The following is a 72,089-nucleotide window of genomic DNA, read 5'->3' on the forward strand; positions in this document are numbered from 1 at the left end:
CTTCGAATTTTGGCTTCAAACTTCCCAAGGTTTATCTCGATACTATTGCACACAAGCTGTGAAAATTTGAGCGAATTCTGACCGTGAAATCTTCTCGAATCAGAAAAAGAAGGTGTAGAAGTAAGAAGGAATGATAAAAACAGCTACAATCTGCAGAAAACCTCCTCCCAAGCTCTGATACCACTTGTAGGATCGTATGCTGACCCAAACGAGTCGTTCAGAGGTTATCTCTTGCGTTTCAGATGCAGAATAATAAGAAATACAAGTAGAAGTAGCTTGTTCTCCTTTCTAACTGCTTGTTTTATTGATATCAAACGTTTTACAGCTCGATCGTCACACCGGCAGAGCTTCGGCGTGGAATTTCACATACATGTTATGAGGACCGCTCAGACATCCACTATATATAGGCTGCTGGGTCCGCTCATTTGACACATGTCCATAAGAGCGGACCAGACATGTTCACAAAAGCGGTCCATGACTGACAAATAAGCGGTCCTAACACCCTATGTCCATATGAGCGGTCCTAGCCTATAAAACCTATACAGACTCCTGTTTTCTCGTATTTCGTGCCCTATGCTATACAATACAATGTAAGACCTGATTCTAGACACCTAGACGGAATCAACAGATGTAGTGCACCAACAGGAATGAATCGTCGTGGCAAGTTCTAGAGTCGTAAGAACCAAGCGGCTATTCACACAAGAAACGAAAAATGAGCATTTAGTCTAAAGATGTAAATTTGTTTGCTCAATAAAGGCTCAAAACTCACTTTTTGTGGGAATTGGTTTTTTCTATGTGATCAAGTATATATAATCAAATTTTAACTAAGCTTGTCATGCCTTTTCATAATTTTCTTATGTTGGTTCTTGTTATCACGACGCTCTCGGTTGTAAATTTATAAAAATATAACCTTATTAATCTTAGGATTCCTAACTTAAACTTTAGACAAGTAAAAAAAATGAAAATTTTTGAAAAAAAATTGGGGTGTTTTGCGGTTCCAATTGAGTTCTGTGTAAGGCTTGTTATTAGGACTTGCAAAATTTCAAGGTTTTAGCTTCCCCCCACACTTAAATTATACATTGTCCTCAATGTGTCCCAAAAATAAATTTTTAGGTTGATTAGATGTGTAATATGGTGTTAAAAGCAAAAATTTATGTTACTGGCAGTCTGGACACGGCCCCGTGTCCGCTGGACACGACCCCGTGGTGAACTGCCAGTAACGAAAACTTACAGAAGGCGAACACAGGGGCGTGTTGGTTAGGCACGGCCCCGTGTCTAACAAAAATCTGCAGGACAGTAACCAAACAGCAGGTCTGGGAGGTGAGCACGGGGGCGTGTTGGCTGGACACGTCCCCGTGTGGACAGTCTGTAAGCCTGAAAAACAGGTTTCTTCCCCCGGTTTTTCCATACTGGCCTTATAAGTGCTAAGGCTTAGCACTCCATGCCTCGGTTTGTACCTGTTTCATAACTTAATACCACACCAAGCAACACAAACATCCTACATTACCATAGTTAATTGTCTCAAGCATAAAGTAAAAGAAAAATAAAACGGAAAATAAAAGTAGTCAAAGAAAGTAAATTGTTCAACACTTGGCACGCAGGCCACAAACTGTTCGATAGATAAAGGGACTTAAACCTGTGGGCTCGCCATCATCCCGCTCCTGCTCCTTAAAACCCCCTACTCCATGTCTTCATCGCTATCATCACCCCCATCCCCATGCCCTGCCATATACTCCCGGATGCTGCTGATATCATCTTGTATATCGTTGATGTTGCGTTCAACAGCTCCAACCCGGTGGTATGTGTTGTTGGCGAGGTTGTAGGTGTTCCTGGTACACATGAGGTTTTCCTGCAAAAGATCATGTAAGCTTTGAAAGTTAGGAAAGCCGCCTCCTTGTGAGGAGGATTGACCCGGATCACCATGGGGTTGATACTGGTAGTAGGGAGGTGGTGCATGAAGAACTAGGGCCTCCTGCGGGTTCCATGCATAGCCTTGCGTCCTTTGGAAGCTCACCGACCCGTCTTCCGCCTTATAAAGTAAGTTCATGGCTCGGCAAATGTGGTAGTCAACTCGTCCCGACCATGGGCTTCTTTCAAAGGACCTCGGAATTCGCGTGAAATGCTTGAAAAGACGGTACACCCACCCTCCGAAGAAGATAGGTGTTGGGGCGCGAGCAAGGCGGTTGAGATGCATGTTTCGTAACAGGAGATATGGAATATCGAGAGGCTTCTGGTTGTGGATACAGTGAAGGACAACCAAATCTTTCAACCCTACAACGTCACTACTGTCGTGACGTTGGTTAAGAGAGTATGTGAGGAGCCTGTGAATGTAGCGATAGAGCGGATCCCTCAGCTTAGTACTCTTGATGCTGCTAGGGTTGTAGATTCCTTCACCGATTTGAGCCCATGCGGCTTGACGTTCATTTTCATCCAAGTCTCGTAATCCCCCGGTATTTTCCTCATTTCCCGATTCCTCTTCCCCGTACAGTCCTATTATAGCTCCAAACTGTGCCATTGAGATCGAGTACGTTGTCCCGCCACACCGAAATGCAACCCCTTCATTGTCGAACGGGTCACACCTTGAAGTGAAGGTGAAAGTACTGTAGAACTCCATGGTGCATTGATGCACCGACCGAAGCCGAGTGTTTAATGCAACTGCTAGTGGTCCCGTAACGATGTTGTTGAATCGGTCCAGCTGGTTTACCAAGGTTAACAGGTCCGTGCATGCTCGCCTGGGGTACTCCTCGGGTCTTGTTTGAAGTATCTCGTATCTTGCCCTAGCATCGAGTTCACTTGCATTGAACCTTGTGAACTTTGCCATATGAAAGAATACACCAAGAATTAGCACGAAAGAATGAGATTTTTAAAGAAACTGCAAACAGCGGGCTGGACACGACCCCGTGTTCAGCGGGCACGACCCCGTGTCCAGACGTCTGTAATCTAAAAACTTCATTTTTCGTTCCAGTCCCGAAAATCTGAAAATTTTTGGCCAAGTATGTGCGGTTTCCCCCGAAAATGAAACCCTAAGTGTCGTTTTTCCCAAAACAACCCGTTTACCCTTCCAATTTCATCTTTTTCGGTTCAAAAACAAGGGTTTGAGGTTTTGGTGAGAAATCGGACAAATCTATCAACAATACAAGTGTATTTACTTTCCATAATACTAATCTAAACTAATACTAACAGATTTCATCAAAAATTTGAAGTTCGATCCGGATGAACTTGAAGAACCCTAGATTTTCCCCAAATTTTTGATGTTTAAATACATGCAAGTAACTAATCTAACTACTAATGATGATAGAATCATACCTTGATGTTGTTAAACGTGGAGCTAACGTCGAAAATCTGCGGAAAATCGCCTTGAACCAGAGCGTTTTCGGCAAAACGGGGCGTGTGGAATGAGGTAACTGTTATGAAAAGAGGGTTTTATCCCGACAGTTGCCTCGACACGGCCCCGTGTCCAGCGGACACGGCCTCGTGCCGAGCAAAAGTTTTTTAAATTTTTTTTTTGTGCTCGTGTGCATGCCCCTATTTTTATGAAAAATGGTTAGAAGACTTACCGGTTTTTGATGTATACTCGCTTGTTCGTAACATGTCGGGTATGATGTGGATGCTTTTCATTCGTCAACCGTTTGAAGTGAGATCTCCTCCTCTTCATCCTCAATGGATCCTCGATAGAGTTTTAGCCGTTGGCCATTGACTTTAAATGGTGTACCATTTCGAGTTTTAATTTCTACTGCACCGTGAGGAAAAACATGGGTGACGGAAAAAGGTCCTGACCACCTAGATTTTAGTTTACCCGGAAATAATCGAAGTCATGAATTAAACAACAGAACCTGATCTCCTACCCGAAATTCATTAGACTTAATATATTTATCATGTAAATTTTTCATTCTTTCCTTATAAATTTTGGAGTTAGAGTATGCGTAGTTCCTTAATTCGTCTAATTCATTCATTTGACAGAATCGATTTTTACCTGCAGTTTCTAAGTCTAGGTTTACGTTTTTTATTGCCCAGTAGGCTCTGTGAGCTATTTCTACCGGCAAGTGACAACTTTTTCCATAGACGAGCTTATATGGGGTTGTGCCTATAGTGGTTTTATAAGCAGTTCGAAAAGCCCATAAAGCATCGTCTAATTTATCAGCCCACTCCTTTTTATTTAAACCTACGGTTTTTTCAAGTATTCGTTTTAAACCTCGGTTAGTCACTTCGGCTTGCCCATTTGTTTGAGGGTGATATGCTGTTGAGACCCGGTGATAGACCCCATACCTTGTTAATATTTTTTCGAGTTGATGATTGCAAAAATGGGTACCTCTATCACTTATCAAAGCTTTTGGTGTTCCAAAACGAGAGAATAATTTTTTCAGAAATTTTACCACTACTCTTCCATCGTTTGTTGGAAGAGCTTCGGCCTCTGCCCATTTAGACAAGTAATCGACTGCCACAAGTATATATTTGTTTCCTTTTGACGGTGGGAAGGGCCCCATAAAATCGAGTCCCCACACATCAAAAATTTCACAAACGAGAATGCCGTTTTGAGGCATTTCGTTTTTGGAAGAAATATTACCTGATCTTTGGCAAGTGTCACATGTCTTTACAAGATTTTGTGCATCCTTGTAAATGGTTGGCCAATAAAATCCTGAATCAAATACCTTTCGTGCGGTACTAGTGGCACCATGATGTCCTCCGTATGGACCTTCATGACAATGACGGAGAATTCTTCGTGCTTCATTACCATGGACGCATCTTCGGATGAGTTGATCGGCACACATTTTGAAAAGATAAGGGTCTTCCCAAAAGTAATGCTTTACATCAGCAAAGAATTTCTTTCTTTGGTGATGCGGCCATCCTTTGGTGACTATACCGCTAGCTAGATAATTAGCGTAGTCGGCATACCATGGTTCTTGTCTACTCTCCATCATCTCCAAGGACTCCATGGGAAATTTTTCGTTGATCTGCTCGTCCCTGGTCGCCTCCAAAGCTGGGTCTTCTAGGCGTGAAAGATGATCTGCAGCAGTGTTTTCTGCTCCTCTTTTGTCTTTGATTTCAATGTCGAACTCTTGGAGGAGTAGAATCCATCTGATCAAACGGGGTTTTGCGTCTTGTTTCTTGAAGAGGTATCTGATAGCTGCATGATCTGTATAGACTACAGTTTTAGAAAGAATAAGGTAAGAACAGAATTTATCAAAAGCAAATACCACAGCTAGTAATTCTTTTTCTGTAGTTGTGTAATTTTCTTGTGCATCGTTAAGCGTTTTACTAGCGTAATAAATTAGGTGGAAATGCTTTTCTTTTCTTTGTCCCAAGACTGCTCCAACGGCAAAGTCACTTGCATCACACATGATTTCGAAAGGAAATTTCCAATCTGGCGCTATCATGATAGGTGCATTGACTAGCATTTCCTTGAGGGTTAGAAATGCTTGATTGCATTCCTTGTCAAAGATGAAAGGTGCATCTTTTTCAAGTAATTTTGTTAGAGGTCTTGAAATTTTTGAAAAGTCCTTGATAAACCTTCTATAAAATCCGGCATGCCCTAAGAAACTTCTGATTGCTCTAACCGAGGATGGTGGAGGTAATCGAGAAATAGTTTCTATTTTCGCTCGATCAACTGCCATACCTTCGCTTGAGATTTTATGACCGAGTACTATTCCCTCTGTTACCATGAAATGGCATTTTTCCCAGTTAAGGGCGAGGTTAGTTTCCTCACATCGGGATAGCATTCGTTCGAGGTTATCGAGGCATTGGTCATATGAGTCTCCAAAGATAGAAAAGTCGTCCATGAAGACTTCCATTGTCTTTTCTATCATGTCATGGAAAACGGCTACCATACAACGTTGGAATGTTGCAGGAGGATTACATAGACCGAATGGCATGCGTCGATAGGCGAAAGTTCTGTAGGGGCATGTGAAAGTTGTTTTCTAATGGTTTCAGGTGCTATCGGTATTTGAAAGTAACCTGGAAAACCATCCAAGAAACAATAAAATTTATGACCGGATAGTCGTTCTAACATTTGATCAATGAAGGGCAAAGGAAAGTGTTCTTTCCTTGTTGCTTCATTTAATCGTCTATAGTCTATACAAACTCTCCATCCTGTGACGATTCTTGTTGGTATTAATTCATTTTTCTCATTAGTTATTATCGTCATACCTCCTTTCTTTGGGACTACTTGGACGGGACTTACCCATGGACTATCGGAGATAGGATAGATTAGTCCGGCGTCAAGTAGCTTGATGACTTCATTTTTAACCACTTCTTGTACATTGGGATTTACTCTCCGTTGTGGTTGAATTACTGTTTTGTAATCATCATTCATTAAAATTTTGTGCGTGCACATGGAAGGACTTATTCCGTTAATATCTACAAGCTTCCAATCGATCGCATTTTTATGTTTTTTAAGAAGATTAACTAATTTCTCTTTTTCTATGCTACTTAATTTAGATGAAATAATTACAGGTAAATTACCATCTTTGTCTAGAAAAGCATATTCCAAACCTTTAGGAAGTTCTTTGAGCTCAATGGGTGGGTCTTTAGAAGACACCTTATTTTGTGGCTCATTTAGATCAAGAACCTTAAAGGTTTGTTCTATGGCGATTTCTTCTTCAACAAAGTGGTCATCTTCTTCAATTGTATCGGGTGGTTCATCTTCATCTTCAATTAGGGGGTCATTGTTGCCAAAAGGATACTTCATTGAACGCTCAAGATCTATGCTCCTTTTGAATGCCCCTAATTGAAGAGGTAGATTGTTAAATTTCCGGTTTTTCAAAGCTTTATGAGTTTGTACAAAAGGTTTTGCCAAGACTAGAGGAGCGTCATCGAGGATAACAAAGTTGGTTGGGATTACCATTTGATTTGCTTGAACCAAGACATCCTCAACTACACCGATTGATTTTATCACTTTCCGATTGGATAGAAAAATGGGTATTTGAAGTGGAGTAAAATCACTAATACATAATTTTTCAAAAATGTAGTTAGGCATTATGTTAACACAAAGATCTTTATCAATGGTGATATTACTAATAAATGAATTTTGAAAGAAACATGGAACCGGTGTAATGTTAATTTCAAAAGGATCTTCTTTTATTAGCGAGGTTTGATCATTAGTTAACTTAACACTTACCATTTCTTCAACTTTAGTATTAGTGTTTAGCTCTTTTAAAAACTTAGCATGAGGGGTTACTAAACAATGATTTTCGAAAGTAGGTGACAAGAGATTAATTTCTTCTAAATTAGACTCTTCTTGTAATTTAATGTTATCGACCTCGCCCCTTTCGTTGTTTAGCTCATGTGTCAGTTTTTCACTTTCTTGTTCTTCCATTTTTACATTTTCAACTATCTCTACGTTGTTATTACAATTTAACTGTTCTCTTGCGCGGGACTCCTCTTCCCTTGCGCGAGATTCTTTTATGCAGCGTTCGATAGTTTTAATGTGTTCTAATATCTTATTGGTCACTTCGGTGAGAGAAAAAGAATTGGGATCCTCAAAGCTTGAATCCGGTTGTTCGATCCTTGGCTCCTCATAGTACCCATATGAAGTAGATGGTTCACACCATTGTTCTTCATTGTAAGCATATGATGGATAAGGGTCGAAACTTTGTTCTTCATAATACTCATATGAGGTGGGTGGTTCACGCCATGGTTCTTCATAATAAGAATATGAAGGTGGTGGCTCATATCTCGAATCCTCAAAGTATGAGTATGAAGGCTCATACCTTGGTTCATCAAAATATGAGTATGAGGGAGAAGGTTCATACCTTTGGTCTTCATAGGATGTATATGAAGTTGATGGCTCGTACCTAGGCTCCTCATAATGGTTGTATGAAGCGGATGGTTGGAACAAGTTACAATATTGTACCGAGTGCGGGTTTCCACAATTAGTGCAATAGTCTCTCATATAATCATCCTCCTCATAGGTGTAGTTGTAACCTCCTGAGTATTGATCCATAAGAATCACTCAGCAGACCACAACTGAGTCTCGGGACCAGAAAACAAAAACAAAGACGGAAACAGAAGCTCGACACGGCCCCGTGTTCAGTGGACACGGCCCCATGTTCAGGGTCTGTATCTGGGCGTTTTAATTAAAGCAACTGGTCACGTTGAGCACGGGGGCGTGTTCAGTGAGCACGGCCCCGTGTTCAGACTCTGTATCTGGGTATCTAATCTAAAAATATGCAGCACGGGGGCGTGTTCAGTGAGCACGGCCCCGTGTTCAGGCTACTGTAAATGCAAACTAAACTAAAATGCAGAAAAATGTGCGCGTGTTTTAAAAAGGTTTTGAAAAACGGATTAGGCCGTCGATTTTAAGCTTTCTTAAAATCCTTGTGTCCCCGGCAACGGCGCCAAAAACTTGATGTGTGTTAGGTGTAATATAATTTAGATGTATATTTAAGCCCTTTTTACACTTTTAGCCAAGTTTTAAATTTATAAAAAACAATATTTACTAACACTAAACACACATATGGGCAAGTGCACCCATCGTGGACGTAGTATAGTGTTGGTAAGATACCGAGGTCGTCCAAGAACACAAGAGCTTTTAGTACCGGTTTATCCTCAACGTCTAATCAAATCAAAAAGTTAGAAAAGGTTTTTTAAACTAAGAAAATAAAAAATAACTAAATGCTAAAAAATAAAAATAAAAATAAAAACAGATAGACAAGATGAATCACTTGGATCCGACTCGTGTATTAGTATAACCTTTGATTATTTTCGCACTTTTGCACTTGTTTAGGAGATTATCTTAGTTATTGTAGTAGGCCCCTCTTTTGAAGGCGACGTTACCCTCAACCCAGTAGTTTGAGTCAGCAAGGATACAATCCTAAAGGGTTGGATTATTGGAAGATAATGAATTAAGTTATTAATGCAAATTATGGTAGGCCCCGCTTTTGGAGGTGACGTTACCCTCGACTAAGTAGTCTGAGTCAGCAGGGATACAGTCCTAAATAGCCGGGTTATAGTATTAATAGTAGTTAACTTATGAGGGGGTCAAAGAGTTTGGATCCCCGCCATCCAATACCTATGGGCATTGAAGGAGATCCTACTAAATTTGACCCAGCTCCCTTGCAGGACCTCTAAACGCTGAACAAGGGCAAGACCCTTACCAAACCGTTCCCTTAACCCCCGACCAGGTAGCCAACATACCTCCATATAGACCGTGGAGATATGAATGGTGAAAATATTTTATTTTATATAGACAGTAAAATAATGTCAAGACACCACGGACAAACGATAAGGAAAGATCACCTTCAACATAAGCAACTAGTTATTAAAGTCATTAATACAAAACCAAATAAAAAGTGCAAAAGATTAAAAATAAAAAGTATTATACTAAACACTTGTCTTCACCAAGTGATGTAAGAGACTTAGGCAAACATGGCCTTGATTGTCAAGAACTCTTACGATCAATCTTGGATCCCGAGATGACTCACACACTCTATGATGGACAATGGATGATGGTGGTGGATGATGGTGTTGTGATGGTGGTGGGTGGTGGATGAAGTCTGAGAGAGGTAGTGTGCCAAGGGATGAGTTGAAATGAAACCAAGAACTCCTATTTATAGGCTGAACAGAAGGCTGGGCACGGCCCTGTGTCCGCTGGACACGCCCCCGTGCCTGTCTGACACACTCTCTCTCTCTCTTCATTAATTGTAATTCGCAATTACAATTAATGCGCCTGCTGTACTTTCGCCACGCCCCCGTGTTCACTGGACACGGCCCCGTGGTGGGCAATAGAAGCTTCTATAGGTTTGTCTTTTCTGCTGCTTCTTGGGCACGGCCCCGTGCTGGCTGAGCACGGGGCGTGTTCAGTCTTCTGCCTTCTCTATTTTGCTTGGGAGGATGCCGTTGAGGGGTCGGGCAGTCCACTTATGTTCCTTTTCTTGTATTTATGTTAGATTTAGCTGTCTTTTTGCTTCTTTTTTGAATTTGAGCTCATTTAATCCTGAAATTACAAAAGGAAGACAAAAACACTCTTTTTCCAACATTAGTACTTAAAAAGGGTTAGTTTTATGCCTCATTTGATGTAATTTATATGTTGCATTTTACACACATCAATGCTGACATGTATGACAGAGTCGAAGTTGAAGGTTGGACGGATGATGAAAGTGTTAGTGAAGATACTTCACAGTTACCTACGCTGATGGAGTTCTTTACAGGAGAAAATAGAGATGAGTTGAGAAGAAAGGTTTCTGAGATCCTGAAAGATAAGAACTTTGATGGCACTCCCAAAGATATGATAAAGGAAGAAAGGAAAAAGTGGTTCAAAGACAGTCACGAGAGGAAGTTCAAAAGACCGTTGAAGTACTATCAACGTGATCGAAGTGCGTCTCTCGGTGACATCATAAACTGGGGTTTCTTACCTCAAGTTAATGCTTACGCAATCAGGAGAGAATGTGGGGTACAGTACTTTGAATACTTATATGACGTGATGTCATCACCTTGGTGGGATGTGGAGGAGTTGTCTAAAGTAAGAACTCTAGGGTATTTGGTGCGAAAGAATGATATTCCAATGTGGGGGGTATATCAAGTTCGAATCGTTGATAGAGTTTTGTCATTGGAAACCGCATTACCCTAAGAGAGTGCAGAGGGTTGATCCTGAAATAGGGGTTGTAGAAACTATCCTTAACGTCAAAAAGCCAAAGACAATGAAGACTATCCCAGTGCCACCAATGGAGCAGGATTTCTACAATGGCTTTTGGGGCTCGGTGTATAGTTACATTTCGACTGAGGCTGTCATTACTCACAGAGCAGGAGGAGAATTACGAGAGATACATGTGTATGACCCTATGTGGCTTGTGAACTGCTCTGTGAAGGATATCGAATGTTTATTCATCAACAAGATTCATTATCAGGCAGAAGATAAAGAGCAGGCGCTACAGTTTCAAAGAGTTGCTACCCTTTGCTTTCAGAAAGGTATCAATTCTGAGAGTAAATGGAAGTCATCTTGGTGGTCGCTCGATGAGAAGATGAAAAGAAAAGCTGAACGTGAACGTCGAAAGCTTGAAGAAAAGAGAGGAACGTAGATGAACATTCAAACTAAAGAAGAGAAGGCAAGAAAGAAAGAGAATGACAGGATAAGGAACGCGCTTAGGAAGAAGCCTAAGCAGCATGAAGAAAAGTTCAAGTCTCTTTGAAGACCCGAAGACAAGACTGAAGACTGCGGCTGTATCCAAGGGGGAGTTTGTTGGTGCACGAATGTCTAAAGCCTGCGTCTTAGTCTTAATTGTTCATGTATAGGGTCTAGGAATGTTAATTATGTAATGTATAGGTGGTTGAAATGTAAAATTGGGTTTGTAATGTACTGATTTCGCTCATAATGACAATGTGTCATTTGGAGCGAAATCACTAGCTTCTGATTTCTCTCCAAGTGACACATGGTCATATGAGCGAAATCTCAACCCCTATATATTGTGTAGCCGAACTGCTGCTCGACTATTTCTTGAAGATTTAATGAGAAAACCAGTTTAAAGTGATCTGCTTCTGTTTCTACTCAATTTCTACTTTGATTCATGCTGATTTTGTATTTCCGCTGCATTATCAGTAGTATCTATCTCTGATTGACTCACACGACTGTCAATAACGGTCCTACATGATTTGTCATTGGTAACCACATTAGGATTTGGTTGATTAATATGGAACAAGTAACATTACATACCGAGCAATCAAAGGTGAGTTCACTACTCTCAATACAAGCATGCATCCAGTGGGGACAATCAAACAGGCAAACAAACAAACAGTTTTTCATAAACCCATATCCTTGTAAGGGATATGAGGCAGTTTTCATAAACTCACATCCTTGTAGGGGATGTGAGGCAGTTTTCATACCAACTTGGAGTACATGCACGATGTACACGTACCTTCAACATTTAATTCCTTCAATTTGACTTTTATACACTGACACATTCAAGTAGTCCACGTACACACATATATTTTAAATGGGATTTGATTATTTTATTATTTTATATATTATAACTAATTCAGCTGCTTCACTTATTTGGCGCTTATAACTTCTAAAATATAACGTTTTATAAAACAATGAATATATCTTTAGAACGAGAATATTTGTGTCTACATCTTGACTCCAGTTTCATTAAAAACGGAGTAAGTTCAAATATAATGTATTTTTGTAATTAAATTATTAAATGGTTCCTAGGCCCGTCTAGGTACTTCATATTTCTAACATTCAACTTACCTGTAATCTACCCGTTTAATAATATAAGTTTTATATACTTTATTTTAATTAAAAAATAGAAATGTCACACACACACACACACATATATATACATATATATATATATATACATATATATATATATACATATATATATATATATATATATACATATATATACATATATATATATATATATATATATATATATATATATATATATATATATATATATAGGGCAAGGATAAATCGAAAACCCAATTGATTTGAGAAAACCTAGAAAACTCAACATCTACCATTGATTAGTTGTCACGGATGGTGCTGATCAAATGGTTGTAAAAGTAATAATACTTTTATTAAAATAATAACAAAAGTACAACCAATGGTATTATGAGAATAATAATTTGTTATTTTCAATTTTCAGTAATCATTATTAACATCCATAAAGAGAAATTGATGTACTTTCTTTGACTTTATATGTTCTCTCTCTCATACTTTTACTTTTCATGTATTTCTTTTTTTTTTCATTTTCTTTTTGATATACATCAGATCTTGTTTCTTTTTTATATTTACCTTGACATTTATATTAATAAAAAATGTAACATACATATTTACATGATAAATTTACGTCACATTTGTAATAACACATTTCATTTTTGTAACATAAAAATGTTAACATACATTTTTATATTTATCAGTTTTACGTCACATATGTAACAACCACTTTGTTTTTGTAATACAAGAAATCTAACAACGCACTTTGTTTCCGTAACAGCCACTTTAATTTTAGTCACATTTGTAATAACACATTTCATTTTTGTAACATAAAAATGTTAACATACATTTTTATATTGATCAGTTTTACGTCACATATGTAACAACCACTTTGTTTTTTAACACAATAAATGTAACAACGCACTTTGTTTCCGTAACAGGCACTTTAATTTTAGTCACATTTGTAATAACACATTTCATTTTTGTAACATAAAAATGTTAACATACATTTTTATATTGATCAGTTTTACGTCACATATGTAACAACCACTTTGTTTTTGTAACACAAGAAATGTAACAACGCACTTTGTTTCCGTAAAAGACACTTTAATTTTACAATCATCTAAAGAAAAATAATGTAACAATGCACTTTATTTTTACAATAATCTGAAGAAAAATAATATAACAATACACTTTATTTTACAATCATCTGAAGAAAAATAATGTAACAATGCACTTTATTTTTACAATAATCTGAAAAAGTGTAATAATGCACTTTATTTTTTGTAACACAAAAAAAATGTAACATACATTTTTTGCTTTGATTGTTACATTTCTAACACCATGTTACATAGTGTTACAATAAAGAAATGATTAGATCTTGGAGATTTATAACTTCAAATAATCAGAATCAAGTATGTCTCTATCTATTAACACCCAACTAATTTAAAAATGTTAGGATCTGAGTTTGGTTTTGATTGTGTTTTACGTTTGAATTAAGATGAAGATGGATGAGTTGTGCAGCGGAATTAAGATGGAAGCAAACTTTTCACAATCAAACAGGAGAATTGCTTTTAACATACAAGTTTAACATTGAATCGAATGATTGAATTTATTTCAACAACGATTACAATTTTGCAAGTATGCAACAAACTCCCCCTCAGCCTGAGCTCACAGTATTTGTTCGTGCAGGAAGAAGATGGTGAAAGAGCTAATAGAACAGTACAGAGTACTGTTCTATTTATAGGCACGAGCAAACCACTGAAGCATCTAAGCTGACGTCACCATGAAAGTGACATCTAACCTTTTAACAAACTCTAACCCCTGATCTATACAACCTCTGCTATGCTAACTACTGTTATTACAATTCATTACATAAAGTAAACAAAACTATTGCTGCATCCTTCCACTGCTGTGAACCCAGCAGTACTTGTCATGATCAGCAGTGCTTGACTCAAGGCAGTAGATTGGGCAGTAGAGCTTTAGTTCTTCATCAGTCTTTGACTTGATCAGCAGATGTAGGTCAGCAGTTTGTATGATCAGTGGATAGGAGGTCAGCAGATGTTGAAACCACTTTCAAGGGGAGAGACTTGTATATATAACATCTGCTTATTCTGGATCCACTGCTCTGATCCAGTTTTTACTTTAATTATATGTTCCTTTGGAAGGGTTCAATCCCAACAATCTCCCCCTGGAACAGATAATGCCAAAACTCTTCATTGTTTTGTAGATCTTTATTGCCTCATCAGCAGTTCCCTTATTTGCCCTTTGAGTTGAAGATCAAAGGCTAAGGCATCTGTGTCATCATCATCCCTTCTAAGTGGAAGATCAAGGAGATCCTGCAAATCTTCAAGACTCAGGCCAAGAGCTTGTTCCCTTGATATATTCTTCACTTCTCCACTAGACTTGAGCAATGTCAGTACGTGGGTCTGTTTGTCAGTTTTCCACTTTAGTACCTTTGAGTCTGATGGGTTTCTTGGGAGATTTTTATTGGATGAGGTGTTTGGTGATGCAGGCCTATTCATGACTGTCTGAGCAGTACTTGCAGATTGTTCCAATCCAAGATCTTCGTTAATCATTATCTTAATGCCCTCTTTTACAAGGTCATCACCAGCCATTAGATCTTGGATTGTTTCAGCACCCAACTGTTTTTGTGGCCTTCTTTTAAAGATGGCTGCACCAGCTGGAGCAGTGGATCTCCTGATTTGCAGCTTTGATGGTCTTTTTGAAACCTCTGCTTCTGGATAGTTAGGCTTTTGTGGAGCAGTAGGATCTGTCTTTCTTAATTTCTCCAAACTTTTGTAGGTAGCCCTGACTTTATCTTCTTCCATCTCATCACTTGATTCAAAGACCCATAATCAGTAGCAACTATTTCCTCTTTCATTCTCTTCAGCTCTACCTTTTTATCAGGTACATTCCTTTTGAACTTTGCCCAATCTGGAGGAGTGTGCTTGACCTTATTCTTGATCATTTCTTGAATCCTGGCAGCTTCACTTTCAAGCTCAGGAATGGTCCACTCTTTGTATATGTGTTTTTCTCCTTTTTACTTTTTGGTTGCCATGATGCTTTCAATGTAGTCTTTTCTTAGAGTTTCATCTGCTCTCTCTGAGATTTATTGACACACATTTTTTGCAAATTGCTCTAAGGATCTGACTTGTGTGCGCAAGAATTGGTAATTCTGCTGAATTTCTCTATCAGATTTTCCTTGTGCATTTCTTTTTGAGATATCCTCTGCTTGTTTTGCTTTGACTTTCAAATATTCTTCAATATTGTTTGGCCTTGGATATCCTTCAACTGATGGCAAACTCCTTTTAGCAGGGTCGTCCTCATAATAAAAAGACTTGATTTCTTCTCTGACTGTTATAAGTTCAAGAGGAAATTGAACACCTGCAGGAGGTAAGGGCTTTAGAATTTGAGTTGATGAGAGAGGAACAGGCTTGGGTATTGTAACAAGTGACAGAGATTTTGAAGATGTTGGTGGTGGTGATGGAGAATCATCATCTGGAATGATAATCCTTCTCTTTTTTATTATAGGAGAAGCAGATGATGTTTTGGGTGGAACAGAGGTGGTGGTTTGAGTGGCAGTGATTTGTGATTGACTAACAGCTGTTGAAACAACTGGTGTTTCAACCACTGTTGTCATTACAGCAGACGTTATCTACTGTCTTCTGCTTTTTGGCAGAAGGTGATGGTGCAGATGTTGTTTTTGGTGGTGATGGTGGTGGTGGTAAGGCAGTGGTTGTGGTGTGTGTTGAAGTTATAGCAGATGTTGAAACAACTGAAGTACCAGCAGATGTTGATACAACAGGAGTTACAACAACTGTTTGGGTGGAGGTTTGATGTTGGGGGCTTTTGGACGGTGGTTTTGGAGTATGCTTTGTGAGTCTGGATGGTGTGGACTTGGGTTTCTTCACTTTTCTAGTGAGATTTATTTTTGGCACAGGATTTTGAGCATCCTTTAGCCCAGAACAACCCTGCGTACTCAGCTTCATGTAAGCTCTTTTCTCCTCATTCCATCTTGACATATCCTTTGCCGCTCTGTCCCTTTTTACACTTGCTACTCCTTCATCAAGTGCATTTTAGGTAACATCAACCTTTTTGCTACCATCTGGCAAGGGAATGTTTCTGGTCATAGTATCCTTTTCTGGTTCAATATACAAACCATCATCTATACCCTTCTTTTTCTACTCCTGAATTTTCTCCCCTTTTTTGGCATAATCTGGGGGCAGTTGATCAATAAAGAGAATAGTTGGAGGAGCAGTGCCAGTGGTTTTCAATAGATGGGCCTTTATAGCCTTGATGTAAGCTTGTGTGTTCTTGAACCTAGACTCCATTGTATTTCTCAGCTCTTAGACATGTTTTTCATGTTGCTGATCAGCCGTTTGTTGTTATTGGTGGAGAAAAGGTTGGAAGAAGTTCCATATCTCATCTGCAGCAGATGCTTGTGGAGGAGCAGGTGCTTGAGGTGGAACATCAATGGATTACACCTTTTGTACTGTTAACAACTGTTGCAGCATTTCTTTGATCTCTGCAACCGAAGTATCCAGTTTTTCAACACGTTTCGTCAATTCCAGGTACTTTAAAACATCACCCAATTTAATGGGATCATCTGATTTGCCACTAGCAGTGGTTTTATCAGTGGGTGAGGTAGGGAGTGTACTCCAAACATTAACCACTGATGCCCCTTTTTCTTGGTACTGGGGTCTTCTTCCTTCAACACTTAACTACCTTTTGATGTTGCCAGTGGTCAAAACAAATCCACTGGTGGATGTCAGAGGTGCTATGGAAGGAATTGCCTCCAAGGAAGTCTTATTGATGTAACCACTGTCCAAATGCAAACCAGTGGGTTCAACACTTGTATTAGCTGCTTCACTTGGATTACCACCAAGAGTTACTTGTAACTCAAGGGGTGTAACCTCCTCAGGCATTGTTGGTGAGTTAACTATGATTGATATGTGACACCCCAGGAAAACCATGCAACTTAACTAGCTTCCTCAGTGAGTACGTACCAAATTTCGGGACGAAATTTCTTTCAACTTGGGGATAATGTGACAACTCGTATTTCAGAACCCATATTTGTGTTTAATGTAACGTATGTGGACCCTATGTGATTATGTGAAATATGATGATTAATGAGATATGTGTTATTATGTTATGTGAATATGTGTTGTGCATGTATGTAATAGGACCACATAAAATGAACCGATCGCACAACAACAAACCCGATCGCACAAGTCCATTCGGTTTACATCTATTGTACTCGAAACCCAAAAGGGCAGCCCATGTATCGGTTCGGCCCACTCCTTTTATGCGTATACTATTACCTAAGATAGGGTTTTGTTTCTCATTAGTTGCAAACCTCCCAACACACACAAACCCTACACTCTCTTTCCCCTCTCTCGAAGCCGACGACAATTCTCACAGCCGAAGCCACCTCGTGAAGCTTTCTTAATCGGATCACCTTTGTGTTACCATCTAATCGGTTAGTGTTTTTATTGTTGATTTCATCATTGAATAATGTTATGATTCATATGTATTACATGGTGATCTAGGGAGATTATGTGTTTGAGTATGATTTGGGTTCTTAAACTCGGTTCACATGTGTAAATTGATAATGTTCATATAGTTCGGATTGCATGATTATTGACGTTAGGAACCGAATGTATATCACTCGACTGTGATGTGTTTATGTTTAAAGGATTTGTGGCGAGGTCATGATAGAATGCACTGGTGACTTAGATCTTGAACCATGATAGATATGCTAAGTGTTATGATAATTGTTGATGTTATGTCTCGGGTTCATAAGAAATTGATATTAAAAACCTTGTTTGATCGATTACTGCTTGGAATGGAAGTGTTAGCATTGATTGATAAATTGTAAATTTGGAAACTAATTGATTGGTTGTAACTGATTGCATGAATTACGGGAATTAGTTAATCAATCGCACAAGCCTCTCGGTCGCACAAGATCAGGTCACACAAGACCAGACCTGATCGCACAAGACCAATCGCACAACACAATCGCACAAGCTAAGTACAACCGTCTAGGCTCAGGGTACTGTTTAATTATGCATGATCGCACAAGACCTTGTGGATCGCACAAGACAGTGCCGATCGCACAAGGCTTGGGCCATATACACACAATGGTTGAACTTCACTTGTACTGTTGGGACTCAAAGCCCAAGTCCAGTCGCACAAGATCGATTGGACCGCACAAGATAGATTCTCTGTTTATTAATTTTGGGCCGTGTAGATGTATAAGGATGTGTTGGGCTTTCTAGTTAAATGGGCCGGGTACTATTGGGCTTCAATGGGTGACTCGCACAAGGTTGTTGAACTTGTGCGAGCCTAATCTTCTGATCGTACAAGTTGGGTACGTTATGACTGTTAAACATGATGATGTGTTTTTGCCATGATCTATATGTGTTCGTAATCTGCTGACTTATGTGAGACTTAAGTGCACTTCTTGAACCTAGGCCTGACTTGTATGGTAACCATGTTAGGACGTGGTTGACCCCCTTAGCTCAAGTAACCTTTCTATGTATCTGCCGAGCAAACCAAGGTGAGTTCCCACTCTTTCCAAGGCATGGGATTCCCAGGGGATGGGAATGGGATTGAATAATTACTCGAACTATCATTACTATGAACTACTTACTACTGTCCTCGGATTGAAGGGCACGTACGTAAAACCTACGTACACGACTATAAGGCCATTAACTCTATCAATTGAAGTCCCTCAATTATCGACTTAATCGTCGAGGCCTATGGCGAGCGGGTCATTAGTAGATAGCGCTATTAGGTTTAACAAACCTCACACCGTGTCATCCGAACGGGCGTGTACTAATGGACTATGGGCAAAGGGTCAATGCTGATAGACATTGACTTAGGGCACCTCTTACATTTTCGTAGCAGTCGATACGCGTGGTCTAGTAATACATGGGAAGCCCCCACTAATCTTCGCAACATGTCTCTGGGAGACCGCGATACTAATTAACACGATACATGGGTTAAAAACGAACATACGATTTTCGAAACGACTGCTATAACTAAACAACCCACTGTGAACTCGCTCAACTTTGTTGTTGACTCGTTGTTACATTCCTTGCAGGTCAATAGGTACTCATGGAGCTTGCACTGGGAGGCGCGGTCGTTGTGGTCATGGATCATGGATACCATGATAAACATTTATGACACTTCAAACTTATAACTTATGTTGGGTTTTACATTATTGCTTCCGCTACACACGTGATTATGTTTTGGGTTTTTAAACACCTTTGGTATTGATGAATGATTTTTACTTATTACCTATAACGTTCAATATGATTGGTGGCTTGATCCTGGTCATGTCACGCCTCCAAGCGGTGATACTCCGCGTGTGGATTTTGGGGGTGTGACAGATTGGTATCAGAGCCATTGGTTATAGAGAACTTGGTTTTAATAAGGGGAAAATGTTCTATTAAAACCAGACTATAACTTGTACAGTGCTCAACGATCCACAACGACGCTTCGCTCCACGTGCAAGACTCAACATTCTAGGTGATATGATATATGTTTTATTGCCTACTTGCTAGATTGCATAGAACTTTGCTCATGATATGCTTAGATACACATAACCACTATTGCTTGAGAACACTTGTGTGCTTACTCTCTTCTGTCATTGCACTTTTCGCGAACCTCTCTCACCTATGTTCCCTTTGATATGAAGATCATGAGTGGACGCGTTAACATGACTCAAGCCCAGTTGACGGCTCTGATTAACGAACAAGTTGCTGTGGCACTTGCATCCGCACAAGCAGGAGGTATACCCTGAAGTCGCAAACTCACTCTAGGATCTTTAGATCCTACACTCCTAAACCAACTCTTGTGCTTAACCTTGTCCTGTTCTTACACACAACAGGTCAACACGCACAACTACCTATATGCACCTTCAAGACTTTCATGGACTGTCGTCCTAGCACATTCAGTGGCACGGAAGGAGCAGTTGGACTCCTCCATTGGTTTGAAAAGCTCGAGTTCGTATTTGAGATGTGTGAATGCCCTGAGGCTCGCAGGGTAAAGTATGCCACTGGTACTCTCGAAGGCATTGCGCTGACTTGGTGGAATGCGCAAGTTCAGATGTTAGGGCTGGCAGCTGCTAACGCCACCCCTTGGAATGATTTCAAGGAACTAATCAAGCGAGAATACTACACATAAGATGACATCCACAAGTTAGAAGTGGAGTTCTTTAATCGGAAAATGACGGGCTCAGAGATTGAGGCGTATACTAAAAGGTCAAAGGAGCTGGCCATCTTGTGTCCAACTATGGTGGACCCGCCTATCAAGCGTATTGAGTCGTATCTCAAAGGGATTGCACCAGAAATTCAAAATCACGTGACATCGGCTAACCTTGCTAATATCCAGGATATTACACGTCTTGCTCATCGTCTTACAGACCAGGCAGTGGAACAGAACATGCTGCCCAAACGTATCAGTGCTACTAATGCTACTACTTCCGCTACTCCCAGTGACAACAAGCGGAAATGGGATGGGGATTCCAGCAAGGGTTCAGCTACAGCTCAGTCCCAGGTACAGCAGCGAAAGACTGAAAACTACCAGAGCCCTGGTCAGCAATCTTCTGGTAGTCAAAGGCATGGTGGATATCGAGGAAACCTTCCGAGGTGCAACACTTGCAACAAGCACCACAATGGCCAGTGCAACAAGGGTCGTTGCCAGAGGTGTCTCAAGATGGGTCATGAAGCGAAAGATTGCAGGAGCTCACAACCTGCGAATCAGAACCAGCAACAACAACCACCAGCTCCACGAAACCAGCAGCAACAACAGCAGCGAGGCAACAGGGGATGCTATCACTGTGGTGCTGAGGGCCACTTCAAGCGAGACTGCCCCCGGTTAAACCAGAACCAGAACAATAACAACAACAACAATAATCAGGGTAATGGGAACAACAACGGGGGAAACAATGATAACAACGGCGCTAGGGGTCCAGCGTTCGTGCTGGGTTAGGGCGATGCAAGGAATGATCCTAACGTAGTGATGGGTAAGTTCCTTCTCAATGACTTTTATGTTACAGTATTATTTGATTCGGGTGCAGATACCAGTTATGTGTCTTTAAAAGTTAGTCGAATGCTTAAACGTACAGCAACACCTATAAACACCAAGCATGTTGTAGAGTTAGCTAATGGTAAGAGTTTAGAAGTAACGCACATCGTCAAGGGTTGTAACATCGTTTTAGCTGGTCAGACCTTCTCTGTCGATCTTATCCCTATAGTTCTGGGTAGTTTCGACATCGTCATTGGGATGGATTGGTTATCCCAACAGCAAGCAGAGATCTTATGCAAAGAGAAGATGATTCGTATTCCTCGTTCGGGTAAAGAACCTCTTGAGGTTCAAGGTGACAAGAGTGGTGCTGTGGTAGGCATCATCTCCTTTCTTAAGGCTCATAAGTGTTTGCGAAAGGGCCACACCGCTATTCTAGCGCTTGTTACTGACGCATCAACGAAGGAGAAGAGATTGGAGGACATTCTAGTAGTACGCGATTTTCCTCAGGTGTTTCCTGAAGACTTACCTGGGCTACCGCCTCATCGCCAGGTCGAATTCCAGATCGAGCTAGCTCCAGGAGTAGCACCAATAGCTCGTGCACCGTATCGTTTAGCCCCATCAGAACTGGAAGAACTGTCCAAGCAACTACAAGAACTCTTGGATAAGGGTTTCATTCGTCCTAGCTCTTCGCCTTGGGGAGCTCCAGTACTATTTGTGAAGAAGAAAGACGGTACCTTCAGGATGTGCATTGACTACCGTGAACTCAACAAGGTGACCGTGAAGAATCGCTATCCTCTTCCACGCATCGACGACCTCTTCAACCAATTTCAAGGGTCGAGTTATTATTCAAAGATAGATCTGAGGTCAGGCTACCATCAACTGAGAGTCCGGGATAAGGACGTCTCCAAAACAGCATTTAGAACTCGCTACGGCCACTACGAGTTTCTAGTTATGCTATTCGGGTTAACAAACGCGCCTGCAGTTTTCATGAACCTTATGAACAGAGTATGCAAGCCCTATCTAGACAAATTCGTTATTGTCTTCATCGACGACATCCTGATCTATTCCAAGAGTCAGGAGGAACATGAGCAGCATTTACGACTCATTTTGAAACTCCTTCGTACAGAGCAGTTATACGCCAAGTTTTCAAAATGCGACTTCTAGCTTCGTGAAGTCCACTTTCTAGGCCACATGGTAAACAAGGACGGGATTCATGTGGATCCATCCAAGGTAGACTCGATTAAGAACTGGCCTGCACCGCGCACACCAACGGAAATTCGCCAATTCTCGGGTTTGGCAGGTTACTACAGAAGGTTCATCAAGGACTTCTCGAAGATTGCGCAGCCGCTTACACTACTGACACAGAAGGGTGTCACCTACCATTGGGGTAGTACACAGGAAACTGCTTTTCAGTACTTAAAAGACAGGCTCTGCAGCGCACCTATTCTTTCATTGCCAGAGGGCACGGACGATTTTGTGGTTTATCGCGATGCATCCATTCAGGGTCTTGGATGTGTGTTAATGCAGCGTGACAAGGTCATTGCTTATGTTTCGCGCCATCTCAAAGTTCACGAACGGAACTATACTACGCACGATTTAGAGCTGGGAGCTGTTGTTTTCGCGCTTAAGATATGGCGACACTACCTGTACGGTACCAAGTGCACTATCTACACCGATCACAGGAGTCTCGAGCATATCTTCAAGCAGAAGGAATTGAACATGCGTCAACGTCGATGGGTTGAACTACTGAATGATTACGAATGTGCCATCAAGTACCATCCACGCAAAGCCAATGTGGTGGCTGTCGCCCTAAGTCAAAAAGACACTACGCCTAGACGCGTACGAGCATTACAACTTACTATCCAGTCTAGTCTTCCTTCCCAGATACGAGATGCTCAGGTAGAACATTGAAACCAGAAAACGTCAGGGCTGAAGCCCTACGCGACTCAAGGCACGGTTAGAACAAAGGGAAGACGGTGCCTACTATGTAACATGACGCATTTGGGTCCCACATTATGGAAACTTACGCGAGCTGGTAATGGATGAAGCACATAAGTCTCGCTACCCAGTACATCCTGGTTCAGATAAGATGTACTACGATCTCAGAACTACGTATTGGTGGCCTAGCATGAAGGCCCACATAGCAACTTACGTCGGCAAGTGTTTGACTTGTGCGAGAGTCAAGACGGAATATCAGAAACCATCAGGCCTACTTCAGCAACCAAGGATACCGCAATGGAAATGGGAAGAAATTTCCATGGATTTTGTTACTGGCCTGCCTAGATCCCAGCGTGGAAACGATACTATTTGGGTGATCGTGGATCGACTCACCAAGTCTGCACACTTCTTGGCTATCAAAGAAACAGACAAGTTCTCTACACTAGCAGATATTTACTTGAAAGAAGTGGTCTCGAGGCACCGGGTGCCAACCTCCATTATTTCCGATGGTGATGCACGATTCACTTCAGAACTGTGGCAAGCAATGCACAAATCTTTTGGCTCACGATTAGACATGAGCACAGCTAATCACCCTCAGACAGATGGGCAGTCTGAGCGCACTATTCAAACCCTAGAAGACATGCTTCGGGCATGTGTTATCGATTTCGGCAACGGCTGGGAAAACATCTCCCTTTGGTGGAGTTTTCATATAACAACAGTTACCACACCAGCATTCAAGCCACTCCATTTGAGGCATTGTACGGGCGTAAATGCCGATCACCTCTTTGTTGGGCAGAGGTGGGTGATAGTCAGATCACGGGTCCAGAAATGGTAGTAGACGCAATGGAAAGAATTGCTCAGATACGGCAACGCATGGCGGCAGCTCGTGACCGTCAGAAAAGCTACGCTGATTAGCGCAAAAAACCACTCGAGTTCCAGGTTGGGGATCGAGTGCTACTCAAAGTCTCACCTTGGAAAGGTGTAGTTCGTTTTGGCAAACGAGGCAAGCTCAATCCGCGGTATGTTGGACCGTTTGAAATCATAGAAAGAATAGGCAAAGTGGCCTACAAACTAAACCTACCAGCAGAACTCGGTGCCTTTCACAACATTTTCCACGTGTCGAATCTGAAGAAGTGTCTGTCAGATTAGACCCTCATAGTTCCTTTGAAGGAGCTCACTATCGACGATCAGTTGCGATTCGTCGAGGAACCTGTTGAAATCATGGACCGGGATGTTAAGGTCCTCAAGCACACCAGAATACCTCTTGTTCGAGTTCGTTGGAACTCCCGTTGTGGCCCAGAGTTCACCTGGAAACGCGAAGATAAAATGAAACAAAAGTATCCCCAATTGTTCGCAAACAGTATAACCACTACTAAGGCTAAAGCTACTACGGAATTTCGGGACGAAATTCCAAACCAACGGGGGGAGGATGTGACACCCCAAGAAGACCGTGCAACTTAACTAGCTTCCTCAGTGAGTACGTACCAAATTTCGAGACGAAATTTCTTTCAACATGGGGATAATGTGACAACTCGTATTTCAGAACCCATCTTTGTGTTTAATGTAACGTATGTGGACCCTATGTGATTATGTGAACTATGATGATTAATGAGATATGTGTTATTATGTTATGTGAATATGTGTTGTGCATGTATGTATGTAATAGGACCACATAAAACGAACCGATCGCACAACAACAAACCCGATCGCACAAGTCCATTCGGTTTACATCTATTGTACTTGAAACCCAAAAGGGCAGCCCATGTATGGGTTCGGCCCACTCCTTTTATGCGTATACTATTACCTAAGATAGGGTTTTGTTTCTCATTAGTTGCAAACCTCCCAACACTCACAAACCCTACACTCTCTTTCCCCTCTCTTGAAGCCGACGGCAATTCTCACAGCCGAAGCCACCTCGTGAAGCTTTCTTAATCGGATCACCTTTGTGTTACCTTCTAATCGGTTAGTGTTTTTATTGTTGATTTCATGATTGAATGATGTTATGATTCATATGTATTACATGGTGATCTAGGGAGATTATGTGTTTGATTATGATTTGTGTTCATAAACTCGGTTCACATGTGTAAATTGATAATGTTCATACAGTTCGGATTGCATGATTATTGACGTTAGGAACTGAATGTATATCACTCGACTGTGATGTGTTTATGTTTAAACGATTTGTGGCGAGGCCATGATAGAATGCACTGGTGACTTAGATCTTGATCCATGATAGATATGCTAGGTGTTATGATAATTGTTGATGTTATGTCTAGGGTTCATAAGAAATTGATACTAAAAACCTTGTTTGATCGATTACTGCTTGGTTTGGAAGTGTTAGCATTGATTGATAAATTGTAAATTTGGAAACTAATTGATTGGATGTAACTGATTGCATGAATTACGGGAATTAGTTAATCAATCGCACAAGCCTCTCGGTCGCACAAGATCAGGTCACACAAGACCAGACCTGATCGCACAAGACCAATCGCACAACACAATCGCACAAGCTAAGTACAACCGTCTAGGCTCACGGTACTGTTTAGTTATGCATGATCGCACAAGACCTTGTGGATCGCACAAGACAGTGCCGATCGCACAAGGCTTGGGCCACATAGACACAATGGTTGAACTTCACTTGTACTGTTGGGCCTCAAAGCCCAAGTCCAGTCGCACAAGATCGATTGGACCGCACAAGATAGATTCTCTGTTTATTAATTTTGGGCCGTGTAGATGTATAGGGATGTGTTGGGCTTTCTAGTTAAATGGGCCGGGTACTATTGGGCTTCAATGGGTGACTCGCACAAGGTTGTTGAACTTGTGCGAGCCCAATCTTCTGATCGCACAAGTTGGGTACGTTATGACTGTTAAACATGATGATGTGTTTTTGCCATGATCTATATGTGTTCGTAATCTGCTGACTTATGTGAGACTTAAGTGCACTTCTTGAACCTAGGCCTGACTTGTATGGTAACCATGTTAGGACGTGGTTGACCCCCTTAGCTCAAGTAACCTTTCTGTGTATCTGCCGAGCAAACCAAGGTGAGTTCACACTCTTTCCAAGGCATGGGATTCCCAGGGGTTGGGAATGGGATTGAATAATTACTCGAAGTATCATTACTATGAACTACTTACTACTGTCCTCGGATTGAAGGGCACGTACGTAAAACCTACGTACACGACTATAAGACCATCAACTCTATCAATTGAAGCCCCTCAATTATCGACTTAATCGCCGAGGCCTATGGCGAGCAGGTCATTAGTAGATAGCGCTATTAGGTTTAACAAACCTCACACCGTGTCGTCCGAACGGGCATGTACTAATGGACTATGGGCAAAGGGTCAATGCTGATAGACATTGACTTAGGGCACCTCTTACATTTTCATAGCAGTCGATATGCGTGGTCTAGTAATACATGGGAAGCCCCCACTAATCTTTGCAGCATGTCTCTGGGAGACCGCGATACTAATTAACACGATACATGGGTTACAAGCGAACATACGATTTTCGAAACGACTGCTATAACTAAACAACCCACTGTGAACTCGCTCAACTTTGTTGTTGACTCGTTGTTACATGCCTTGCAGGTCAATAGGTACTCATGGAGCTTGCACTGGGAGGCGCGGTTGTTGTGGTCATGGATCGTGGATACCATGATAAACATTTATGACACTTCAAAGTTATAACTTATGTTGGGTTTTACATTATTGCTTCCGCTACACACGTGATTATGTTTTGGGTTTTTAAACACCTTTGGTATTGATGAATGATTTTTACTTATTACCTATAACGTTCAATATGATTGGTGGCTTGATCCTGGTCATGGCACGCCTCCAAGCAGTGATACTCCGCGTGTGGATTTTGGGGGTGTGACATGATACATCAGACCCAGTCATTGGTTGAAGTATATTCTCATTGACAGGTGATTGAGAAGGACTGGTTTGTGCCTGGTTCAAATCAATAGCATCCAACAAAAGTTTAGTTGGTAGAGAAATTGTGGATGTGAGGCTGGGTGTAGAAAGAGAATTTGCGCCGGGCATTGGGCTGTGGATGATGGAAACAAGTGATTCCAGAGCATCATAGAGCGGTGTCCCTTGTTGTACAACCTGTTCTTTTTGAGAAGAACAAGAGGAGTTTCAGCCATGGTGTGAGATATTTCTACCAACTGCTGTGAGGAAGTAGCAGCAGTGGTTTGTTGTGACTTTAGTGTTGTCACAGGCAGTTGCTCTGGTATCTCATCCTCCAGAGTTGCCTTTTTTATAGGTTTGGGGGGTTTTTGAGTTTTCTTTTTCTGTGGCCTTTTGGTGATTGTAGGTGTGGGTTTCAAAGCAGTTGTTTTGCTGCTTTGATCACCTTGAGCAGTGGGCTCAGCAGCAGATACCTGAGGAGCAGTGTTTGCTGCTAAATTCTGCTCAGGCACCTCTGCTTGTGTTTTTCAAGGTGTTGACATTCTTGTAAAAGTTTCAGCAGTTAAGCTGTGCATTTGAAAAGATTCACCTTGGTTTATTTCAGAAATGTCATCCTTACTGAATTTCTTTTCAAAATAGTAACTTAGAAATCTTGGAAACAGTAAGAATGACTTATTTTCAACATTTTTAACTAAATCATTAAAAATTTCATGAGAATAATTGAAATCTTCATCTCTAAGAATAGCTGACGTGTGCGCGACTACACAAATTTTTACAATGAAATTACACACGATTTGGTTTTAAATTTATAAAAGTGATTATTACTTTTACATCAAAACACACACGAAAGAGGCAAGTGTACCCCGTCATATATGTAGTAAAGTATCGGTAAGAACCAAGTATCGATCCAAGGAAATGGGCAGAGAAATAATACTGGACCTTTGTCACTAAACTACCGGTAAAAACATAAGTTGTTTGATTTTTAATAAACTAAAGTAAGCATAAACAAATACCTATAAAACATAGTAGATTTCAAATACTAAAATAGATAAATAGGCTTGCTTAATACACAACCAAAGCATGTCAACTAAGTCGGTTTTGGCACTAGAAGCATTCGGTCAATTGTCCATTTTTAAGACAATTAGTATCCCTTTCGAGAATCCTAACATGACAATCATTCGGAAAGCTAAAACGATAAATACACTTTAACCACCTAAAATTGTTCTTTAACGTGCAATTGATAAATGTCTATGAAAATCTCTTAAAAATAAGTTAGTCATCCGTTAGGAGTTTTCTAACCTCACTTAAACAAGGAAAGCGACACCGATAAACACAATGCAACCACCGAGACAAGCATAAACTAGATTAAATCGCAACCGAGTTCATTTTACAAATCTTGCACATAAATTCACCAAGATAGCAATTTTGGCCTAAACTACTAACTAAGCTAACAAATCATGGCAAGAATTCATAACAACACCATTTAACTCGTTAAGGTCCTTACGTGACGGCAAGCTTTCTTGATTAACAATAATTACATTTTATTAAACCACTAACCATTTCTAGTATCATGGTGTCCACATTTTAACCAAGCTAAACTAGTTAACCAAGTTTAAAGTTTACTAGTACATGATTAATTAAGCTTCATTTTTCAACTATCTCAACTAACCAAGTACCAATCATCCAACACAATTACTTATAATCAAGAAATCAATATCAATAACAAGGTTGCAAACTAATCATCAAAGATTAACATAGAAAATACTTCCAAATGTCATTACAAACAAAGATTAACATACTAATGGCTATAATCAAGCAAGGGATTGTTGTGTTTGTGCCCAAAGGTTACAATAATACATAAATATTAATCTAAATGCTTGAAAGAATAACAAAATTCTGGAAAGATTAGAAAACCAAACCATAAACAAGCATAAGATTAAGAATCTGGAAGATAACGAAGCTTATCGGCACAATGTGGCTTGAATCCGGGTGAAAGCAGAAGCCTCCGAAGCCTGAAAATCGCCAGAATCGCTCCCAAAATGTCCAGAGTTACGAGCAGAATGTTTCTGCAAGTTTTTATATAATTTCGATGTCGCACGGTCGTGCATCCGATCGCACGACCGTTCACTTTTTGAATTATTGGAGTTACTGTTCATGACATCAGCAGAGTTGACTGGTCTTCGGTCTCGCACGACCGTTCTTCCTGAGGAACGATCGTGCGTTTTCGGGATCATGTTGCACGGACTGCTACACTTGTAGTGCATTGCCGGGCTTTGGCTGAACATCGGATCCGCACGGGGTGCAATCGAACGCACGCCCGTGCATTACCGGAATATGCTTACACGCCGAGTCGCACCCTCGTTCACTACCGGACTGTGCTGCATTCGTCGGAGATGCACGGTCGTGCATTAGGTCGCACGACCGTTCCACTTGCCCAGGTCAGAATTCTAACAGAATGTCTGCAGCTTTGTCGTTTCGTCCGGAAAGTCCTCGTTTTCACTATCATCTTGTCTGGTATGCTGTTTTTAGGCCTGTAAACAAAAGTATACATGATTAAGTATCCGAATGACGGTTTTACGGTCGAAAACGCATAAAATGGGGGATAAAATGGGGGACTAAAATATGTGTAAATTAGCGAATATCAAATCTCCCCACACTTGAACCTTGCTTGTCCTCAAGCAAGCTAAACTAAAATGCAATAAAAGATAGAATCAAACAAGAACGATAATTTACACACTATTTATTGAAACAACTACCAACGCTTAGCCGGTTTTTCGAAAGACAACATCAAAAGAATCAAACCCAAACAAGCATATGCTAATATATGGTGATAACCAAAAAGCCGTGACTCACTTTCAATTAACTTAACATGCTAATCTTCACACAACTCACAATGTTCACATACACTCAGTTTTATTTATGAAACATACATAAAATGTGTATGTGCAAACACTCAATGCCTCGTCAATGAAATGTGTAATATCATAAGCTTGTCATAAGATCTCGTCTCCACCAACTAACATGCATAAAAGTGTAAATCAAGAGGTCTTTACAGGTTTTAACGTTAGGCTTGGGCAAAGGGTATGGAAATGGATATTTAAAGTGGCGAAATGGTTAAAACTCAGTAGTAGCATTTAACTAGCAACAAACAATACAACTATACATACAAATGCCTTAAAAAGGCGACTTTTGCGAAATCGAGCTCATCAACGACATTTTAACATTTTATCATTCAAAACTGCTCAATTTTTGTCTACTTCACCCTATTTTAGGGTGTTTTATTTTCTGTTTTTTTTTAGAAACTAATGGATTTATACAATGAATAATAAACTATAACAAGCGCTAGTTAAATGATTATTTTGACCGAGTTTCAACACTAAAAGGTTTAAAACATAAAAAGGCTAAATATGGCTAAGTGAGCGATAATATTGGGTAAACAAAGGTAAACGGGAAGGCTCGACATGGTTAATCCTAAAGGTAATCTAAGGTTTATGGGAAACAAAACACAAAGAACAAGGTTAACAACAAAGGGGTAATCTAAGTGCCTCTATCACTTCTACACAATTCCGCACGTTCATGGTCTTAACAAGCATACTAGTGACAAGTTCTAAATTACACAAGACATCCGGCTCACTCCTATATCCGAAATGAACAAATATACAACAATATCAAGGCTCAAATATGCTCACGTAACGGAAGGAATGGGGAAAAGTGTGAAAACTATCATGCAAGTTTTTCTTTGTTTGTCACGCTTTCCGGTTTTCTTTTCAAAATTTATTTTGCTTGTCGAGTTTTTATCAAGTCCGAAGCTTTCTAAAACACAACTAACCAGTTTATTTACTAAAATATATACAGAATACAGATATTTTTGAATGATTTTTCTGTTTTTTTTTTAGAGGACAAACAAAGTTAACAAAGTTAACCCCCTCCCCACACTTGAACTTCGCATTGTCCCCAATGCGAAACCCTAAATATAGAGAAAAAGGATAATAGTACTCCCCTCAAGATGATTTCTAATGAAACGAGACTTCCAAACTGTATCTGTCACGTGCTCCGGTCAAAGACTTGATAGCCAAAATCTGCATGTACGTCACAAGGTACAACAAAACAGAACAGAAATAAAATAAACACAAATAAACCATAATGTACATAAATAGAAGTACTAAAAATCCATACAAAGACATGACAAACAAAGTAAAGTGTCTGAAAATAAAGAGTATATAACCGAGGGTGTTTGACATAACAACCAAAATGAACACCCAAAATAAACAAAGTACGAAAATAATAAAACCACAAACGATCAACTCCACCGATTCCTACTCGTCGCCACCAGCATCATCTCTCGTGTTGGACGGGCCCGCATCTCCATAACCAGGTGGGTTCCAGAGTGGGAACTGTGGAGGATGCTGAAAGTAGTCGGGATAGGCATGATGCATCTCCCCGAACAGGTATGAGAACCCAGCTTGCACTCCCTGGTACAAGCTATCCTGGTTTGGCCTGATCTGATCCTGAGTAGCCCTGATCTGTTCCTGACTAGTCCTGATCTGGTCCTGACTAGTCCTAATCTGGTCAATATAAATCCCATGTTGCTCCTGGTTAACCTGCATTTGTTGGAACTGCTGGTAAAACTCAGGGTAAGAAGGGATGCCCTCGGGCCATTTCTGGTGGTGGTAACCATGGTGCTGCGGTGAATGTGGTGGTGTCTGTGGTATGTGCTACTCCTGATGCTCCTGATCATGCATCTCCTCATCCTCGTATTCCTCCTCAGCCGGAGGCAACTGGTCCCAGACCTCGTTGTTTAATCCCTTCAATCTATCCCCGCGATCCGTCTCAGCAATCAACCTCATCGCCTTCAATGACCGAATATCAACATATACACCCTCGGTCACCATAGTGAGACTCTCAAGTACCTCATCAGTCATCAAGCCTAAATTGTAAGCAATTTCGGTCACATACTGACTGCCGTGAATTTGACTGTTGGGTGTCCTCCCTGAGCTCTTCACAAAATATTCAGCCATCCTTGCAGCTAGGTTGATATGTACTCCCTCAACCAGCACATAGAGAAATAGCAGATCTGGCGTTGGACAGTTCCCCAAACTGTCCATTCGGCCGCAGATGGTGTGCCTGAATATATGATGCATCACTCGATGCAACGGGTCTTTCAATCGCGAAGCATTAGACACTCTCGGGTCGTAAGGATCGCCAATTGCATTTTCAGCCCAAAACGTGGCCCGTGCTTCATCACTCGGGAAGGTAAACTGCTCCGTGAAGAATTCGAAATCCATGTCTGCAGTCGTGTAGGTACCAAGCCTCCTACCCAATCGACCCACTGACCAAGTGTGCCAGCGTCCATCTAAGCTAAAAGTTATCCGCTCCTTGTAGCGGAATTTTGGCCTTCTATAAGCAAGTGGTTTTTCGTAGGTTTATGTGGAGAAGAACTCTATCGTTAGCTCAAGATAGATGGGTCGGTTGATATCAACTAGACGCGAAAGTGGGATAGTGAGCATGTGTTCAAGTCGCTCACACTGATTTAGATCTCTCATAACATCCCAATCCAGCCTTCGGGGGACACCGAATTGTCCTCGCCTTCTCCATGAGGCGTCACGTCATGGGATACAAAGAGCTTCTCTCTCATCATCGGGGTTAAACTGCAAGAAGGGATGATCCATCTGCATGAGGAATATCATTAGAATAGAGGGAACAAGAAAAATTTCACTAAAAAACAGCAGAACACATAATTATGAAGATTCCGTGTAGCTGATCTGGGCAAATGGCACGGGCGTGCGACCAGGCGCACGGCCGTGCGTCACCGAGAACGAGCAATGGTCGGTCGGCAACTGTCGGATCTGCACGGCGTGCGACCAACGGCACCACCGTGCATCACCGAGCCAACGGCAAAATCAGTGAACAACCCACAACCGCACGGACCGTGCCACAGGGGGAACGACCGTGCGACGCGTAACTTCTGCAGATGCTTACCCCGGCTCTGAACAGCCAGATTTTTCAAAAATCAACAGTTTTTATGCAATCAGGGGGCAGAGAATCAACCGGTTGTTCACGAGATACAAGATTCTTGCAAGGGCTAGGGTTTCAATTTGTTTATGAAGAGAACCCTAGAGAATCCTTGAAGAATCGGATGAATCTAACCTAGAAAGCGAAGAAACAGAAAATCTACGAGAAGGAACGTACCGTGCGAAGAAGTGTGTGAAACCGTGTGAAGAAACCGTGCGATTTGAGGCGAAATCGCTCTGGAACAGCTGCAGCAGTTTAGGGTTCGCGAATGAGGAGAAAGGCAGCAGATGGGGGTTTTTATAGTATGCAAAAGACAAAACTGCCCCTGCCTCGCGCACGGTCGTGCGATAGATCGCACGGTCGTGCAATAGCGACGATTTTCAAACCCTGCACGCTGTTCTCGGAGATGCACCGGGGGTGTGACTCGTCGTGCCAGCCAGCCCGCAAACGCACGGTCGTGCGACACATGGCATGGCCGTGCAACAGCTGCAGATCAGTTTTCTTCTGCAGAAGCCATTTCCAGCAACTGTTTTGGCCGTTTTCGCCATTTTTTCAACACGCACACTGTTTTAACAGTATCCCAACATAGAACATTCGCTCGGCATATTTATAAACTGTACAAATCTACGGAAACTACCAAACACGCCTAAATTATGCTAAAACTAGAAAAACACATAAAAAGACGATACTACCCCTAAAGCGCTTTTGACGCTCTTGCTACATTTTTAGTCCGCGAGTCAGTAGCGTAGACTCTCTCCTCCCCACACTTATGATGTGTGCGGGGCTTGGAGGTCGATGACCTCCACCGCCGATGTGGCAACCCTCACAATTACAGGTACTGTACAATTAATTAATTCTAATTATGTGCTTAATAACTGTGCTTGATAACAACTGACACTTTAAACTGCTTACTGATTTATGTTACAAACATACATGTGCAACACTTTACATACAGTCACTCCATTTATTTCATATAGACTCTTAGTGACAGACCGGATGCACAAAACACAGTTAGCACAGTGAGCGGATAACTCAAACACATGCTGACAATGCTAGCACATAGACAGACACTATATTGAGGCCATTATGAGCCAGGGATAGAGTACTACACCAGTATGGAGTGTAGGGAAGTAAGGACCATAAGACTGTGTCACTAGGTGATAATTTGAGTGCCGGAAAGTGCCTAAAACTCATTTTAAGTACAGAATTCTGCATTTTCATCAACAAGTCAGCTTTTAACATACTCGTATTACACAGAGAACTGACTAAATAGTCCTGAATGCTTTCCTAAGTGTTGGAATTAAAATTCGTTACAAAAAGATGCATAAAAGACACTATGCAGTACAATTAAACGCTTTAACGGAACGATACGTAACCGAATCACCAGACATTACCCGGGACACCAAAATTTTGTCAGAAACATTATTTTATTATTCTTAGGTAATCATGGTCACAAAAAATCCCCACACACTATAGAAACATGACATACACCCACTATTCTAGAAAATACCCGTAACCTCCTAATTATTTACGTATTAGTTATCAAAATTTTACAATTTACCCCCCCCCCCCCCCAACCGAATTTTCAGCCAAATCATTACCATATATTTTGTTGAGATTTTATTTCTTGTAATCTTCATTTGATTGGACCACCTTATTTGCTACACTTACCAAGATATTACAATGATGACTAGTAGGATGGGCTAGAGATTTATTCCATCATTGCATCTTCACCAACTAGTTCACCCCACCATTTTTCTCACTCCTCTCCCTCTCATTTTCAGCTGCCTACATCTGAATTCATCACCATCACTTCAACCTCCACTCCTTTGATCCATCTTTAAGTCTAAAACAAGTGTTAGAAAGAAGCCTTGTGGAGTTTGGAGCATTAGAGCCTTGAAGATGCATCACCACTTGCATTCTCACACCTCTTTCACCATCATTTCTTGTTCACAAGTTCATCCCTAGCCCTTGTGCTAGTAGTAAGTCTTCGATCTAGCTCATGAATCATTTCTACCTTGATTGTTCGAAACATTGTTGTTTGAAGGTTAAAAATAACAACACAAAGAGAAAGTGAACAAGGAACCTAAACACAAACTTAAATAATGATAAAATCTGGTTGGATTATGTTGGTATAAGTATGCATGTTGTTTGATCATTGATTTCTCGATAAACCCGTTGTTAGAACAATCGTCGATGCGTTTTTAGTAACTTTTACGTTGCAAACAGCTTGCTGATTGGTATTTGCAGCCAACTTCAACAAGCTGTAACTGGACCATTTTAAATCGAAAAAACTGATTTTCTGAAGCCTAAAATATGCATTTTGGAATAACTAAAAAAATGGCACTGGAATCGTAATTTTTCGAGACCGTTTACTATTTTTAAGGGACTGTTTTTGGACAGCAGCTCAAGCTGCATTTTTACTGCAGAAAAAGTGTGTCATATTCGGAGTCATAACTTGAAACCTGAGTAAAATCGACTCATATAATTTTTACAGTAGTTGGTCACCATTGTCACGATAACCCTCCAACTGGAATTTCGTCAATCGGACATACGGATAATTTTTAGTGAATTATTCCGTAAACTGCAATCAGAAAGTAACAAATCTGATTGCAGTCGGGTAAATAAATTTCTATAAAATATTGGCAACGAACTGGACTCTGATACTTTTACACAATAAAATTTGGATCATGTGAGTCATTCTGTAAAAATTTGGGAATTTTTGGAAAAGGTTAACTATTTTATAAAAATCCTCGAAAACAGTCCAGTTTTGAGTGATGAAGCTGAAATAAAGTAAGTAATGCTTTGTATGTCTATATGTCGGTTTGATTATTGAAAATGAACTACGGCATATACGTAAAAGAAAATGATATGCTATGAAGCATGGACACCCCTATTTACAAAGGAGACTATCGCGAAATTTTCGGAAAATCCTAACACTTGATAAATGCTTTTGAGACGGGTGTTTACTAGTATACTTTAGATTTTGTTTTCAAAGATAAAACTCGCCATAATATTTATCACAAAATACAAAGTATCGAAGGTTGGTTTCATACACGAATATGGTTAAATATATGTATTCTCTAAAAGGGACTTAAAAATATATTTCCGACATCCCATCCTTGGGAAGGAAACGCATATATAAGATACTTTAGAAGTATTGATACTAGGATATGGAATGAACAAATATTTCAACACGGCATATGATTAAGTTGAAATACTAATTATTTTGACAAATAATTATCACTCGAAATGATATAAGAAACGTAACTCAAAAACATAAATACTGAGGCAAGGCACGGCTCGTTCGTCTAATAGACCATAGTACATTGTAGGGAGTCGTGTTTGCTGAGGAGACTTGAGTTACAAGCACAGAAGACGCAATACAGTGAGTTCATGCCCCCCTTTTCTCTTAACTATTTTCAGTTTTACACCTCGGGGGTGAAATACATGTTACAGGCATTTACAGACATTTACAGACATTTACAGACATTACAGACATTTATTCATATGGTATGGTTAGCTTAAGGAGGGTTTGTATTACGCAAACATGTGAGTGGTGGGCATGACACTTAAGGCCATTAATCCTCGTTGTAGGACCGAGTGACATTAGTGATAGATCTATTTGGGTGTAGCGAGCCCCACTCCTGAGTCCGCTGAGAGGACCATGAGATGACTAAGTGCCCGACGCACAAATCCGCTAGGTTTGAGTCTTCCTGCATCACTTCACACTTATCGTTGGCTTTGCAACCCAATGGTGGTCTCTTTTTCCTTAATTGCTACATACCAGGGATTTTTAAACATACAGACATTTTTACAAAGGTTTATACATACTCACTTATACATGAACTCGCTCAACTTTTGTTGATTTTTCAAACTACATGTATTTCAGGGAATTAGTAAATGGATCTGGCGGGCGTTGGAGTTTTTAAGCTGCGTTGTGAATAAAGATGTCATCCAAGTCATTAGGGCTTAGGAGGCGTATCTTAATCCTGGACGAGATACGTGCTCCTAAACTCGGGGTTGTTTTAAAATCTTTTGTTGAGTCTTTTTGAACACCTTAAAACATGCTATGGTTTGTGACTTGAATTTGGTCTCGTCATTTCAGACAATTATGTTGTACTACTTTTAAACTTACATTAATGGATGTACATTTACTGGTTTTATCATATAGTGTTGTTATGATCATATGCAATGATATTAAGAAGTCACACCAATAATCACGCTTCCGCAAAAGTCAGGGTGTGACAGCTTGGTATCAGAGCCAGGTTCGTAGCGAACTAGGATTCACTCTCGAGTCTAGACTACGATCAATAGGGCTCTCACGAAAACGCTTTTACAAACAGGTTTTCATTGCATACACAAAACGCCCAGATCCAGGGAACAAACATTTTTACAAACAAAAGGCACAAATACACATTCCAAAATATATGTTATAATTCAGCCTTAGAGGCTGAGGGAGGTTCAGTCTCAGAGACTGAGGGATTCAATCTTAGAGATTGAGGGAGGTTCAGCCTTAGAGACTGGGGAGGTTCAGTCTTAGAGACTAAGGGGTTCAATCTTAGAGATTGAGGGAGGTTCAGCCTTAGAGACTGAGGGGTTCAATCTTAGAGATTGGGGAGGTTCAGTCTTAGAGGCTGGGGAAAATTTTAGTCTTAGAGACTGGGAGGTTTGGTCTTAGAGACCAGGGATTTAGTCTTAGAGACTGGGAGGTTTGGTCTTATAGACCAGGGATTTAGTCTAAGAGACTGGGAGGTTTGGTCTTAGAGACCATGGATTTAGTCCTAGAGCCTGGGGAAGTTGGTCTTAGAGACCAGGGAGTTGGTCTTAGAGACCAGGGAGTTGGTCTTAGAGACCAGGGAGTTAGTCTGAGAGACTAGGGAGTTCAGTCTAACAGACTGGGTGGGATAGTCTAGGGAAGACTAGGATGATTACTTGCTTACATTGTTATCACATACATGCTTAATTGTTGATTATTGATAAACGTGCATATGTGGAAACTGTTTGCATACGCTAACTGATAGTAATTACTATGGAAATACATACTATGACTACCATGTACCGATACACATGTCGCCTTGATCAAAAAGCGGGTTGTCAAGCATTGATGGCCCTATGGCCGCCGCCACAAATAATGAGACTGCACTTGCGCCGGAGATATTTACGTCGGACACTGAGAGTGATCTCGATATGCTGACCAAGGGCAAGGACGACTTACAACAGTCCGCGCTACCAGAACTTGGGGATGATTTATCCTTGCTGAAGGCTTCTCTGACAAGAATCCTCCTGTTACTCCTATTCCAGTCCATGGCCACTTCATCACTGGTCATTCCGATAGTGAACACACCATGTCTCCAATCCTCGACAATACGCCTCATGTGGACCTTTCCTTCCAAAGGGTGGCTTCTCGACGAATAGTCAATGACGTTGACATGACTATTGATGGTCCTCTTGACGACATCCATGGTGATGGAAAGTTAGATGAGAACGTTACTATAAATTTCACATCTGAGACCCCTGTTATCAGGCTATCCTCTGCGCCTAGAATATACTCGATTTCAGACTCCTTTGAGTCTGTGACATTTATAGCCTCATAGATGGCCGGATTACAACCTTCTACTACAGACACAGACGACGACGACGTTATAACTGCTACACTATCTCTTGCTCAAGGCACCACACCGTTACACGACCCAGGGACTGCCCCTAAGCTAGCCTCTGCACCTTTGTGGGATAGCTTGATGTTGCACCTGCTGATCCTGCACCCTTGATTGATCATGACCCTGTTTCCTTTTGGTTTACCAGACATTACACCTCTTATATCTGACCCAGTACCTGTGCCTGATGATCTCCTCATCGGTCGAGGCATTTGTTCGTGCACCTTCACCGCTGATATCGCTCCTATGAAGACCGACGTCCATTACACTGACATTGCACTGACATGCCTATCGCTACCTTTTAAAACATACCCACACCCCAAGAGTGTACTCAAGGTCAGCACCCGCGTAACGATCCCAATTACTACTGCAACATTTTCTACGACCTCACAGGCCGCACCGGTTGCCACTTTCACCTCTACGTCGTTGGACGAGCCATTTCGATGGTTCCTATCTTACACTATGCTGAAATTAGACCCTTACATTATGGAGGCCACACACGAGATGAATTGCCCCTATAGCATCAGTTACAGTTTGAGAAAAAGAGTCGCAGAACGTTGGAGCTTGAGCTGACACCACGTCCTCCACCCTGTCTATTGCCAGTATACCTTGATCCTCCACATTCACCAAAGGTTCCTTTTGCGCGCTCGCCTGCTGCTATTACGCCTTTCCCAGGTTCCTGATGCTCATTTCTTTACTGTCGAGCGGCGGAGCAGGTAATTACTTCGACGTGTACCCAAGTCCGGGGAGGAAGTCCACGCATGTTAACAGTTTACTTTTCTTTCCCACTCCACCTCAATCACCAATATAATTGATTTCTGGATTTTGTGGATTGCATTACATTTGGGTAAAGACACTAATGATAAGCCGGGATTGTGGAGACTTTTAAAGACCACTTCAGGCTATGTGATTTTGAGACACTGTTATACTTGTTGGGCAAGGGTAGGGTGACCCTGTTTCCCCCTTGATGTGATACATTTTGAAAGACGATACAATTGTGGTCGGAGAATAATGAGAGCCCAACCATCATAAAACATGCGACAATACTTTGTGGCCAATGACCAGCGAAAGCTCAGACGCTATGTCTTCGTTAAGCACGTTGTTGATCTATATGGGTGTACTATAAGTATAACGTTACGTGCTTACTTGCTATGCTCTCATTAAATATAATTACCAAATTGCTTGGTTATGCTATGATTATGTTATTGCTTGATCGGTTGGTATGATAACCTATTATGTGTATATACGTATGACCACTAATCAACTAAACGCGTCCCCTGAACAAATATAACCTGACTTAACTAATCTTCTTCTGAGAAGATGTCGGCACAAGGGAACGTCGATACCAACAACCTTCCACCAACAACAGCGGCAGAACTACAAGTGCGCATCTCACGGGCCATTGCACAGCTCGAGGCCCTTCGCTCTGAACATAGCGAAGGCTGCACCTACTAGAAGTTCTTAGACCACAAACCTCGGGAATTTGACGGCACTGGGGTGCCTTAGCCTTCGTACGCTGGGTTGAGAAAACGGATTCTGTCTTAAGATTGAGCAAATGTGCCCCAGGGCACCAGGTCATGTACATAGCTGGGCTATTTGTAGATGGGGCTCTGTCATGGTGGAACCTTCAGGTTCAGACAATGGGCGAGACTGCTGCGAACACGTTGACGTGGGACGAACTGAAAGAACTAATGCGAAAAAGGTATTGCTCGAGGGCGGAAGTCCAGAAGTTGGAGACGGAATTGTGGAACTTGAAAATGGAAGGTCCAAAGATAGCCGAATATGTGCAGAGATATGGCGAATTATCACAAGTTGCTTCGCGTTTGGTGGAACCGGAACCTAGGAAGATTGAACGTTTCATAGGGGGATTGGCACCTCAGATTCTAAGCCTGGTAACAACATCTAAACCTTCAACGATCACCGAGGCTATCAACACCAGCGTGGCGCTCACTGAAGAAGCGGTTAGACTAGGAAAATTTTCCACTACGGACGAGAAAAAGGAGACTCCTATAGAGTCATCTGGGGATAATAAGAGAAAGATCGCAAATTTCAAGAAGATTACTCAGGCAAGTAACAAGAAAAAGGGAAAGGACTACATGGGTATTCTCCCTAAGTGCGAAAATTGTCCACGCTATCATATCGGGCGATGTAAATATAGGAAATGTGATAACTGTGGCAAGAGAGGGCATCCTAAAGAAACTTGTAGGCAAGTTACTGAAAGTAGGAATGGAGGCCAAGATGGAAGCAAGAATCACGGAGGGAACAATGACAGTGACGATTATCCAGGCAGGACAAGTGACAGACAGAAACGTGCTCAAGGTTGTCTTAACTGTGGGAGCAAGAAGCATTTCAGAAAATACTGCCCTAAGAAGAATCTGGCACGAGGATAAAAGCTCAGTAGCAGAGCTAGGGGAGCACACCAGGAATCCAAGCATGGATATTGGTACGTTCCATATCACTCAACGTTATGCATCTGTGTTGCCAAATACTGTTGCAAATTTTCGGTTTCGCATCTCTAGAGTTCGAGAGTGTACTTGATACAGTAGCACGTAAGTTAGATAACGTGCACTCGATGGAACTAGCTAGGTGAAGCTAGTGGAAGCCAACGCAGTTACCAGAAACGACAAGATAGAACCCGGAGAGCGCGAAATTAAGCTTGATCTATTGCCAGTTGAGTTGGAAAGCTTCGACAAGGTAATTGGGATGGATCAACTGCCGAGTGTTCGAGCAGAGATTGATAACCGCATCACAATGGCAAATGAAGAAACGACCGTGGCTCATGAAGCAGGATACGCCCCTACAAATAACTAATTGCGGGGAGGCACAAAAGTTGGCTCATGTCGGGGATAAGGGAGCTGAAGAACCAAAACTCAAAGATATTCCTGTGATAAGGAAATATCCTGAAGTCTTCCCTGAAGACTTGCCAGAATTATCCCCTCAACGACAAGACGAACCTTCGCATCGATTTGATTCCAGGCGTCGCTCCTGTAGTCGATGCACTTTAGTGACTTACACCTTCGGAGATGCAAGAATTGGCAGTGCAACCTCAGAAGTTGATCGAGAAGGAAGATAACAGACCAAAAATTCCGTGTTGGGTAACCCAAATTCTGCTCGCCAAGGAGAAGGACGTAATTTTCAAAAAGGCATCAACTATCAAGAGCAGAACGAGCTAACCCACAAGAGTCAGTAACTCTTGCTGGGAATTGACGAATTTCTTACTTAAGTAACTGTGAGGATCCAGCTACTATTACACGACTGATTGATGATCGAGTGTCGTTAGCGATGAATTCAGGAAGAAAGTATACCGGGCAAATCGTGGGATGATAACTTGTTTTTAGACGCACACAAGATAGGTGTTTCCTACTCAATGCACAAAACCGAGTTACACAGAATACGAAACCTTGAGGATCTAGAAAACATATGCTTAGGACCCTTGGGAACCCAGGTCCAAACTTGTAAAGGTTGTTAATTAGACACCATATCTGTTAACTCAATCGAACACCATTAACCTGACATATATGCCATTTCAGTTCACGGAACAGAAAGTACTTGAAATTCTTTCGTTAAAATCTTCACTTTTGGCTTCTAGCCAAGTAGATGTTTGCATCTCTACTCCCCTTAAAGTAGTTGCATCGCTTTGATTTTTCTTCGCTAAGAGCGAACACACATTTGCTTCGATACTTGGTCATTACCTCATACTTATTGTTTCATTACCTGGAAACTCACATGTTACGCGTGCACCATCTGCTACGCATACGGTTTCATTTCGAACGCTTCATTGAAATTCGAATATTATGTTGCTAAATCTAACTACTGGTTTGTGATTCGAATGGCCTACATTACTGTAACGGTTGACTCTTTTGCTATCAAGTCAACACACTCTCTTGAAACTTCTTTTATTTTAAGTTACATTCATGGTTTATTTTTGTAACCATGCTGAGTTTTCCCTTATTGGTGCATACGTTTATTGTCGAGTTACGTTGAAACTAAGTTCAATTGCTTGAACTTATCCATTTCACATGTTTTGATTTGAGATGCCATGTGATGTATTGGGAACATCACATTCAAATATTCTTGCAAAGGTTCTTTTGTTTCAAGACATAGTGGACTCGATTGGCCTACGACTCCACTAAATCATTTGTTGATTTCGATACCTTGCGGTGATACTTTCACAGAATTGAAGCTTGCGCTAAGTTCGTTACGCACCTCATACACGGATTTGATTATTTATTGACTTGCACTAAATCCGTTTTGTTTATCATGATTAAAGCAGTCTCAACACGATTGTGTGTTAAGGCAATGGTACATAGATTCATTTCATAAGCTCAATGTACCTCCTAACGATAGTTTCATTGTCAATCGAATACCTTGCGGTACTTAATACTTTTCACCTTCGATCAAAAATAGTGGCTTTTTGGTATTTCATATTTAACTGGAAACTTTACAACATTGCGTAAATCAAGTCTTCAGATTTTCTCGGTACACGTTCATTTGATTTCGGGCACGGTAAACATGTTTAGTCACAACTATTATTGAATCTCGTCATTATGACACCTTGCGGTGTCATTAGCTTGTGCTAATTATGGTCAAATGTTTCACACAAAACTACTTACACTTTTGTTTGACTTGTCATATAAACATTTCTGATGCAACTACGAATTAAAACAAATACACCAGATTCGCTTGTACCTCACTCGGTGTATTTTCGCAATTCGAGAATGTCAACACACAAATCCTCACCACTTATTATTTCAAAAGTTGACAGGTCATTTTCATAATACTATCGCATCCAAATCATTGATTTTGAGTTCATATAGCGGAGGCTACGGGTTGTGAAAACTCGTTTGCCTATCGTGACCGATTGTTTGAGAATCCTATTGGACAAAACTCCTCTTTTGTGGAACCCCTGTAACTGGATTACACTAGACTACACGTCAATACGACTTATGCCTTTGACATTAAATGCTAAAAGCACATACCTTTTACCCATTGGATTCGTGTTGTTATATATTCTTGGACTCACTTGATGTGAATAAGGTTTGATTTGATTTGGTGATTATCTACCTCAGTACTATTCATATACATACGTGCATAACGAAACCCTAAGGAGTTAAGATAGTAAAACTTTCGAGGACGAAATTTTCTTAACGGGGGGAGAATGTGACAACCCTCACAATTACAGGTACTGTATAATTAATTAATTCTAATTATGTGCTTAATAACTGTGCTTGATAACAACTGACACTTTAAACTGCTTACTGATTTATGTTACAAACATACATGTGCAACACTTTACATACAGTCACTCCATTTATTTCATATAGACTCTTAGTGACAGACCGGATGCACAAAACACAGTTAGCACAATGAGCGGATAACTCAGACACATGCTGACAATGCCAGCACATAGACAGACACTATATTGAGGCAAGTATGAGCCAGGGATAGAGTACTACACCAGTATGGATTGTAGGGAAGTAAGGACCATAAGACTGTGTCACTAGGTGATAGTTTGAGTGCCGGAAAGTGCCTAAAACTCATTTTAAGTACAGAATTCTGCATTTTCATCAACAAGTCAGCTTTTAACATACTCATATTACACAGAGAACTGACTAAATAGTCCTGAATGCTTTCCTAAGTGTTGGAATTAAAATTCGTTACAAAAAGATGCATAAAAGACACTATGCAGTACAATTAAACGCTTTAACGGAACGATACGTAACCGAACAACCAGACATTACCCGGGACACCAAAATTTTGTCAGAAACATTATTTTATTATTCTTAAGTAATCATGGTCACAAAAAATCCCCACACACTATAGAAACATGACATACACCCACTATTCTAGAAAATACACGTAACCTCCTAATTATTTACCTATTAGTTACCAAAATTTTACAATTTACCCCCCCCCCAAACCGAATCTTCAGCCAAATCATTACCATATATTTTGTTGAGATTTTATTCCTTGTAATCTTCATTTGATTGGACCACCTTATTTGCTACACTTACCAAGATATTACAATGATGACTAGTAGGATGGGCTAGAGATTTATTCCATCATTGCATCTTCACCAACTATTTCAACCCACCATTTTTCTCACTTCTCTCCCTCTCATTTTCAGCTGCCCACATCTGAATTCATCACCATCACTTCGACCTCCACTCCTTTGATCCATCTTTAAGTCTAAAACAAGTGTTAGAAAGAAGCCTTGTGGAGTTTGGAGTATTAGAGCCTTGAAGAAGCATCACCACTTGCATTCTCACACCTCTTTCACCATCATTTCTTGTTCACAAGTTCATCCCTAGCCCTTGTGCTAGTAGTAAGTCTTCGATCTAGCTCATGAATCATTTCTACGTTGATTGTTCGAAACATTGTTGTTTGAAGGTTAAAAATAACAACACAAAGAGAAAGTGAACAAGGAACCTAAACACAAACTTATATAATGATAAAATCTGGTTGGATTATGTTGGTATAAGTATGCATGTTGTTTGATCATTGATTTCTCGATAAACCCGTTGTTAGAACAATCGTTGATGCGTTTTTAGTAACTTTTACGTTGCAAACAGCTTGCTGATTGGTATTTGCAGCCAACTTCAACAGGCTGTAACTGGACCATTTTAAATCGAAAAAACTGATTTTCTGAAGCCTAAAATATGCATTTTGGAATAACTAAACAAATGGCACTGGAATCGTAATTTTTCGAGACCGTTTACTATTTTTAAGGGACTGTTTTTGGACAGCAGCTCAAGCTGCATTTTTACTGCAGAAAAAGTGTGTCATATTCGGAGTCATAACTTGAAACCTGAGTAAAATCGACTCATGGAATTTTTACAGTAGTTGGTCACCGTTGTCACGATGACCCTCCAAATGAAATTTCATTAATCGGACTTACGGATAATTTTTAGTGAATTATTCCGTAAACTGCAATCAGAAAGTAACAAATCTGATTACAGTCGGGTAAATAAATTTCTATAAAATATTGGCAACGAACTGGACTCTGATATTTTTACACAATAAAACTTGGATCGTATGAGTCATTCTGTAAGAATTTGGAAATTTTTGGAAAAGTTTAACTATTTTATAAAAATCCTCGAAAACAGTCCAGTTTTGAGTGATGAAGCTGAAATAAAGTAAGTAATGCTTTGTATGTCTATATGTCGGTTTGATTATTGAAAATGAACTACGGGATATACGTAAAAGAAAATGATATGCTATGAAGCATGGACACCCCTATTTACAAAGGAGACTATGGCGAAATTTTCCGAAAATCCTAACACTTGATAAATGCTTTTGAGACGGGTGTTTACTAGTATACTTTAGATTTTGTTTTCAAAGATAAAACTCGTCATAATATTTATCACAAAATACAAAGTATCGAAGGTTGGTTTCATACACGAATATGGTTAAATATATATATTCTCTAAAAGGGACTTAAAAATATATTTCCGACATCCCATCCTTGGGAAGGAAACGCATATATAAGATACTTTAGAAGTATTGATACTAGGATATGGAATGAACAAATATTCAAACACGGCATATGATTAAGTTGAAATACTAATTATTTTGACAAATAATTATCACTCGAAATGATATAAGAAACGTAACTCAAAAACATAAATACTGAGGCAAGGCACGGCCCGTTCGTCTAACAGACCATAGTACATTGTAGGGAGTCGTGTTTGTTGAGGAGACTTGAGTTACAAGCACAGAAGACGCAATACAGTGAGTTCATGCCCCCCTTTTCTCTTAACTATTTTCAGTTTTACACCTCGGGGGTGAAATTCATGTTACAGGCATTTACAGACATTTACAGACATTTATTCATATGGTATGGTTAGCTTAAGGAGGGTTTTTATTACGCAACATGTGAGTGGTGGGCATAACACTTAAGGCCATTAATCCTCGTTGTAGGACCGAGGGACATTAGTGATAGATCTATTTGGGTGTAGCGAGCCCCACTCCTGAGTCCGCTGAGTGGACCATGAGATGACTAAGTGCTGACGCACAAATCCGCTAGGTTTGAGTCTTCCTGCATCGCTTCACACTTATCGTTGGCTTTGCAACCCAATGGTGGTCTCTTTTTCCTTAATTGCTACATACCAGGGATTTTTATACATACAGACATTTTTACAAAGGTTTATACATACTCACTTATACATGAACTCGCTCAACTTTTGTTGATTTTTCAAACTACATGTATTTCAGGGAATTAGTAAATGGATCTGGCGGGCGTTGGAGTTTTTAAGCTGCGTTGTGAATAAAGATGTCATCCAAGTCATTAGGGCTTAGGAGGCGTATCTTAATCCTGGACGAGATACGTGGTCCTAAACTCGGGGTTGTTTTAAAATCTTTTGTTGAGTCTTTTTGAACTCCTTAAAACATGCTATGGTTTGTGACTTGAATTTGGTCTCGTCATTTCAGACAATTATGTTGTACTACTTTTAAACTTACATTAATGGATGTACATTTACTGGTTTTATCATATAGTGTTGTTATGATCATATGCAATGATATTAAGAAGTCACACCAATAATCACGCTTCCGCAAAAGTCAGGGTGTGACAGCCGACTCTATCGGCCCGGCAACGTACGACTTCAACCGGTGACCATTCACCTTGAATATAACGCCATCTGCATTCTCTATTGCAGCAGTACCATACGGAAATACCTCTTTAACTGTGTATGGTCCTGTCCAACGTGAATGAAGCTTTCCTGGAAATAAGCACAACCGCGAGTTGTAAAGAAGAACAAGATCACCCGCATGGAATTCTTTGTGGTCCTTCAAGCGTTTATCATGCAATCTCTTCGTGCGCTCTTTGTACAATACGGAGCTTTCATAAGCGCGTTGTCGCAATTCTTCCAATTCATGAATCTGGAGAAACCGGGCTTCACCTCCGGTTTTTAGGTCAAGATTTGCGGTTTTTAGAGCCCCCATCGCTTTATGCTCCAACTCCACCGGTAAATGGCATGCCTTTCCGTAAACAAGCCTGAAGGGAGTAGTCCCAATAGGCGTCTTGTAAGCCGTACGGAAAGCCCACAATGCTTTATCAAGCTTATCCGACAAATCCTTGCGGTTTGCACCTACTGACCGCTCAAGGATTCTCTTCAGCCCCCGGTTCGTGACTTCCACCTGCCCGCTTGTCTGTGGATGATAGGGCGTGGATAAACGGTGATGCACACCGTAACGGGACAAATCTCTATCGAGCTGAGTATTGCAAAAATGCGTCCCTCTGTCACTGATAAGCGCTTTCGGAGCGCCAAACCGGGCAAACAAGCTTTTCAAGAATCTCACGACCACCCTGGCGTCATTAGTGGGTAAGGCTTGTGCCTCTGCCCACTTTGATACATAGTCAACTGCGACCAGGATGTACTTATTACCTCGTGAGGGGGGAAATGGTCCCATGAAGTCTATCCCCCAGATATCAAAGACTTCACAAACTTGAATCCAGTTCTGAGGCATTTCATCACGTGCGGATATGTTTGTTGCCCTCTGGCAGGCATCACACGCTCTAAACTAACTCTGGGCATCATGAAATATAGTAGGCCAATAAAACCCGGAATCCAACACCTTCTTGGTGGTAAAGTTGGCTCCATGGTGGCCTCCGGTAGGTCCCTCGTGACAATGGCGCAGAATATTCGTCGCCTCTTTCCCAGAAACACATCTCCTGATCACCTGATCAGCACCAACCCGAAACAAGTAAGGGTCATCCCAAATGTAGTGCTTGGCATCCGAAAAGAATTTCCACTTTTGCTGGTGAGTCAACCCTTTAATCAGAATCCCGCAAGCAAGGTAGTTCACAAAGTCAGCGAACCATGGCGACTCATCGCATATCTCAACACTCATCAAAGACTCGTGTGGGAAGTTGTCATTTATGGAATCCCAACACGTGTCCTTGATGTCTCCATGCTCTAACCGAGATAAATGGTCAGCCGCTACATTCAACGCACCCTTTTTATCTTGAATCACAATATCGAACTCCTGCAGCAACAAGATCCACCTGATCAGACGCAGTTTAGCGTCCTGTTTGCTGAAGAGATATCTGATGGCTACGTGATCAGTATACACAACGGTTTTCGAAAGCACCAAGTACGATCTAAATTTGTCAAATGCGAAAACAACCGCCAAGAGCTCTTTTTCTGTCGTGGTGTAATGCTCCTGAGCGTCGTGAAGAGTCTTGCTCGCATAATAGATTGGGGGAAAGTGCTTTTCTCTATTTTGTCCAAGAACGGCCCCTATAGCGTAATCACTCGTGTCGCACATAATTTCAAACGGTAGACTCTAGTCTGGTGCAACTAAAATAGGGGCCTCTATCAACTTTTGCTTGAGAAGGTCAAAGGCTCTCAAGCAATCATCTCCTAATATGAACGAAGCGTCTTTCTCCAACAAACAGGTCATGGGTCTAGCGATCTTTGAAAAATCCTTGATGAATCGCCTATAGAACCCCGCATGACCAAGAAAGCTCCGTATCTCTCTCACAGAGGTGGGAGGCGGAAGTCGCGAAATGATGTCAACTTTAGCTTGGTCGACCTCCATACCAGCATGAGAAATCTTATGTCCCAGAACTATGCCCTCCTTCACCATGAAGTGGCACTTTTCCCAGTTCAGGACCAGATTCGTCTCCTCGCACCTTTTCAACATCTTCTTCAAATTTTCAAGACAATGATCAAAGGAATCTCCAAACACCGAAAATTCATCCATGAAAACCTCCATAGAATCCTCGATCATATCATGAAAATTTGCAACCATGCACCTCTGGAAGGTCGCCGGTGCATTACACAACCCAAAAGGCATCCGCCGATTGGCGAATGTGCCGAAGGGGCAGGTAAAGGTAGTCTTCTCCTGATCCTCAGGAGCAATAGGAATTTGGAAGTACCCTGAGAACCCGTCCAAGAAACAGTAATACAACTTCCCCGACAGACGTTCCAACATCTGGTCGATGAATGGAAGCAGGAAGTGATCCTTACAAGTAGCATCGTTGAGTTTGTGGTAATCAATGCAAACTCGCCACCCAGTGACGGTACGGGTAGGAATTAGCTCATTCCTATCATTTAAAACTACAGTCATACCACTTTTCTTAGGTACGACCTGCACTGGACTCACCCACACAGAGTCAGAAATAGGATAAATCATCCCGACATCCAACAACTTAATCACTTCTTTCTTCACTACATCTTGCATATTTGGATTTAAACGCCTCTGATGCTGTGCACACGGTTTGTACTCGTCTTCCATCAGAATCTTGTGAGTACAGAAAGAAGGATTGATACCCTTGATATCCATGATTTTCCATGCAATGGCTCTCTTATGAAGTCTCAGAACCTCGAGAAGCTGATTTTTCTCATCCTTTTCCCATGATGCCGAAATTATGACCGGTAAGTGACGCTCCTCGTCCAGAAATGCGTACTGGAGATATGGTGGGAGTTCTTTCAACTCCAAAGGCGTCGGATCTTCAACCGAAGGTTTTGCTTTCTCTTCTTCTACATGGCCAATTTTTGGAAATCTCTCCGAACTCTGGGAACCATCGTCACCAATCTGATAGACTGGCTGCTTGAAATCGTGGCCCTCCTGCGTAACGCCAATCAGGTCCCCACACGACAGACGTGTGTCCGGATCAATCTCATCAATAGTGCCTTGCAAATGAGAGCACACACATGCATTGACAATGTCGACATAGTAAAGCATGTCATCGTGACTTTGCGGATGCTGCATCGATCTTTTTATATCAAAAGTCACGTGCTCGTCATTTACTCGAAGCGTGATTTGGCCAGCTGCCACATCAACAATCGTCCTCGCTGTATTGAGGAAAGGGCGTCCAAGTATTAAAGGCACTATTGAATCTTCGTCCATGTCAAGAATAACAAAATCCACGGGGAAAACGAATTTATCGATTTTTACAAGCATGTTTTCCACAAATCCACGCGGATACTTTATTGAGCGATTTGCCAACCGAATGCTCATTCTAGTGGGTGACGACTCACCCAGATCCAGCTTAGTAAAAACCTTATATGGCATAAGGTTGGTACTCGCTCCCAAGTCAGCCAATGCATGGCTAACAGACATGTTTCCAATCAAACACGGGAGCGTAAAACTACCCGGATCTCCCATTTTCGTGGGCAGACGGTTTTGCAGAACGGTGGAACAAGTTTCATTCATCACCACGCATGATATATCCTCGAGCTTCTGTTTATTCGAAAGGATGCCCTTTAGGAATTTCGCATACTTTGGCATCTGGACCAAGGCTTCAACAAACGGTATATTAATGTGTAGTTGCTTAAACAACTCAAGGAACTTACCGTATTGTTCTTCGTTCTTCTGTTTCTTCAGCCTGCCTGGATAAGGTACTGGTGGAGTGTAATCTTTGACTGGCTCCTGGACTTGTGTTGTACTTGCTGGGCGTAGCCTGGCTTGCACCTCGTCCGGTGTGTCAGTCGGGACCGCTTCAGTGATCGGTGATGAGTCTGATATGATGGGTCCGGTAGTCTTTCCACTCCTGGTCATGATTGCATTCACATGCCCACCCGGGTTTGGTTCTGTATTGCCCGGTAGACCACATGTGGGCCTTTTAGACATCATCTGCGCCAGCTGACCAACCTGATTCTCGATATTCTGAATCGAGGCTTTCTGACTCCTCATTTCTCCCTCATGGGAAAGAAAACGATCCTCGCTCTGTTGGTAGCGTTTTTCAGCCAACTGATTCGCACTCGAGGAGTTAGTAAGAAGCCGAGCCATCATATCCTCCAGCTTGGAACTAGACTGAAGGGCATGCTACTGGGAGCTACTCCCAGTGCCCTGATTCTGATACGAACATGGACACTGCTGGTAAGGTTGGTTGTATTGCTGGAACTACTGACCCTGCTGTGGCGCTGGAGCACGCTGAGTGAACCCCAATGGGTTTTGATTACCTGTATTCGCTCGCCACCCAAAATTTGGGTGATTTCTCCAACCGAGATTATAGGTGTTGCTGTAGGGCTTGTTCTGCGGCCTCACCTGATTACCCACAAAATCCACTTCTTCCTGGCCCTCATACACGACTCCCTGAAAGCATGCACCAGGCTCATGTGACACTCCACACTGGTTACATCCCGAACCAGCTTGTGCAATCATCTCGGACTTATTGAATTTCGCTGCAAGAGCCGAGATTTGTGCAGTAATGGCTGTGTAGTCATCCACCGCGTGTGCTCCTGCGCGAGACGATGATGATGTTTCCCGGCCTCTATCTCCTTCCCGGCGTGAGCTGGATTTCAACGCAGCTTTTTCTATGATATCATACGCTTCAGTCAGCGTCTTAGTTCCTAGATCGCCTCCTGCGTTCACGTCTAATCGCTCCTGTGTGTGGTAACTAAGCCCCTGATAGAATGTCAAAACCAGTTGTCTCTTGGAGAAGCCATGATGTGGAACATCTATCAACAAATCTTTAAATCTCTCCCAGGCCACGTGCAACGACTCTCCCTCGTCCTGGCGAAAGGAAACAATCCGGTTTCGTAGCTTGTTTGTGCATAAACTGCTCCGCCAACTGATTCCAGGTCCTGATGGACCTGGCTGGAAGTGACATAAGCCAAGCTCTAGCTTTGTCACGCAACGAGAAAGGAAACAACCTCAACCGAATTGCATCCTCCGAAACACCTGTAATCCTAAATGTCGAACAAATAGCAAGAAAAGCAGCGATATGCCTCCCGGGATCCTCATGCTCACGCTCGTCAAACTGTACTGAATTTTGCACCATGTTAATAATACTAGATCTAATTTCAAAAGTAGGTGCATCTTTAGTAGGCTGAAGGATACTCGGCTCCAGGCCTGCCCTTCCGGGCTGATTCGTCTCATTCAAAGGTCGCTCATCGTCCGCTATGATGCCTCTTTCTTCATCCCCTAGGCTTTCGTCTTCAGAAAGTATCACCGGCTCGTCAATCGCGTTTGCAATGCATTGTGCAATGACACGTGACCTTTCTCGCAGCCTCTTACTTCTCCTAAGATTATGCGCTGGTTCGTCAGCCGGCTCAGCAACAGCGGGCGCGGGAGTTGAGGACATCAACCTGCAAACGAAAATTTGACACAATAAATATTTTATTAATATAATAATGCTGTTTTTTTTTTTTTGCTAAAAAGAAACAGAATATTATTTTAAATGGGCTGAAAAATTTATAAAAATACGAAAATGGGCCCGAAATTTTATAAAAATTAAAGCAATGAAAAATAATCGAATCGGCTAGTGTAAAACTAATTTTTCGAAGCCGAAAACTCAAAGAATAAATGAATAAATAAATCCGGATTCGAACAAATAAATGGAACAAAAATTTACAAGTGTGCAAAATAATCACGAAAACGAATAAAATGAATTAAAATCAAGAAATATTAACAAATAAATAAACAAATAAATAATCAAGAAAATATTCACAAATATAAACAAGTATATACGCCGATAAAATAATAACTTGGGTCATTCCTAAAGCTCGCCATTTCCCCGGCAACGGCGCCAAAAACTTGACGTGTGCGCGACTACACAAATTTTTACAATGAAATTACACACGATTTGGTTTTAAATTTATAAAAGTGATTATTACTTTTACATCAAAACACACACGAAAGAGGCAAGTGTACCCCGTCATATATGTAGTAAAGTATTGGTAAGAACCAAGTATCGATCCAAGGAAATGGGCGGAGAAATAATACTGGACCTTTGTCACTAAACTACCGGTAAAAACATAAGTTGGTTGATTTTTAATAAACTAAAGTAAGCATAAACGAATACTTATAAAACATAGTAGATTTCAAATACTAAAATAGATAAATAGTCAACTAAGTCGGTTTTGGCACTAGAAGCATTCGGTCAATTGTCCATTTTTAAGACAATTAGTATCCCTTTCGGGAATCCTAATATGACAATCATTCGGAAAGCTAAAAAGATAAACACACTTTAACCACCTAAAATTGTTCTTTAACGTGCAATTGATAAATGTCTATGAAAATCTCTTAAAAGTAAGTTAGTCATCCGTTAGGAGTTTTCTAACCTCACTTAAACAAGGAAAGCGACACCGATAAACACAATGCAACCACCGAGACAAGCATAAACTAGATTAAATCGCAACCGAGTTCATTTTACAAATCTTGCACATAAATTCACCAAGATAGCAATTTTGGCCTAAACTACTAACTAAGCTAACAAATCATGGCAAGAATTCATAATAACACCATTTAACCCGTTAAGGTCCTTACGTGACGGCAAGCTTTCTTGATTAACAATAATTACATTTTATTAAACAACTAACCATTTCTAGTATCATGGTGCCCACATTTTAACCAAGCTAAACTAGTTAACCAAGTTTAAAGTTTACTAATACATGATTAATTAAGCTTCATTTTTCAACTATCTCAACTAACCAAGTACCAACCATCCAACACAATTACATATAATCAAGAAATCAATATTAATAACAAGGTTGCAAACTAATCATCAAAGATTAACATAGAAAATACTTTCAAATGTCATTACAAACAAAGATTAACATACTAATGGCTATAATCAAGCAAGGGATTGTTGTGTTTTTGCCCAAAGGCTACAATAATACATAAATATTAATCTAAATGCTTGAAAGATTAACCAAATTCTGGAAAGATTAGAAAACCAAACCATAAACAAGCATAAGATTAAGAATCTAGAAGATAACGAAGCTTATCGGCACAATGTGGCTTGAATCCGGGTGAAAGCAGAAGCCTCCGGAGCCTGAAAATCGCCAGAATCGCTCCCAAAATGTCTAGAGTTACGAGCAGAATGTTTCTGCAAGTTTTTATATAATTTCGATCTCGCACCGTCGTGCATCTAATCGCAAGACCGTTCACTTTTTGAATTATTGGAGTTACTGTTCATGACATCAGCAGAGTTGACTGGTCTTCGGTCTCGCACGACCGTTCTTCCTGAGGCACGATCGCGTTTTCAGGATCATGTTGCACGGACTGCTGCACTTGTAGTGCATTGCCGGGCTTTGGCTGAACATCAGATCCGCACGGGGTGCAATCAAACGCACGCCCGTGCATTACCGGAATATGCTTGGATGCCGAGTCGCACCCTCGTTCACTGCCGAACTGTGCTGCATTCGTCGGAGATGCACGGTCGTGCATTAGGTCGCACGACCGTTCCACTTGTCCAGGTCAGAATTCTAACAGAATGTCCGCAGCTTTGTCATTTCGTCCGGAAAGTCCTCGTTTTCACTATCATCTTGTCTGGTATGCTGTTTTAGGCCTGTAAACAAAAGTATACATGATTAAGTATCCGAATGACGGTTTTACGGCCGAAAACGCATAAAATGGGGATAAAATGGGAGACTAAAATATGTGTAAATTAGCGAATATCAATAGCATATCCCAGATTTTGAATTTTTAATGGTATTTCATTAAAAGAAGTTGTTTTATTTGAAGCGCACATTAGCAGGGTATGGAATAAAAATCTTGTTGCAGGAGGGAAGAAACCTTTTTGTAAGGTATCCCTCTTCATCATTGTGTCCGCATACCCTCTTTCAATGAAGTCAATTTTTAACTCATTTTTTGGAAAAGAATTTTTACCTTCTTGATCATTGAGTTCAAAGACTTCTGAGATGGATTGTGGTGTGATTTTGATAGCTTTACCCTTTAGAGAAGAGTTAATGGTAGTGACAGTCTCACATTGTTTTTCAAGGGTTGCATTTCCCCAAAACTCTCTTTGGGTCGCCAAGTAAATTGGTGCATCTGTTATTAAAAAAGTTTTGTACATTGAAGCAGAGATGGTATCAATGATGGAGTCGAAAGCATCGGTAGTGCCGGGTTTTGTGAGAAGACCCAGAAGATTGTGAGATGTTTTATGTGGGTTTCAATGGGTTTAGCCTTTTGAGAGGCTTCTTTGGTAGATGATTTTGAAGTGGATTTTGTAGAGGGCTTCGATTTAGTCATTTTGAGAAAGACGATCGAAGAAATTTGTGAAGGAATTTGATGAAATGTGAAGAAAACTGCTTTGAGAAGAGAATTTTTAAGAGTTCAATTCGACAGTAAAACCCTGTTTGGGGTTTAGAAAGGGGGTTTTATGGAGAAAAAGTGAGTGCTGATGTGGCAGCGGTTACAAAAGGACTGACCACTATGTACTGTCCACGTGCCATCCCCTGATGAAGTGAAGGATAGTACTTTTATGAAAACTACTGATGAAAGCAGTGGTTGCAACAGTAATGAAGACAGTGGATGATTTTTACTATCAGTGGATAGCATATCAGTGGATACAACACTGAATTTGAACAACAGTGCTTATCAAAGGAATATGGGAACAGGGGATGACTTCCAGCAGTGGACAGACTTTTGAAGTAGAGCAGACTTTTGAACTCATCAGTGGTTATGGCAGACTTTTAGGATTTTAATGAAAATTCATTTTTAGCTATTTTAAGGATGGATTTTTGATTTTCTGAAAACATTTTAATGCTTTTATTCATAGAAAACAGGATTTTGCCTGTTATTCCATGTTTAGCATGCCAATCCTAGAGATCAAGCTTTCAAAGGTGGATGTGTCTAATGCTTTGGTTAGCATATCTGCCAGCTGATCCTTAGTTGGAACATGATGCGGAGAAATCAAACCTTTTTCATAGCAATCCCTCACAAAGTGATGTTTGGTGTCAATGTGTTTGGTGGTTGAGATGATATTTTCTGCTGCCTGGCTGTCCAACATGAGTGGTGTCTTCAAGGCAGTTATACCAAAATCCAGTAACTGATTTTGAAGCCAGAGCAGTTGGGCTGTACAGCTTGCAGCAGCTATATATTCTACCTCAGCAGTGGATGTGGAAACAGCTGCTTGCTTTTTGCTTTGCCAAGACACTAAACAATTGCCTAGGAATTGGCACCCTCCTGAGGTGGACTTCTTGTTTTGTCACATCCAGCAAAGTCACTATCTGAGAAACCTGAAAGCTCAATTTTACCATCAGCTGGATACCAGATACCAAGTGTGGGAGCACCTTTGAGGTATCTGAATATCCTTTTTACAGTAATAAGGTTTGACATTCTAGGGGCTGATTGGGATCTTGCACAGACACATGTTGCAAACATGATGTCTGGTCTAGATGCAGTTAGGTACAATAAGGACCCAATCATGCATCTATATAAGGTCTGATCAACCAAATCATCCTTCTCATCAGACATGACCATATTATTGGTTGCAATGGGTGTACTGCATGGCTTACAATCATCCATATGAAATTTCTTTAAAAGTTCTTTGGCATATTTGCCTTGATGGATAAAAGTGCCATTTTGCAGTTGTTTTACTTGGAGACCAAGAAAACACTAGAGTTCACCCTTTGCACTCATTTCAAACTCAGCTGTCATGAGCTGCCTAAACTCTTCACACATTTTGTTACATGTGCTTCCAAAAATGGAGTCATCCACATAAATTTGGACAATCATCAAATCCTCCTGTCTCCATTTTAAAAACAGTGTTTTATCAATTCTGCCTCTGGTGAAACCAATGGAAAGTAGAAAGGTGGAAAGAGTTTCATACCAGGCTCTTGGTGCTTGTTTCAAGCCATACAAAGCTTTATTTAGCTTGTAGACATGATCTGGATTAAATGGATCCTCAAAGCCTGGAGGTTGACAAACATAAACCTCTTCTTGAATCTTACCATAGAGGAATGCACATTTAATGTCCATTTGATACACCTTGATGTTGTGGTTGACAGCAAAGGCCAGAAATAATCTGATAGCTTCAAGTCTTGCTACAGGGGCAAATGTTTCATCATTGTCAATGCCCTCTTCTTGTCTGTAACCTTGAACCACAAGCCTGGCTTTATTCTTGACAACAATGCCCCTTTCATCAGTTTTGTTTTTGAAGACCCACTTTGTGCCAATAGGACTTACATTCTCTGGCAGTGGTACAAGCTCCCATACTTGTTGTCTTTTGAACTGTTGGAGCTCTTCTTGCATGGCTCCTACCCAGATATTGTCTTTCAGTGCCTCTTGGTACTTGACTGGCTGATGGAGTGATAAAAAACCAGCAAAAAGACAAATGTTTTGGGATTGACTTCTTGTGAGCACCCCTTCATTGATGTTGCCAATAATTTGGTCTAGTGGATGAGATTTCAAGAAGATTAACTCTCCTTGGTATGGTATGATGGCATTTGTTGGTGAAGGCTGTAGATGTGTATCATCTGAGCTAACTACTGCTGGTGACTTTGATGATCCAGCAGTGGCTTCAAAAGGTGGTGGAATAGGAGGTAATGGTGTGGACACATGCTGACTTTTATCCACTGTTTGGGGACTTTTGTCAGTAGTGTTTGATGTTGTGGAAGCAGTGGTTAAGGGGCTACTTTGGTCAACAACTGTTGAGGTAGCAGTGGTTGAGCTTTGACAGCTGTTTTGAACATCTGCTGCTCTTCCCATTTTGAGAGACTTTTGAGGGATGATGATTTCATACCCATAGTCTGGTGTTGAATCCTCTGATGGACCTGCACTGTTAGTCTTGACAACAGTATTTTCAAAAGTGAATTTATCAAGATCAAACAAATCAGCAGGATTTGCTGGAATTTTCATTGATGAAAGTTCATTGAACTTTACATTCAAAGTCTCCTCCACTGCTTTGGTCCATGTATTAAACACTTTGTAGGCCTTGGCAGTGGTTGAGTATCCCAGGTGATAACCACAATCTACTTTGGCTGCAAATTTTGAGATGGAATCTTTTAAATTCAAAATAAAACATGGGCAGCCAAATACTTTAAAGTATGAGATTAGTGGTTTGATTTTGTACATAATTTCATAAGCAGTCTTTTTGTGCCTGGGGTTGATTAAAACTCTGTTTTGGACATAGCAAGCAGTGTTTACTGCCTCTGCCCAGAAAGTTAAAGGCAAACCTGAGTCAGCAAGCATGGTCCTAGCATCTTCAATCAGAGTCCTATTCTTTCTTTCAACTACCCCATTTTGCTCTGGTGTTCTAGGGATGTTGTACTGCCTTACAATCCCTTTCTTCACACAGAAGGCATCCAACTCCTTATTTTTTAATTCTGTGCCATTGTCACTCCTGAAGACTTTTACTGGAAGGTCAAATTGCTTTTCAACCTGTGTCACAAAGTCTTGCAAAATGCCTGCAGTCTCATCTTTTGAGTGTAAAAAGAAAGTCCATGTAAACCTAGAGAAGTCATCAATAATAACCAAACAATATCTCTTCTTTTTGAGACTCGTGACTTGAACTGGGCCAAACAAATCCATGTGCAGCATTTGCAAACACTGGGTTGTTTTGGACTCTTCAATGGACTTAAAGGAGCTTTTATGTTGTTTTCCTTTTAAACAGGAAACACAATGCTCAGGACATGAAAACAATTTTTGTGGTAAGCCTCTTACGAGGCCATTTTTTGAAATTTCAGTGATTGTCTTGAGATTTGTGTGCCCCAGTCTTCTGTGCCAAAGTTATATCTCTTTGTTAGAGGCAGCTGAGAATAGACAGGCATCAGCTCTGGGACACTCTTTTGACATATCAACAACATAAACATTGCCACTTCTTTGAGCAATAAGTTTTGTTTTTCCACTTTTTATTATTGCTTCAATCTTTTCAACCATTTCTGGTCCAACAATCCTACAACACTCCTTTGTGAAGAATGACCCATACCCCTTATCACTCATTTGTGAGACACTCAGGAGGTTGAATTTCAGATTGTCTATCAGATTGACATTTTCAAATTTTACATTTCCAGACTGAACTGTGCCAAACCCCAGAACTTTCCCTTTACTATTATTCCCAAAGGATATATCACCCCCTCCATGGATTTTGAAATCTTTGAGTAGGGCTTTACATCCTGTCATGTTCCTGGAGCCTCCACTATCTACATACCAAAGACTATCTAAGCATGCAGAAGCTCTGTCACACCCCCAAAATCCACCTGCGGAGTATCACCGCTTGGGAGCGTGACTGACCAGGATCAAGCCACCAATCATATCGAACATGCAATTAATATCAAATATAATAAATGTAAACCAATCATTCAATACGATAGGTGTTCAAAACATATTCATAGTTTCAAGGTATAGCGGAAGCATAAGTACGAAAGCCCAAATGTGTAACATAAGTTTTAAACATAATCCATGCTCCACAACGACCCGCTCCTCCCTGTGCAAGCTCCATAAGTATCTAACGACCTGCAAGGCATGTAACAGAAGATCAACAACTAGTTGAGCGAGTTCACAGTTAACAGTTCAGTAATAGTATAGTGTGAGTAGTAGTATGTTCGTTCGTTATGTCGTGTATCGTATTAGTTTCCATCGCGGCCTCCCAGGCAGGTATGCGAAGATATTAGGGGGATGTTCATCCCGAGTATTCTAGACTAGATTTACCTGTATCGCGGCCTACCAGGCAGGTGTGCGAAGATTAGTAAATTACAGTTCGCGGCCTTCCAAAGGCAGGTGTGCGAAGTCAGTCATAATATCGCGGCCAACCCTTGGCAGGTGTGCGAAGATCAGTTCAATGAGTGTTACTAGTCTAGTCGTGTTCTTATCGTTAAGTTCTATCAACTGAGTATGTACAATAAAGTAATCCAATCCCATTCCCACCCTGGGAACCCCATGCCTTGGCTGTGTGAACTCACCTTGGTTTGCTCGGTATGCTATGCTCTAGGGTTTATCAAATGTCTAAGTCCGTTACCCACGACCTAGGATATATTGCACATGATATGATGTAAGTGTTTGAAATCAATTATCAATTAGGGTTTACAAGTCTTGGTGTTCAATCGACTGTGTGTGATAATCGATTACATACTCATCTGACATGGTTTGCACATAAACACAGTAATATACAATAATTACAGCAACATATGGTATCATATCATGCAGAACAGAACACAACATATGGTATCATATCATGCAGAACAGAACACAACATACTGTTATTGTATCATACAGTACACAGATGGTAAACTCAGATTATATCGGCATTAACACAAGTCATATTAAACATCATTGCAACGAAATTCGGATTAGTGATGTCTTTAAAGAAGGTCGGACTCATAACACAAGTTAACACATTAAGCAAGGCTCAACAGAGGAAATTGGACAACCCATGAGTTAACTCGGATAGGTTAACATCCACAAAGGTCGGATAAGAGTAACACCCCCCCTCAAAACTCGGACACGGGGTGTCCCTTCACAAAAGTCGAGCTAAGGGGAAGAAGGCCACAAACTCGGATCACTTGACAATAACAAACTCGGACCCATTATGCATAAGAAGCTCGGACAAGATTGGGAGCCCAAAACTCGGACCAATATAATAATCAAAAGTCGGACACTTAGCTACCACAAAACTCGGACCATATGGCCTTCTAAAACTCGGACCATATGTGTGTTTATGAAACTCGGACTCCACATTGTTAAAGCTCGGCCATTCATGTTGACACACAAAACTCGGACATCAAGCATAACAAGGACTTCGGACCTATAGCTTCTTATAAACTCGGACAAGGTGTTACCATAGTGAAACTCGGACTTGTCAAATTGTAAGGGAAACTCGGGCCATCTGCTACTTATAAACCTCGGACATCAAACAATACAAAAGCTCGGGCCTTTTGTGTATTATAAAGATCGGACTTCAAGTCTTATATATATACTTCGGACTATTCATAATGTTATAAAACTCAGACAATGTTCGCTTTATAAAACTCAGACATGTTCAAAAGTCGGGCAAGATTTCATGGTTAAAACTCAGGCAACTAGCAAACACAATTGAAACAGTTACGTTCTATCATTCCATCAGTTACGTTTTCATTTCTCCTTGATCGTGAAACCCTAATTACGAACATCATTCATCCAATTCATTCAACAGTTATATCATGCAAAGCATCTTGACATAAGCATACGATTACACCACTGATCAATATTATTTCACAATAATCATGATTCAATCAACATCCACAGAACTATCATATATGGAGACCTAGGGATTTTAACATGAATCACATAATCAAGGATCAATAACAATCAAACAATCACAAACAATGATTAAACAATTACCTTGATTCGATTCTAGATGGATTGGCAATCAAACTTGATGCAAAGAACTTGTGAATCCAAGAATGATGAGAAGGTGTTAAAGAGAGGATTAGAGGAGGTGAAAGTACGTGTTTTTGATTCTTTGTGAATGATTAGAGAATGATTAAGGAAAAGAATTAGGGTTATGAGTTGTTAAAGTTTCACTATCAACCCTAAGCACCCTTTAGTATTATTTATTACACATGTACACCATCTCATAACAATTTCATAATTTCACCACCAAGTTCATATATTTACCAGTTTCACAATTAACAAACAACCATGCACAATCAAACAATCAAAACATATATAATTCCAGGGCAATCAATTGTGCAAATAAACGACTAGTCAATACATGAACGTGCAATAAATGCGAAATAGAATCTTGGAAATTCAAGTTGTCACAAGCTCCCTGCACATGAAGTAGAAAGATTAGTTCATTAAGGTCTCCAAAGCCCATAAGGCTTTGGATGGGGTCTCAACAGTGTCTGGGATGGTGGCAGATGCATGGTCAGTGGTTAGCTCAGGGGTTTGAACATTTTTTTGGAATGTTTTTCTCTAACCACTGTTGGGGGTCTTGGCCAACCACCTGTTGATAACCAAAAGAATGCCTGTTCACTCTTGGTTTAGAGGGCTTTTTGTAAGCCTCATAAACATGTGGGATCCTTTGGTATGATTGTGACAACCCGGACTTTCAAGGTTAGTGCCAGTTCGATCGTGATCTTAAATTCTCATTATTCCTTTCCAATGTTTCCTCTCATGTTAAACTTGTTAGACGGTTGGGCCGATTATGCTTTTGGGCCGTCTACATCGTATATATGTTTCAAACCACACACACACATTACATTTGGGCCGCATGTGGACATCTTGGCACACGCATACGCTTAGGATAACTTTGTTAGTCATGGATCGGGTAAAGCCCAAGTGAGGGTGTGAGAATTAGGCCAAGATCTATTATTAAATCACTAAACATGCAAACCAATATTCATAACCAATATTCACAAAAGTAATTGATTCAATATTTGATAAAACTTATTAATTGTTCAGCACATGGCCGACATTAGACTCCAATCAACACCTAGTTGCATGTGAATTTTGATGTATTGCATTAGATGGGCCGCACATGTGCTGATGGTTTATTGGACCAAACCCAAACCGAGCCCACCTTTCCCCCTGTTATGTACGTGCATCATGATGTAAAAGATTCCATAACACCTTTGCAAACCCTACGGCAGTGGATCCCCATCCGAGCACCATCTTCTCTAGTCGAGTTCCTTTTTTTTGGTGATCCGATTTGTATAACTTGTCATCATAAGCTGATTTCTTGACACTCTTGGCCGAGGATATACATGTGGGTTAGTATTCGTAAACCGATCTGGATTGTTGTCAGTTGTGCTTATTTTGATTATATGTGGCTATGAGGATTAGAAGTAATATTAGGGGATTGTTTAAAATATTATTGAATTCTTTTATGACCGACTGCATTTGTATGATTTGACCTACTTGATCTACATGGATTGCACATGTAATTCTATATTGGTTTGAATATAAAATAATGAATATATATAGTCCACAAATGTGAAAGAATGATGAAATCTGATGTTTTCATAACTTGTTCATCGAATGGATACATGATAATTTTATGATGGCCGACAACTATGATCTTGATTATTTTCTATTGGGCCGATATTGATGAAACTGTGAATGATAAATTATGTTGAATGATTTAGATTATAATAATTGAAGCTATATCTGTGTTGATTGGTACCATGAAAATTCATTAGGCTATTGACTGTGATGATTGATCCGAAGCATATGATTGGTGGGGATAACTTTTGTTAAGATAATTAGGGTTGCAGGTTGTTCATGACGAAACTTGATGTTTCACCACACACTCATGCACGACGAAAGCTAGGGGTTCGAGTAATTGATGTTATTGTTCGGATAAGATGAATGACATGTGGGTTGTTAAACAAACTATATGACATATGTGAGGTTAAAGGAACTGTATGCTATGTGAACTATATGATATGTGTGAGGTTAAGTGAACTATATGATATGTGTGGGGTTAAATGAAACTGTGTGAATAGGAACGGTTATTATATTGGGCTGTACACAGCCGTATACATCGTTGGGCGGAGACGATTGTGCGACATGCAACTGGGCTCGCATAGGTCACGGCCTACTTGCATATCTTGTTGGGCCTTTGATTGTTTGGGTTAATAAGTGGACGAAGCACTAACCGCACCTCTACTCGTACATCGTACACTTTCACTTTGGGCCTTGTGTTGAATGAAGCATGGAATGTTGGGCTTTTGACTAGAAACGTGAATCTGTAATGTGTATTAACATTGTAAACTGAATGTCTTATGTGTATAGACGATGTGTGAATTATGAAATGTGTTGTGGCATGGTTTATGCGTATGTGAAACTAATTGAGTACGATAATCATAATAGGACTTGATTGACTACGTGTGAACAAGTAATTAATCTTACCGAGCAAACCACAGGTGAGTTCACTGCTCTTTTCTAAGCATGCGTCCCGGTGGTTTGGGACATCTGGTAAACGTTTCTAAAGGGAATACTGGGTAAACTGTTTATTTGGGATGTTGGTTATTGAACACAGTATAAATCATGTAAGACCCCATACATCTACCGTGTTGCTGAAGAAGCAACGAGGTATTTAGTTGATAGCGCTATTAGGTTTGGCACCCTCACACCGGGCCGAAAGGACGGGCGTGAACTAATTACCTGGACTTCATGACCAATGCCTAGTTAGAGGCATTGGGGTTGGGCATTCTCATCATGTACATATAAGACCCCTTACATCTATTCAAGGTTGTTTGATACCTTGACCTCATGACCAATGCCTAAATGGAGGCATTGGGGTTGGGCATTCACATCTAGTCGCCACATACGGTAATCGAGTTAATAACAACATCAAATCAAATTGCTAAACTGTTTTATACACGTATCTGGTAACTATACTCGGTAATGAAACTTTGAACTCACCAGCGTCGTCTGACACACTTGTTTGCATGCTTGTAGGTCGTTAGCTGTCTTGCATTGGAACTTGCTGTCTGGAGTAGCAGGAGTGGTCATGGGTCAACTGAAGGAATTTATGCTATTGATTTCTTGATACTATATATTGGTTTTTAAACTATTTAACTTTGTTTAATTTTGCTTCCGCTGAACACTTTGGTTTTCATTGGAACTTGGATGGTGTTTTATTAATAATCGAGAACTTTATTTTGAAACATGTATGGGTTCAATGTAATTAGTGGCTCATTGTGGGTACGTCACACGCCTAACATAGACTTTCCCTAGGTGGTAATTTGGGGGTGTGACAGTTTGGTATCAGAGCCACTGGTTATGGTGAACTTGGTTTTAAAACGTTTTTGTAAAACCAGACTATAACCGAACAAGTTCTGAATACGACCATGACACTCAGCTCCAGACTGCAAGGTTCGTCTCTCGTATACTCATTGTATTGCATAACTAGTGAACACCCACATATGATATTGCATGTGATTGCACGTTTAGCACAACAGTATGAATTCATGTATTACTTGCATGTGTTATGTGACTGATGGGGTGGTATTTCCCTAAACATTCATGAATTACGTTTTGTGATGCTCTTTGTTTGTTACTTGAGTTTGATGAACCATTTGACATGAGTTACGAGGAGCTGAGATGCACATGCAAATCACAATATTATTGTGGGTGCACACATAATAATAATGTGGGGTGCATGCGAGTCCCAGTGAGGCTTAACAAGTGAAAAAGGGGTTCCGATCCGTTATTTGATCAATGTGAAACACAACAGTCTAAAATAGTCATAGCAGTGATTGTCTCTCACTTGATCGTGATCTTTTCACTCCACTCTAAATCCTTACGAATCTCGATGCTATCAAGTATTACCTGAACACCCATCAGAACGCCTAGCGAACTGTGTAGAATGTTAGGTGCTTGTATGAACGTCCCTGAGATGGATTCCCCCCCCCCCCGCGTCGAATGATTGGTCTATACTTTCCTCACCTATCGTTGTTTGTTAGAACCTAGCACGTTAACGTCTTAGACCCTGAAGTGTGATCACTTCTACAACGCTCTGGAAACATACCGTGTATTACTCAGTCAACTCGCAAGAACGATGGAGGTTGAGCGTAGTACCTTACTAACCTTAGTATTGGACGACCCTGATTACCAGCAACGAAAATTAGCAGTTTGACGCTAATCGAATCCTTAACCCCAGCCAGCGACTCATGGGAGTCGACTCTTACGAACCAATCGGGACAAAATCGATGACGATTGACTGTAGAGCGGACTGTGTAACCGCCCGCACCATGAGTAGTGCCTTAGGACGTGGCACGGAATATGAAAAGATGGACCTTGTTGGTGAAAGGACGCAGGACACCGTTGCAGGCAACAATATTAGAGGCAACAGTCGCGGCAACATCAAGGTACTCGTGATCGTAGCTTACAGTATGGAAATAAAGGTGACCTCGACAAGGATTAACTGTATTAAGTCAAGGTGATGACAACTAAGGGAACGACGGCAGTACTGGAAATTCTCGTGGCGAAAGCAACACTGGAAATGAAGCTCATGGAAGGACATTTAGTATTGGCATAGGCTATACCAGGTGTAATAGCAACACGATAGCTTGGATGGATAGCTATTCGCTTCGTCTTTGTTCTGTTTAACCCTGATGCTTCTTGAAACCGAACCTGTTGTGGAGTAGGCTGATGCAAGTCAATTGAAGCCTTATATGTTCGCTGGGATGCAAACTCGACCTTGGGGGATAGGTGTTCGACATTCCTTCCACTACCCTTGATGGTTGCAATACAGTAGTTAGTGTGGATTGGTTATCCAGAGATTGCGCAGATACTCCAGTGAGGAGAAAATTTTGGGTGGAGAATCGTTAATTGTTCTAAAGCGTCAGAGTAATGCAAAGGTTAGCGCCATCTCAGCTATGAAGGCCAGAAGTGTCTACGGAGGGATTACTCCGTTATACTAGCAACCGTTACTGATGTTAGGGCTAAGGAAACAGAGGATCGAGGATCCACCAATCATTCGTGATTCATTTCGGTATGCTACCCAAGGAACTTTCGGGTTTACTTCCACAACTGTTAGGCGAAATCTCAGTCTGATGTCGCGCCAGAGGCAGCCCTGACTACACACACTCTTACCGTCTTGCACCAGGAGGGTTGCAAGAGCTGTCTAATCAACTGCAGGAACTGTTAGTGGCTTTTTGCACCAGGGGAGAATGTGCCTGCAATGGCATACCAAGCGCAATGCGGCCATTTCGACGTTGTATTCCAAGACTTTCGAGCTAATCATCACACCAGCAGTTGTATGGATCACATGAATCGACCATGCTTGTTGACGACATGTTGAATCATTTCCAGAGGAAAGGAACATCATAGGCAGCTTTGTATCTTATTTGAGAGCTCCTTAAGGAGGAGCCACACCGCGCGAAGTCTTGATAAATGTAACTCCTTGATACGAGGGATACCTTTTTGGTCATATAATCAATGAAGTGGGAATACACGTGGATCTTGCTAAGACCCGTTTTGGTTAGAAACTGATCGACACCAGAGATCCCTTCGAGGATGCAAAAATTTCTTGGTCTCACTAGATGCTATCGCAGATTCATCACAGGATTCTCGAAGATCGCGCAGCTTAAATCTCTTTAGCACAGTAGGGTGCTGTGTTCGTGGAAGACAAAACAGGATGACGTCCTTTCAGCTTTTGAACCTCAGTTCTGCAATGCTCTGAGCATCGTCTTTACCCGAGGGTACGGGTGATCTAGTGGTATACCATGATGGCCTGAATTAGAGTAGCAGTTATACGCCGATGCAACATGAGAAGGTGATGGTTTACGTGGTGGCGTAACCAGAGGAATTGCACGACTCACAACCTGCAGTAGAAGCCGTGGTCTTTGGATTTAAGTTGGAGGCATTACTTGGACGGTACCAGATGCACTGCTTAGACCGATCACAAGGGCCTCCGGTGTACTTGCGATTCAGAAAAGCTAACTCAGTTAATGGCATTGCTGGATGGAATTTTGGACGGTTACGACTGTGAAACCTGAACGTGCACGAGCTTTGCAACACATTATCGACTCTAACTTACCTGATCAGGCTCGTTCTGTTCAAACTAGGGAACGGAAGGAAGAGAACTTTCAAGTTGAGCCCATGCGGGGCATGGAGAAGCAACCCTTTGCAGGTTGGACGATATTCGCTACCTCTTGGAACGAATGTGAGTCTCATTAGATGGCAACTGTAGGGAACTCGTGTTGAGCAAAAACACACCGGCCTAAGTATTCTAGTCGTCTGGGTTTGATGGGAGATATTAGAATCTATAAATCTTGTATTGGTAATCGGGCATGAAGGCGCACCTAGCTATGTTTGTGAGTGATGTTTAACTTGTGGGAAAGTCGAGGTGGAGTATCAGTAACCAGAAACACATATATCGAAATGAGAACAGACTGCCATGGATTTTGTCACTAGTCTACTTACAACGCGAAATGAAAACATTATCACCTGGGTGATCATTGATGGACCCAAGTTACCAGCATACTTTCTTGCAATCAAGAAAACTGACGAGTCTTCATAGTCGTGAATGTTTCCTCTAAGAGAGGCGGCTTTTAGGTACGAGGTGCCAACTCCTGTTACCTCTGAATTTGATCTATGCATGATTTATGTTAGGCAATACACAACACTCTTGGCTCACGTCAGGACTAGAGCATCGCTTATCGCCGTTAGGCAAATGATCAGAGAAAACGAACTCTCCTGGCACTCGAAGACATGCTGCAAGCATGTGTGTGACTGGCTTTGGTGCAAATTTGAAGGACTCCTACCTATGGTTGAGTACTAATGCGGTAGCTATCTTCTTGGTAACCAGATAGCTCTGTTGAGGCATTACATAGACAATAATACCAACCTCCTTGTTAGACTGAGATGGTTGACAACTTAATTACTGGTCCAGGACTGGTACTCGAGACTCTTGGGAAGGTCATTTGGATCGGGAGTCGATTGGCGGCAACACGTGACCGTCAGGAAAGCTGATAAATTTGGGAAACGCTGGAAGATCGCTGTAGGTGATCGTATCGTGTTGAAAGTCTAACCCTGGGAGGGTGTGGAATGCTTGGGAAGCATGGCAAGCTTAACTAACGTCACGATGGACCAATCAACAGTCTGGGAAGAATCGGTAGCGTAACCTACACACTTAAGCTACCTGCTGAGCTGGGTAACGTTCATGATGTCTTTCATGTTTCGCGATTACAGAAGCGTTTGTCTGAGGAAACACTGATTGAGCAGTTTCAAGAGCTCAAGGTTAACGACAAGTTGCAGTTGTCGTGGAATCTATTGAATCGCAAGGATCAGATGAAGCTCAAGTACCCACAGTTATTTCCAATCGATCAATCTAAATCTGATGCAACCGGTGAATTTCGGGGCGAAATTTCTTTCAAGTTGGGGATGATGTGGTACCTTTGGAAAAATCCACAGTCATCCTGAAAAATCCACAGTCATGCTAAGTTAACATCTGGTCGTCTTGGATTACTTGTCAAATTTCGGGACGAAATTTCTTTCAAGTTGGGGATGATGTGACAACCCGGACTTTCAAGGTTAGTGCCAGTTCGATCGTGATCTTAAATTCTCATTATTCCTTTCCAATGTTTCCTCTCATGTTAAACTTGTTAGACGGTTGGGCCGATTATGCTTTTGGGCCGTCTACATCGTATATATGTTTCAAACCACACACACACATTACATTTGGGCCGCATGTGGACATCTTGGCACACGCATACGCTTAGGATAACTTTGTTAGTCATGGATCGGGTAAAGCCCAAGTGAGGGTGTGAGAATTAGGCCAAGATCTATTATTAAATCACTAAACATGCAAACCAATATTCATAACCAATATTCACAAAAGTAATTGATTCAATATTTGATAAAACTTATTAATTGTTCAGCACATGGCCGACATTAGACTCCAATCAACACCTAGTTGCATGTGAATTTTGATGTATTGCATTAGATGGGCCGCACATGTGCTGATGGTTTATTGGACCAAACCCAAACCGAGCCCACCTTTCCCCCTGTTATGTACGTGCATCATGATGTAAAAGATTCCATAACACCTTTGCAAACCCTACGGCAGTGGATCCCCATCCGAGCACCATCTTCTCCAGTCGAGTTCCTTTTTTTTGGTGATCCGATTTGTATAACTTGTCATCATAAGCTGATTTCTTGACACTCTTGGCCGAGGATATACATGTGGGTTAGTATTCGTAAACCGATCTGGATTGTTGTCAGTTGTGCTTATTTTGATTATATGTGGCTATGAGGATTAGAAGTAATATTAGGGGATTGTTTAAAATATTATTGAATTCTTTTATGACCGACTGCATTTGTATGATTTGACCTACTTGATCTACATGGATTGCACATGTAATTCTATATTGGTTTGAATATAAAATAATGAATATATATAGTCCACACATGTGAAAGAATGATGAAATCTGATGTTTTCATAACTTGTTCATCGAATGGATACATGATAATTTTATGATGGCCGACAACTATGATCTTGATTATTTTCTATTGGGCCGCTATTGATGAAACTGTGAATGATAAATTATGTTGAATGATTTAGATTATAATAATTGAAGCTATATCTGTGTTGATTGGTACCATGAAAATTCATTAGGCTATTGACTGTGATGATTGATCCGAAGCATATGATTGGTGGGGATAACTTTTGTTAAGATAATTAGGGTTGCAGGTTGTTCATGACGAAACTTGATGTTTCACCACACACTCATGCACGACGAAAGCTAGGGGTTCGAGTAATTGATGTTATTGTTCGGATAAGATGAATGACATGTGGGTTGTTAAACAAACTATATGACATATGTGAGGTTAAAGGAACTGTATGCTATGTGAACTATATGATATGTGTGAGGTTAAGTGAACTATATGATATGTGTGGGGTTAAATGAAACTGTGTGAATAGGAACGGTTATTATATTGGGCTGTACACAGCCGTATACATCGTTGGGCGGAGACGATTGTGCGACATGCAACTGGGCTCGCATAGGTCACGGCCTACTTGCATATCTTGTTGGGCCTTTGATTGTTTGGGTTAATAAGTGGACGAAGCACTAACCGCACCTCTACTCGTACATCGTACACTTTCACTTTGGGCCTTGTGTTGAATGAAGCATGGAATGTTGGGCTTTTGACTAGAAACGTGAATCTGTAATGTGTATTAACATTGTAAACTGAATGTCTTATGTGTATAGACGATGTGTGAATTATGAAATGTGTTGTGGCATGGTTTATGCGTATGTGAAACTAATTGAGTACGATAATCATAATAGGACTTGATTGACTACGTGTGAACAAGTAATTAATCTTACCGAGCAAACCACAGGTGAGTTCACTGCTCTTTTCTAAGCATGTGTCCCGGTGGTTTGGGACATCTAGTAAACGTTTCTAAAGGGAATACTGGGTAAACTGTTTATTTGGGATGTTGGTTATTGAACACAGTATAAATCATGTAAGACCCCATACATCTACCGTGTTGCTGAAGAAGCAACGAGGTATTTAGTTGATAGCGCTATTAGGTTTGGCACCCTCACACCGGGCCGAAAGGACGGGCGTGAACTAATTACCTGGACTTCATGACCAATGCCTAGTTAGAGGCATTGGGGTTGGGCATTCTCATCGTGTACATATAAGACCCCTTACATCTATTCAAGGTTGTTTGATACCTTAACCTCATGACCAATGCCTAAATGGAGGCATTGGGGTTGGGCATTCACATCTAGTCGCCACATACGGTAATCGAGTTAATAACAGCATCAAATCAAATTGCTAAACTGTTTTATACACGTATCTGGTAACTATACTCGGTAATGAAACTTTGAACTCACCAGCGTCGTCTGACACACTTGTTTGCATGCTTGTAGGTCGTTAGCTGTCTTGCATTGGAACTTGCTGTCTGGAGTAGCAGGAGTGGTCATGGGTCGACTGAAGGAATTTATGCTATTGATTTCTTGATACTATATATTGGTTTTTAAACTATTTAACTTTGTTTAATTTTGCTTCCGCTGAACACTTTGGTTTTCATTGGAACTTGGTATTTTATTAATAATCGAGAACTTTATTTTGAAACATGCATGGGTTCAATGTAATTAGTGGCTCATTGTGGGTACGTCACACGCCTAACATGGACTTTCCCTAGGTGGTAATTTGGGGGTGTGACAATGATGGTTGTCCTTTGCCTCTCCTGAATTGATTGGCAGGAGGTGCATCAGTCACTTGAACATCTCTTTTAATAGATGTTTGATTCAGCTGTTTTG

This window comes from Helianthus annuus, chromosome 8 (genome assembly GCF_002127325.2).
Source record: "Helianthus annuus cultivar XRQ/B chromosome 8, HanXRQr2.0-SUNRISE, whole genome shotgun sequence".
In the NCBI taxonomy this organism is placed as follows: domain Eukaryota; kingdom Viridiplantae; phylum Streptophyta; class Magnoliopsida; order Asterales; family Asteraceae; genus Helianthus; species Helianthus annuus.